Raw genomic sequence first — 72,089 nt, 5'->3', positions numbered from 1 at the left:
AACATTGTTGGTTAGTAAGGGGGGGGGGTTGCTGAATGTCTGGATTGGACAGTTGTTTCCAGTCAAGCACTCAGGATTCCAAAAAGTGGTTTATATAAAATTTTATTTTATTGCTCAAATAAATAAGGTGAGATTTTTATTTTTGACTGAAATTAACCACTTCAATACCGGGCACTTATAAACCTTCCTGCCCAGACCAATTTTCAGACCCAGACCTGGTCGGTTAATTTGGTTGGGAGATTTGACAGAGTAGAACAGGGGGGTGTGACCACCTGTATTCTATCCTGAGAGATGCCACATCTGTCCAGTGAAAATTCTGGAAGGAAGGAGGGCTGGAAACAAGGGACAGGCAGTTTGTATGCACAGCCCTGGACCAATCATTAATTTGAGTGGGCAGGGGCGGGACACATATATAAACTGGAGGTCACATGCTCCTAAGGGGTTTTCTGCCTGAGGTTCTGTCTGGGAAGTTTGGGCAGAGAGAGAGGAGAGATGTGACCATCAGGGAGCAGGCTTGAAGGCCTGGGAGTGTAATGCTCTCAGTGCTGGATAGCAAAAGAACTGGACCTGAAGGCCTGATGGTTCAGAGACCTCAGTGCTGGATGGTTCAACAACACCAAATCACCAAAAGAAACTCCGGGAGAAATGGACCAGACATTACCGGCTGGGATGGTTCTGGCCATGCGGAGCAGGAAGTAGCTGTTGACAGGATGGAGTAGACCGGGGATTTTATCCAGACTTTCCTGAACTGACGTGGTGGGACTGCAGGAGTCAAGATAGGCAGGTGAGGCCTAGGGCTACCAGCATCCAGATACCACTATGCTTTTCGGAGGAGCATCAGTCAGTTCACTAAGGGAAAGGGACTTAACTACTTTAAGGAACCAAAGACTAAGAGGTAACTCATACTTCCCGAGAAGATTATGGAACATACAGCAATTAAGAGAATAAAGTTCTTTGTTGAAAGTTATCAAACTGTCTGCTGATGTGATTCGTGCAGGGGTGGAAAAACGGAATGCAGTTAACAGAAAGGTATGATCTCACCCAGCAGCTCCCAAGGGAGTAGTGCGCTACACTAACTAATGTCTTCCAGTTCCACAAAGGCTTTCCCATGCTGAAGAATCACTCTGGAATGACTATCTATAGTGCACCTGTGCAGTCTCTGGTTCTCTGGTATGTGGCAGATGGTGCTGCCTGTCCATTACACTTGATCAGATGGCAGTGACACCCTTAGTGTATCACTTCCCAGTGCGGGTGGGGGCAACAGAACCCCTGGCTTCACCCCCCTAGATGCGTCACACGGGCGGTGTGCCCCCCCTGTCCACCCCTAGTTTCCGCCCTGTGCATAACTACATTAAGCTGGCCACACAATATACAATTTTCTTGTTCAATTTCCTTTAGATTTACGTTCAACTATGTAGTGTATTGAGATACCTGATTGCATACAAATTGAATGTCTTTAGGTATGACCTCATATCAGATGTTTTTGGTAAATCTAAAGGAAATTGTATAATGTATGGCCAGAGAAAAGTGAGGTCACCAGCATGGTTCTGCGGTCCGGTAAGAGTGCATGAATCAAAAGTCTGGCTGGACACAATTACACATCCTTTTGCAGATCAAATATTTTTTTATATGTATATCAATTGTGTATTTAGCTTTTTCACAGAGGTGAGATTTCAAAAAACCTAAAGGGCAATCTTCATAAATGCTATTGCTTTTTTCAGGAAAAAATATTTATTCAACAAGCTAAACTTGCAAGCTGTATGCTGTAAATTAATATAATGGTGTGATCAGGCATACATTTATCCATAACATTATTCTGTAGGTTACTGACCTCCTGCAGGCTAAGCTTGGATGTTGGGGTCAGGACCTGAAATTCTAATTTAGCAGGAAATTGCTTCCTTCAGTAAACATTAAACATTTAGCAGAACAAGCAGGAAATGACTTCCTTCAGTATAAATTAAAGTGGTTGTAAAGCCTCAAGGTTTTTCACCTTAATGCGTTCTATGCATTAAGGTAAAACACCTTCTGTGCTGCATTTCCCCCCAGACCTCCCCTTTTTCTTACCAGAGCCCGATCCAATCCAGCGATGTGCACAAGCGCAGTGGCTCCAGTGTCTCTCTCCTCAATGGACAGATTAATAGCAGCGGGAGCCACTGGCTCCCCCTGCTGTCAATCAAATCCAGTGACAGAGGAGCGTCAATGGAGGGGCCTGGAGCTCTAGCGGAGCACCCCGGAAGAGGGGGATCAAGGCTGCTCTGTGCAAAACGATTGCACAGAGCAGGTAGATATATTTTAGATATATATAGATGTTTGTTATTTTTATTGAAAAAAAATAGTAATCATTGGTTGTGTTAATCTGAATATGTGAAGTACATCAGTGGTTCTCAACCTCAGTCTTCAAGTACTGCCAACAGGCCATGTTTTGGGAATTTCTCTCACATAAATAGCTGTCCAAAATACCAAGCCATTAACTCTGATTTAAAGCACCTGGGCAATATTAAGGAAAACCTGCAAACATGGCCTGCTGGGGGTACTTGAGGACTGAGATTGAGAACCACTAAAGTACATCACTGTTAAATAATACATGATGCTAATCAGAGCCTGCCACACTTGACCCCTGGGTCTTAATAAAGTCAGTCTTCACTGAACAAACATTCATTGTTATTACCAACAAAGCTTAACTCCATGCAAGAGTAAAATAATAGACTTCTATTGCTACCCAGGGAACACAGGAATTCAAAAAGAGACTGATAATACTGTATATGGGGGAGGAAGGGAATGGAGAAAGTATTTATTTTCACAAATGAGGGTTAGCACAATACGTGGGAGAGCTGCCTTCAATGCTATATATCATTAGTCATTTCAACAGTCAGTAGTGGACACAGTTCTGTGCAAGAACAATTTTTGGGCTCCCTATTCAACTACTGCTAAAGTACAAACTGTTATTCACTGCATATACAGTGGATGAAACTAAAGTTGAATGATTTGGCCTCAACACCAAACGATATGTCTGGTGGAAATCCATCCAAATAACACCATTCCTACAGTAAAGCATGGAGGCAGTAATATCCTGTTATGGGGGTATTTCTCTGCAGCAGGGACTGGAGATCTTTGTCAGGATAGAAGAAAAATGAATGGGGCAAAATACCATCAAATTCTTGAGGAAAATCTGCTCCCCTCTGCCAGAAAGTTGTCAATGGGAAGAAGGTTTACCTTTCAACATGACACTGACCCAAAGCACACAACAAACATAACCACACAGTGGTTGAAGGAGAAAAAGGTGAATGTCCTTGCATGGGCTTAGTCAGAGCCCAAACTTTAAACCCCATTAAAAATCTGTGGAATTACTTGAAGACTGCAGTCCACAAATGGTCACCATCAAATATACAGTAACTGAACTTGAGCAGTTCTGCAAAGAAGAATGGGCAAATATTGCAAAGTGTAGATGTGCAAAGTTAGTAGAGACAAATACCAACAAACGAAAGGCTGCAATTAAAGAAAAATGTGATCCAATAAAATACTGACATTAGGGGGTTGATCCTTTTTCCAACTTTGCGTTTCTGTTTTTGAATTTTTCTTTTTTGACATGTTTGTGTTATATCTTTCACGTGGATGTTATACGTTGCACTAGTAAACGCAGTTGGATAAAACAAAAAATGTGTCTGTCTTAATTTCAGGCTGCAAAGCAGCAAAATGTGATAATTTTAAAGGGGGTGATTATTTTCTATACCCAGTACCACGACAGTCCCTGGCTTGGTGGATACATGTCTCTCCCAGAGCACCATGCCACCCGCACATCCGGAAATTATCCTGGCGCACGTCCAGTGTGTCCCTATCCCCTCTGGGAGAGACATGTATCCACCAAGCCAGGGACTGTCGTGGTACTGGGTATAGAAAATAATCACCCCCTTTAACCGCTAAGCCACCGCCCACCGTCATATGACGGCTGGACGAGGCTTCTATTGTTCTGGGAGGACGTCATATGACGTCCTCGCCTTCCGAGCCACTAGGGGGCGCGCGCGCGTGCCCGCTGCGTCGCTCGGGACCCGGTGCGCGTGCCCGGCGGCCGCGATGTCCGCCGGGCACCCGCGATTGCCGGGTAACAGAGCAGGAGCGTGGATCTGTGCATGTAAACACAGATCCACGTCCTGTCAGAGAGGAGAGGAGACCGATGGCGTGTCCCTTGTACATAGGGACAGCGATCGGTCACCTCCCCCAGTCAGTCCCCTCCCCCCACAGTTAGAATCACCTCCTTAGGTAATACATTAACCCCTCGAGCGCCCCCTAGTGTTAACCCCTTCCCTGCCAGTCACATTTACACAGTAATCAATGCAATTTTATAGCATTGATCGCTGTATAAATGTGAATGGTCCCAAAAATGTGTCAAAAGTGTCCAAAATGTCCGCCGCAATATCGCAGTCACAATAAAAATCGCAGATCGCCGCCATTACTAGTAAAAAATAAATAAATAATAAAAATGCTATAAATCTATCCCCTATTTTGTAGACGCTATAACTTTTGAGCAAACCAATCAATATACGCTTAGCGCAATTTTTTTTTACCAAAAATATGTAGAAGAATACGTATCGGCCTAAACTGAGGAAAAAATTTGTTAAAAAAAAAAAAAAAAAATGGATATTTATTATAGCAAAAAGTAAAAAATATTGTGTTTTTTCAAAATTGTCCCTCTTCTTTTGTTTATAGCGCAATAAATAAAAACCGCAGAGGTGATCAAATACCACCAAAAGAAAGCTCTATTTGTGGGGAAAAAAATGACAAAATTTCATTAGGGTACAGTGTAACATGACCGCGCAATTGTCATTCAAAGTGCGACAGCGCTGAAAACTGAAAAATGGCTTGGGCAGGAAGGGGGCGAAAGTGCCCTGTATTGAGGTGGTTAAAATTATCACATTTTGTATAATTTTAAGTAAAAGGCATTGGCTCTCCCTGTCCCCCAGCTTGCTACTCTCTCCTAAGTCCGGACACGTGTGGTAGTCCTCTGCTCACACGTAGCAATTTTGAATGTTCCAGACAAGACTTGTCTCCCCACCACCTCCTCCGCTCTCCTCATTGTCCCTCCATCTCCGCTACCATCACAGGCTCCCCTCACCCTCCTGCCAGGCCCAATTCAGAGCCACAGTCTAGTCTGAATAATGTGTCTGGGTGTCAGGCGGACTGAAGCCTGGACACATGATTCAAAACCCAGACTGGACAGGTGGCAGCCCTAGGTTTGGTGCCCCCACCATGCTGGCATCAGTGGTGCAGTACCCCTGGCATGCTGGTATCAGTGGTGTGGCATCCATGGCTTTAGTGGAATACTGGTCCTGCCATGCTGAAGTCAGTGGTATAGTGCCCCTGCCATTCTGGAGTCAGTGGTGTAGCATTCCTAGCATCAGTGAAATAATGCTATCCCCATGCTGGCATCAGTGGTGCAGTACCCCAGCCAGTACCCCTGCCACACTGGTATCAGTAAAATATTGTCCCAGCCATGCTTCCATCAGTGTTTTATTTGCTCTGCCACACTGGCATGGGTAGTGTAGTGTCTCCCCTCCACACCTGGAAACTTGGCTGAGGGCTGAGTCTTGTGATCTGCTGCTAGGGGGAGGTCCCGGGGAAAGTCCCCTCTTAGCTCCTACACGATACAGCCCCTACGACCTTCAGAGAATCACTAGGACTAGCTGATCGTCCATCTCCCCCTGCACATGTGCACTGCGTCGATACCTGCAAACTTTAGAACTTGGAAACTCTGTGGCTCCAGTCAGAATGATGTGTACAGATGTCGGGCAGACTGATAACCGGTCACATGGTTCAAAACCCGGACTGTCTGGGTGAAATCCGAACAGGTGGCAACCCTAGTACATCATCCAGCCTATTCCAGGTTAGGGGCACATGCTAACCCATACTGTCATTTGCTACAGCAGGATTTTGTCAGCAGGTCCCGACCAATGATTTATGCCTGAGATCTGCTGATTTGCCGTAATCAATCACAGCACAGAGTCCTGTGTTTACATACACACAGGGCTCGCAACACAGATTAGCGATCTGGCTGTTTCAACAAAGCAGCACATATTACACACATTACACTTGTTAGGCACACAGTTAACCCCTTGATTGCCCCTAGATGTTAACCCCTTCCCAGCCAGTGTCATTAGTACAGCGTCAGTGTACAGCAGTGGCGGACCGTCCATAGGGGGCGCATGGGCGTGGCCCCCCTCCAGGCAGCAACAAAAAAAAAATGTCAAAAAAACACAAAACTTTTTTTTTAATACTGGCCCTTTAAAAAAAAAAGAAAAAAGAGGTTCTTAAGGGCACTGTGTTTGGATGCCGGACACAGTGCGATGCCGGACACAGTGCACTTATGGGAAGCGCCACGTCTATGCAATCGCGAGATTGCAGACAAGGCACTGCATTTGCGGGCATTTAGCCTGCCTTGCGGCGTTTTTCTGAAGTGCCGAGTAGCTTCCGCCCGGTCATAGTAATATATACTACAGGTGCCGGAAGCTACTCGGCGCTTCAGATTTGATTGACATCTGACCTGAGTTAGATGTCACTTCCTGTTTCTTGCTCCCATTGGGCCCGAGAGAGGAAACAGGAAGTATGCCGCTGCCGGTGGAAGGAGACACCGCAGGAGAGGACAACAGCAAGATAAGTACCGCTGTGCAGAGAACAGGACGGGGGGGTTTGAAGTGACAGAGGCTGCATTTGGGGGGACAGAGGCTGCATTTGGGGGAACAGAGGCTGCATTTTGGGGGGCAGAGGCTGCATCTGGGGGGGACAGACGCTGCATTTGGGGGGACAGAGGCTGCATTTGGGGGGACAGAGGCCGCATTTGGGGGACACAGGCTGCATTTGGGGGGACAAAGGCTGCATTTGGGGGGGGACAGAGGCTGAATTTGGGGGGGACAAAGGCTGCATTTGGGGAGACAGAGGCTGCATTTGGGGGGACAGAGGCTGCATTTGGGGGGACAGAGGCTGCATTTGGGTGGGGCAGAGGCTGCATTTGGTAGTACAGAGGCTGCATTTGGTGGGACACCTGATTTAAGGACGGACTCTGCTGGGGACGCCTGATGGCATCTGGTTGTAGGCGACGTGGCTAGTGACACACTTGGGGCTCCCACTGATTCTGCATTATGGTGAGTTGAATGATTTAATTTTATATTACAATGTAATAATAGAAATAATGCGCTTCAATCATCCTGACACCATAACAACCATGGTGCCAGGATGATTGAAGTGCTAACACCAGGTGTTTGGAGTATCTTTATCAGCTGATTGCTAAACTTTCTAGAATACACATTTCTATTGTTGTGTAGGATCTGGGCCTGCTGTCCCTCCATCCCTCTCTCCCGCTCCCTCCATCCCTCGTTCATCTCAGACGCTAACCACACCACCTTAGAGCCACGCCCACTATTTTGCTGAAACCATGCCCATTTTCACCAAGTGGGAGGGGTCAAAAAGGAAGGGCGGGGTCTGGCGCCCCCCATCCTAAAACTTACAGTATTAACGTACAGTATTATATCTGATTACTGTATTAGTGTCACTAGCGATGTCAGTGTCAGTCAGCTAATGTACCTTTTAGCGAGGATCTGTTAGCACCAGATTGGCTCATTGGCACACTATCACAATTCCACTATAAGTCGATGATCATCACTATTACAATATAGTGTCTATAGCTGCATAAATTCCAGTATATTATATACCATAGTTTTTAGATGCTATAACTTTTTCATTGGATATGTTTTAAAACAGAAAGTAGAAAATATTGGGCGTTTTTTTCAAAATCTTCTATCTTTTTCTGTTTATATAATAAAAGAAAAAAAAACAGTACTAATTAAATACCACCAAGAGAAAGCTCTATTTGTGTGAAAGAAATTATATAAATTTAATTTATAAACCAAGCAATTACCAGATAAAGTAGCGCAGTGCTGAATAGCAAAAAATGCCGTGGTCATGAAGGGGGTAAATCCTTTTGGAAGTCAAGTGGTTAATAAAAGGAGTTATAATGCTTGACAATGGTTTGTTTGCTACCTGTGCTGTCCTACGTCAGTGACCACAGCACCCAGTGGCGCTGCATGGATGGAGCCACAGGAACGCTGCTCTGAGTGTAAACTTCTTAGGGGCAAAACATTTCTAAAGGAAAACAAAAAAACAAAAAGTTGTAATAATACGTGAAAAAAAAACAGCTCACATATGGAGGCTTCCATCAGGGCGCTTATGTCAAATGCCATTGGTGTGTTCCAATTATTGGAGCCCTGTACACAGTGAGTGGTGGCCAATGGAGTGCCATGTCTGGGAGTGTCTAAGGTAAAGCCATCCAGGAGCACAGCCGTGAAGTAGCATGGCAACCAGCCACCACTATGTACATAAATTACCTCTCAATTAAGGATGTTGGCACATACCCTGGTTATATGTAAGGTCAGTACCCTGACTATGGGGGAAACCAGAAACTGGGCTTAGAGTTTGCAGCACCTTCTTCTGGATCACACCCTGTGGGCCTCCCAGGGACGACTATTGTCTGCCTACTCATCAGGACATGCTCTCATCAACTTTTCTCTAGGGGCAGCCTGAGCTACAGCCTTGTACCTAACTACCCAACTAGATAGGGCCAGGGGCCACCCTGTATTGGGGCGCTGTGAGTGGGACATCAGCCTCCAGTCTATTTAGGGGTGGCAGAGGGTTACAGGTGGCACCACTATGAACGGATGAAAAAGCTTATGTAAGGCACGGATTTTCTTACTATGTAATATATACAGTATATATATATATACAGTATCTCACAAAAGTGAGTACTTCCCTCACATTTTTGTAAATATTTTATTATATCTTTTCATGTGAAAACACTGAAGAAATGACACTTTGCTACAATGTAAAGTAGTGAGCGTACAGCTTGTATAACAGTGTAAATTTGCTGTCCCCTCAAAATAACTCAACACACAGCTATTAACTCAACACACAGCCAAAATAACTCAACACACAGCCAACACACACCCTTAAGTGAAAATGTCCAAATTTGGCCCAATTAGCCATCTCCCCTCCCCGGTGTCATGGGACTTGCTAGTGTTACAAGGTCTCAGATGTGAATGGGGAGCAGGTGTGTTACATTTGCTGTTATCACTCTCACTCTCTCATACTGGTCACTGGAAGTTCAACATGGCACCTCATGGCAAAGAAGTCTCTGAGGATCTGAAAAAAAGGATTGTTGCTGTAGATAAATATGGCCTAGGCTATAAGAAGATTGCCAAGACCCTGAAACTGAGCTGCAGCATGGCGGCCAAGACCATACAGCGGTTTAACAGGGCAGGTTCCACTCAGAACAGGCCTCGCCATGGTTGACCAAAGAAGATAGAGTGCACGTGCTCAGCGTCATATCCAGAGGTTGTCTTTGGGAAATAGACGTATGAGTGCTGCCAGTATTGCTGCAGAGGCTGAAGGGGTGGGGGGTCAGCCTGTCAGTGCTCAGACCACACGCCGCACACTGCATCAAATTGGTCTGCATGGCTGTTGTCCCAGAAGGAAGCCTCTTCTAAAGATGATGCTCAAGAAAGCCTGCAAACAGTTTGCAGAAGACAAGCAGATTAAGGACATGGATTATACAAGCTGTACACTCACTAATTTAAATTGTAGCAAAGTGTAATTTCTTCAGTGTTGTCACATGAAAAGATATAATAAAATATTTACAAAAATGTGAGGGGAGTACTCACTTTTGTGAGATACTGTGTATATATACAGTCAGGTCCATAAATATTGGGACATCGACACAATTCTAATCTTTTTGGCTCTACACACCACCACAATGGATTTAAAATGAAACAAACAAGATGTGCTTTAACTGCAGACTTTCAGCTTTAATTTGAGGGTATTTACATCCAAATCAGGTGAACGGTTTAGGAATTACAACAGTTTGTATATGTGCCTCACACTTTTTAAGGGACCAAACGTAATGGGACAAGTGGCTGCTCAGCTGTTCCATGGCCAGGTGTGTGTTATTCCCTCATCATCCCATTTACAAGGAGCAGATAAAAGGTGCAGAGTTCATTTCAAGTGTGCTACTTGCATTTGGAATCTGTTGCTGTCAACTATCAATATGAGATCCAAAGAGCTGTCACTATCAGTGAAGCAAGCCATCATTAGGCTGAAAAAACAAAACAAACCCATCAGAGAGACAGAAAAAACATTAGGTGTGGCCAAATCAACTGTTTGGAACATCCTTAAAAAGAAAGAATGCACCGGTGAGCTCAGCAACACCAAAAGACCTGGAAGACCAACTGTGGTGGATGACCGAAGAATTATTTCCTTGGTGAAGAAAACACCCTTCACAGTTGGCCAGTTCAAGAACACTCTCCAGGAGGTAGGTGTATGTGTGTCAAAGTCAACAATCAAGAGAAGACTTCAAGAGAGTGAATACAGAGGGTTCACCACAAGATGTAAATCATTGGTGAGCCTCAAAAACAGGAAGGACAGAACAGAGTTTGCCAAACAACATCTAAAAAAGCTTTCACAGTTCTGGAACAACATGCTATGGACAGATGAGACCAAGATCAACTTGTACCAGAGTGATGGGAAGAGGAGTGTATGGAGAAGGAAAGAAACTGCTCATGATCCAAAGCATACCACCTCATCAGTGAAGCATGGTGGTGGTAGTGTCATGGCGTAGGCATGTATGGCTGCCGATGGAACTGGTTCTCTTTGTATTTATTGATGATGTGACTGCTGATAAAAGCAGCAGGATGAATTCTGAAGTGTTTCGGGCAATATTATCTGCTCATATTCAGCAAAATGCTTCAGAACTCATTGGACGGCACTTCACAATGCAGATGGACAATGACCCGAAGCATACTGCAAAAGCAACCAAAGAGTTTTTTAAGGGAAAGAAGTGGAATGTTATGCAATGGCCAAGTCAATCACCTGACCTGAATACGATTGAGCATGCATTTCACTTGCTGAAGACAAAACTGAAGGGAAAATGCCCCAAGAACAAACAGGAACTGAAGACAGTTGCAGTAGAGGCCTGGCAGAGCCTCACCAGGAATGAAACCCAGCGTCTGGTGATGTCTATGTGTTCCAGACTTCAGGCTGTAATTGACTGCAAAGGATTTGCAACCAAGTATTAAAAAGTGAAAGTTTGATGGATGATTGTTAATCTGTCCCATTACTTTTGGTCCCTTTAAAAAGTGGGAGGCACATATACAAACAGTTGTAATTCCTACACCGTTCACCTGATCTGGATGTAAATACCCTCAAATTAAAACTGAAAGTCTCAGTTAAAGCACATCGTGTTCGTTTCATTTCAAATCCATTGCGGTGGTGTAGAGCCAAAAAGATTACAATTGTGTCATTGTCCCAATATTTATGGACCTGACTGTATATATATATATATATATATATATATATATATCTATACTGTATATATTCTACTGGACTTGGGGAATGCTAATGGTCCACAAGTTAGGGGGCACAATACTTTCCTTGCTCCGGGCACTGGCAACCAATGCTACACCACTGACCGCACCCATCATTTCTTGATCCAGCAGGACATACAGTGGGGCAAAAAAGTATTTAGTCAGCCACTAATTGTGCAAATTCTCCCACTTAAAAAGATAAGAGAGGCCTGTAATTGTCATCCTAGGTATACCTCAACTATGAGAGACAAAATGTGGACACAAATCCAGACAATCATATTGTCTGATTTTGAAAGAATTTATTTGAAAATTATGGTGGAAAATAAGTATTTGGTCACCTACAAACAAGCAAGATTTCTGGCTCTCACAGACCTGTATCTTCTTCTTTAAGAGGCTCCTCTGTCCTCTACTCATTACCTGTATTAATGGCAGCTGTTTGAACTTGTTATCAGTATAAAAGATACCTGTCCACAACCTCAAACAGTCACACTCCAAACTCCACTATGGTGAAGACCAAAGAGCTGTCGAAGGACACCAGAAACAAAATTGTAGACCTGCTCCAGGCTGGGAAGACTGAATCTGCAATAAGCAAGCAGCTTGGTGTGAAGAAATCAACTGTGGGAGCAATGATTAGAAAATGTAAGACATACAAGACCACTGATAATCTCCCTCGATCTGGGGCTTCACGCAAGATGTCGCTCCATGGGGTCAAAATGATCACAAGAACAGTGAGCAAAAATCCCAGAACCACACGGGGGGACCTAGTGAATGACCTGCAGAGAGTTGGGACCAACGTAACAAAGGCTACCATCAGTAACACACTACGCCGCCAGGGACTCAGATCCTACAGTGCCAGACATGTCCCCCTGCTTAAGCCAGTACATGTCCAGGCCCATCTGAGGTTTGCTAAAGAGCATTTGGATGATCCAGAAGAGGATTGGGAGAATGTCATATGGTCAGATGAAACCAAAGTAGAACTGTTTGGTAGAAACACAACTCGCCGAGTTTGGAGGAGAGAGAATGCTGAGTTGCAACCAAAGAACACCATACCTACTGTGAAGCATGGAGGTGGCAACATCATGCTTTGGGGCTGTTTCTCTGCAAAGGGAACAGGACAACTGATCCGTGTACATGAAAGAATGAATGGGTCAATGTATCGTGAGATTTTGAGTGCAAACCTCCTCCCATCAGCAAGGGCATTGAAGATGAAACGTGGCTGGGTCTTTCAGCATGACAATGATCCCAAACACACCACCCGGGCAACGAAGGAGTGGCTTCGTAAGAAGCCTTTCAAGGTTCTGGAGTGGCCTAACCAGTCTCCAGATCTCCACCCCATAGAAAACCATTGGTGGGAGTTGAAAGTCCGTGTTGCCCAACGACAGCCCCAAAACATCACTGCTCTAGAGGAGATCTGCATGGAGGAATGGGCCAACATATGAGCAACAGTGAAGACTTACAGAAAACGTTTGACCTCTGTCATTGCCAACAAAGGATATATAACAAAGTATTGAGATGAACTTTTTATATTGACCAAATACTTATTTTCCACCATAATTTTCAAATAAATTTTTTCAAAAATCAGACAATGTGATTGTCTGGATTTGTTTCCACATTTTGTCTCTCATAGTCGAGGTATACCTATGATGACAATTACAGGCCTCTCTCATCTTTTTAGGTGGGAGAACTTGCACAATTGGTGGCTGACTAAATACTTTTTTGCCCCACTGTAAAAGGAGATAAATGGCCCATAGACAGAAAAAAACTGACAGAAATTGTAAGTCTTCCCTACTCATACAAAAGTTAAAATATAATTTTTGTCTGGAGCTTAGCTTTAAGCTCATCCTTGCCATATGACAGTAAGATGTTTTGAAAGTGCGTGACATTTCTTTTTTTTTTTTTATAAAAAAAATAAACAAAAATCAAATGATAACTTGCAGGAAACCTGTGAAGTTAAAAAACAAAAGAAAACTTGTCCCTTGATAAACTGACAGTGCACTAACTGAACACTAATTCAATGTGGTGGCTGCATTAGTTTTATTTGTTTCCCTTTATTTTCACCTGGTGACCATGGCAGTAACACACTTCCTGTCCTAGAGTGACAACACTCATTCACCATTCTATGGGAAAGCAGCATTGTACCCCTAGGACAGGAAGTGTGTTAGAACTACACAACACCTCCACCTCTCCCTTTCTCCATAACACAGAATGGTGATGTTCTGTAGTCTACATATGGAGCTGGAAACAATGATTACTGATAACAGTCAGCACATGCAGAGAACACAGGAAGTTATAAGCTCAGGTCCGGCATATCAACAGGTACTCTTTTGCACTAATTAAACAGATGTAACAAAACTATTCCAATTGTATACTTAACGGACCAAAAGAGGGTAAATAACTGAAGTTTATTGTTTAAGTTTTCTTACACTGTAACCTTGAAAGGGACCAGTCAAAAAAAACTTAAAAAATGTCAAGGATTGCTAAAATAGTTTGACACTCATTTAGAGATAAAGCCTTCAACCTTGCTGGTTATTACTTTGGAAAAAAAATGTTTGTACTTATAATACATCCAGCGTGCTGGCAATTTAACCACGGCTCAATTTACCAATTGTTATTATTCTAAAGCTCACACTTCCATTGTTTTTCAGATGCTACCCAAGGACTGCATGTGATGTTTCACTTTACTTACAGAATACTGCCAAAAAAATGTATGTTTGTCCAGAGTCAGTAATGAATAAATGATCAAAAAGGAAAACATGTTTTAGCAAGCTGCTTTTTTTAAAAATAGCAAAACTAGCTATAGAGGAAATTATAAAACAGCAGATCAGTTTTCTTTCTTTTATGTCTGTTTTTGCTACTAGTGCGGGAGGGAGATTCTTTAATAAATGTTCTGTCTCTGCGGGGTGGTCTAGGTCATCCTTTGTGTTTACATTCATATATCCTTGTTATAATTAGGGTTTTTCTTATCTTTTGCATATCCATTCTCTGTATCCATCAATGTTGCAGCAGCAAATGCCATCTTTCTCAGTAGTCTTTCCAGACTTTTTTTTATTATCACTGGCTTTAGCTGAGTGCATGATTATATCACATTCCTTCATCTTCTTAACAGTCTCCACATTTTCTCCTGGGGAATTTGTCTACATATGGAGCATTATCTGATTATTACTAAACTCCCACTCTTCTTATCACTATCACTACTTCACTGCTTAGATGGATTCTGTATCAGGACCCTGAGAATTTTTGTTATTGTTGGGGGGAATGAAGGCTTAACTGTTACATGACACATGATCAAGATATTAAGTGTTTTACAGCTGATTGAGGTTCTAGCTGGAGAATAAGAGGTTAAACAGAGCATTGTCCATTGACGACTTGTAGTTCCTTCCTCATCCCTCTTCCTGTAGGAGGATGGCTGGTTTCCCTGGGAAAACAAGCAACTCATAACTTTTTTGTCGCTCCTCCCCAACTTATTCTGCTTCTCTATTCTTTTCCAGCTTCCTACATAACCTTTTGTCTGGTCACGCCGTCGTGTGCAAATGTCAGCAGCCCTGACAGTGCTTACAGAACTAGTCTGTGCCATAGACTTCATGCCTTGGAGAACAAGATTACTTCAACAGGAGCTCCAATGTGAAAAGATAAAGAAGATTTTGAAGGCTTTCCACTAATCTCTTCTTCATATCTTCAATAAGGATACTTGCTGCAGGTTGGAAAACTTGTGAAATATGGCTCTGACATTAAGGGTCATTGAGCACCTCTTTAGTTTTCTACTACTTTGCTGCTTGCACAGAAGTTGTCAAAATTCAGTTTCTTTAATGGTGAGATTTCGCATCCAGGAGGAAGTACCCCTTGGCACAGTCATCGGACACATATCTGATGCATCAGGCTGGATAGAGGATATGAATGAAGAATACCAACTTATACAGGAGACCAACACTTTTCCAGTACAAGTGGGTTTGAAGAATGGATCTATAACCACCACAGATCGTTTAGATAGAGAGGAGCTTTGTAAGGTTCATGGGCGCTGCATCCTGTCTTTTAATGTTCTAGCAACCAAGGCCTTAGCTCTGGTCCATGTGGAAATTGAAGTCCTGGACATCAATGACAATGAGCCAATGTTTCCAAAAGCTGAACTAGATGTAGAGATCTCTGAAAGTGCTTCCCTACGTACTAGGATTCCACTTGACAGAGCTTGGGACCCTGATTTTGGCAGCAATGCTGTAAAGCTATATACTCTCTCTCCAAACGAACATTTCACCCTGGATATTATCTCCGGTTCTGATGGCGTAAAGCATCCCGAATTGGTGGTGGTGAAAGAACTGGACAGGGAGCTGCAGTCTTCTTTTGAGCTTGTTTTAACAGCATTAGATGGAGGATACCCACCAAAAAGTGGGACAAGACAGGTTAGGATTAATGTCTTGGACTCTAACGATAACAGCCCCATGTTTGAGGAAAGCTCTGTAATTTTAGAAATCTCAGAAGACACATCACCTGGTACACTTCTTATAAATCTCACAGCTACTGATCCAGATCAAGGTCCAAATGGGGAAATTGAGTTTTCATTTGGCAAACACACACCTCACCATGTTCTTAATATGTTTAGCATTGATCCCAAGTTAGGGGAAATATTTCTGAAACAGCCACTTGACTATGAAAGCAGACATTCCTATGAATTAGATGTGCAAGCAAAGGACTTAGGCCCTAATCCCATTCCTACTCATTGCAAGGTAGTCATTAAAGTTCTGGATATTAATGATAACACCCCTGATATTAAAGTCACATGGGCTTCTCCAGATTCTCCTGAGATCATTGTGTCTGAAGCTGTTCCCCTGGGCAGTTTTGTTGCTTTGGTTATGGCGAATGATCCAGATTCAGGCGCAAATGGGGATGTGCATTGTCACTTAGTTCAAGACCATGAACATTTTAGGCTTCAAAAAGCTAAAGGAAACAGCTATATACTAACAACCAATGTGATTCTGGACAGAGAAAAATGGGATGTGTATGACATAACAATCCAAGCCCAAGATCAAGGTGAACCATCTTTTACATCTAACAAATCCTTAAAAATTTTTGTTCGTGATGCCAATGACAATGCTCCAGTTTTTCAGAGGCCTAGATATGATGTTTCACTACATGAAAACAATAGTCCTTTCACTCATCTTCTCACTGTAAATGCTCAGGATGCTGACTTAGGTAAAAATGCAGAGGTTACCTACAAGATTATTGACTCTATTATTTCAGGGATACCACTATCAACTTTTGTCTCTGTCCATTCCAAAACAGGTGAAATTGTTGTGCTTAAGTCCATTGATTATGAAGAAATTAGGGAAATGCAATTCTTGGTGCAAGCAGAAGACAATGGTGACCCTCAACTCAGCAGTAATGCTTCTGTCAAGGTATTGGTAAGAGACCAAAATGATAATAGCCCATTAATTGTGCAACCTCAACTTAAGAAAGGCGGTGCCACCATCACCATCCTTGTGAATGCTGAAAGTGGATACTTTCTTTCTGCCTTAGAAGTTACCAGCTCAGAGGCCTTGGGATACACATCAGATGAGATTCTATCAGAAACAGCCAAACTTAACAAACACCCAATATTTCAAGTTATTGCCACCGATGCAGACTCAGATGAGAATGCTAGACTTGTCTACCATTTGTTGGATGACTACCTAGGCTTGTTTGCTATGGATGAACATCTTGGCTATATATATATAAACTCCAGCAATGCCAGCAATCTAATAGGTAGTGTCATAGACTTACAGGTCAATGTCAGAGACTGTGGAATTCCTTATCGGGAATCCAAAGCTCAACTATCAATTATGTTTAATAGCCACTTGGACCACTTGAAAAATTCAGCTAGCGAAACCAATGGCAACCAACTGAGCCTGTCTGTGGTAATTGTTATTTGCCTGGCTGTTCTTCTAGTTGTATGTCTCCTTATATTGGCTCTCATCATGTCCTTTTGTCGAGTAGACAGAAAGGACAATAGAGCATACAACTGCAGAGAGGAAGAATCTGCCTATAGGAAGCAGCCTAGAAGGCCTCAAAAGCAGATACAAAAGGCAGATATTCATGTAGTCCCTGTACTTAGAGGTCGGCAACAACCACAACCAGTGACACCAGTGGAAGAGGCCAAGTTGTTTCCTTTGCCAGATGAAGGAAAAGAAGTTCCAGGGGATCAAACTCTCCATACTCCTTTTCATCTCACACCTACACTATATCGCACACTAAGGCACCAACATAACCAGGAAATATTAAGTGAAGATACTACAGATTTAGAGCAGTCTTTCTCATTACCTCCCTCTGTGTGCCGAACATTACAATATCAGAGACAGAGAAGCTACTCTAGAGAGAACTTTGAAGACCCCAGTGGAACCCTTCCAGTCAGTAATAAAACCTTAAAGAACCCAGGTAGCCCTCAAATAAGAGTCCATGATAATTTCAGCCCTTCTGAACCCATAGTATACAATGGAGGCAACTTTTCTCCAGCTACTTCTCCTACGCTAAGAAGACAAAAGAATGTAGAACAGTCATCTAAAGAGCAGATCTTGAGAAGCCTGGTAAGACTATCGATGGTGGCATTAGCAGAGAAAGAAGGTGTGGATGTTACCATGCAGTCACCACATGTGCAGGTAAGCCTTTTTAATTAATTATTAATTGAACTTTATCTGTCTAGTTTTTCTTTAGTGTCCACATTTCTGCTGCTTACGTTTTCAATGACTATTACTACTTTTTTCAATGCACCTTGAATTCACCTGCTCCACTAGTATGTAGTACTATGTATAAATAATGCTTATAATCTATAGATGTATAGTGCATAAGAGAAATCATGATAAGGCTTTAAAGCTTTAAGCCACCACATTTAAATATGGCATGATTAAGGTGCATTTAAAGCCAAAGCTTAGTTGTTTTAGTCGGAGTAGGGTTTTTTCCTGTCAGTGTCCCCTTGAGAAGATTTCCCTTTACTTCCTGGCCCAGAGACACACCAAAAAGTGACACAAAATCTATCCAAAGTGAGGGTAAGTCCCCTCCTAGACAAATGTCAATGGGATAGTTATCCCTAGATTTCCCTAGCCTCATGTTCCTCTGAAATAATTTAGATTTTCAATCACTTTCTGTACACAAGACAATGGTCCACAGGACAAATAGAGAGGTTGAATCTCTGCCATAGAGATACATACAGAAAACAATATGACAAGGGATTTAACCTTTCCACACTCTGTCCACAACTGGCTTTGCATACACTTTAAGAAAAAAAAAAACCTTTGGTAAAAAAAATGATTGATTTCATGGGACACATACAATATATATTACATTACACTAGCTTGTTGATAAAGTCCTTCTCTCCCAATAGAGCTGCAGCTGGTGCAGTTACCTGTATGCAAAGTTATATTCCTCTGTATCACCCAGTATGTTTAGTCATTGCTGTTATCTTTTAATGTAACAAAAGATTCCTAGTACGTGAAGCTTAGCAGCACTGTGAATGGTGGTACATCCCAGCATACAAAGTTTAAGACCTACCTTGTGATTTGGGATCATTTCTCCCAAATTATAATACAGGCACATGCATTGCTATCTACATACTGTACTATAGTTTAACAAAGCCAGTGCATTTATTATAAGAGACAATGGTTGGTGAGCTTGCCTTTATGTATGCCATCTCTCCAATACAGCCTGAGTTATGTTTTACCAGTCTGGCTAAACTACTGCTTAAAAATGGATTTCCAAATAACATATTCATCAACTATACTATATTGTGTGCAGTTAATGGTTTCTGTGAGAAAACATTGTTTCTGTTCTTGATTAATGTTACATAATGATTATTTCTGTTAAAAAGTAACAAGTACTGAACAGATTTTCCATTCACTGCATCACACAATAAAGACTATATTTATTATATTATTCATCATAGATACCCTGGAGTTCTCTATGTCTTGAAATAATACATGAGACCAATACACAGTTTTCTTGCTAAAATTAGTTGTTAATATGAAGGTGTGCACTGGGCATGCTAGAGCCCATATGAAATAAATCTTTCGTGTTAGAAATATGGGGATTGCCAATGCTAACCTCCATTTAAAAATGCAACTTATCTAGCTAGATGGTCTGGCTTTACATACTGTATCTGTGACCATATGGTATACATTCATACATGCCACCTGTTTTTGTGGTCAAATCTGATAAAGATCAAAATATGTAATGGCAAAGGCTAATCCTTTAAAATAAAACACTTTCAAGTTTAGATAATGCTGCTCTTCTCACTACAGTGTTAAACACTACCCAGTGCTAAGCTAATCATTGACTTACAATGGCAAATTAGATGTGCATGTACAAACATACCACCATACCAGCTGTCTCATAAACATGGATGCTCTCTGCTTGCCCAAGCACACATGTTTATGTCAAAGAAATGAGGGAAGATGGATTGCAGGTAAACATCTCCAGGCACTGATATACAGTATCTCTGGGTAAAGAAAAGCGAACAGACCAGGTTTTAGCTGAGGGTGTCTGCTGTGATATTCTTGCATGAAACAGCTGAATAGGGTGATCATCATCTCATCCTTGCTGGTGTAGACACAGTGTACAGTATATAGCAGCAGATGACAGCAAGTAAGAACCTGGCCTTTTAGAACTAGAGGGCATCTCTAGAGACAAAACTCTCTTCTTGCCTTTTTGGCAGACAAAGCCTTTGCCCCCAACAATGATGTGCCGCATCGCACCAGTGACTAAAAGTGTGTCATTTATGGCAATAAAGATTACAGCTAGTATCTGCAGAAATTTGTCATATCTCAATATGCTATACCTAGCTGAGCTGAACATCTGGTGGAAGGACCTGTGTTTCTTGGAGCCCATTTATATCCTGTCCCTGCACTCCAGAGTATGCATCCAGGTGCTGCAGATGCTTCTGAATGATACCCAAAAAAAACATTTTCCATGGCAGATCAGTGTATCACATATGATATAGCTAGTTTGCTGCCAAATTAACACATACATTATTTAAGGAGGAAATAGGAAACTCTTCTGCATATTCTTTTAAAAAAAAAAGTTACTAATTAGAGCCAATGGTAAGTTGGCCGTTTTGTTTTTACAGAGAACAAGCTTAAATAATTTTTATCAGTACTAGATGATAGCAGGATCAAACTGGACCAGACTTTTATACTTCCTTTTCCTCCTAGGCCAACTTTCTTATGTCTTTATCTCCTAATTCAGTGACTGGCTAGAACTAGTACCACACATTTAATCACATACATAGGTTGGACTTGACGGACTTGTGTCTTTTTTCAACCTCACCTACTATGTAATTATGTAACATTGAGGATAATATATCACAGTTATACAAAGTGCACCCAGGCTGGGGACAAAGAGGCTGATGCAGACAATTTATCCTTAGAACGAAAAAAGAAGGGAAAACTCTTTTCCCTTTTTTACTAGCAGTTTGGTGTTAAGTGTCTGGACTCAGTTAGCAACCAGTTGAGTGTGTGGTTGGGTGTGCTACCCCAGGCAATTGTCTGTTCTGGCTATTCTGAAGTCTGCCCTTGGCTGAAGTCACTATAACTAACATCCCTGACCTTACCATTATCATTTCTGTCTGCATTTGTGGCAAACTATCCACTGTCATCTTAGTCAATCTGGCCATCCTAAGATCTAGGTTATATAGTCTGCCTACAAATAAAGGCCGGATTGCAAAAGGTAGCTAGAGTACGCCTACCATGTGAGAATCACGAAGGTTGTTACAGTTGACCATTCCTTTTTAAAATGCTAGTTTCCTGGTTGTTATGCTGTTGCCTTAATTACTTTCTTACTCTTTTCTGAATTCTGACTTCTCTAGCTGCATGCTTGTACTGGTTCAGTGACCCAAAAGCCTCACACAACCAGGCAACTATCATTGTCAGAAGCATTTCAGCAATGGCAGCCCACATATTTTTCTTGTGACAGTATACTTTAAATAAAGTTTTTATCTTTGTAATTCCTGTATTCATGTCTCACACATTTGAATGAAAAAAAGCAGAATATTGTGTATAAAACAAAATGCTGTATGACTAGAGGGCATATAATCAAATAAAATAAAACAGAATTACAGCCAATTATTTTTTGGATAGCAAGGTGCAAGATTAGAACCCCTAAAAAGGATTGGTTGCCTTTCCACTTCAATGGATCAAAGAAAAGTGATAACGCTGCGATATTTAATCAGATCTGTTCTTATGCAAACAGTAAGATCTGATCTTATGCAAACAGTAAGATCTGATCTTAGGCAAACAGTAAGGCTAATTACAGCTAATATAAAAACTGAGACAAGTCCTTATGGCATCATTAGACTGAAAGAGATGCCTTTTTCACAGAATATTTGAAAGCACTCTAGGTCTGCTCAGTCTTAAATTAGAATTAAATGGTCAAATTATTTCATACCTCTCATATTCCATTGCAAAATGAGAGGTAAAGATGACAGATTTTGAACGTTAAAATATAATATATACCACTAACATTACTCACTAGACAGTGATCTGCTTGTTCTCTCAGAACTAAGGACTTTTTATTTTGTTTCATCATTGCAGCAAATTTCTGAGCTTTTATCTCTGCTCCACCAAGGACAAGTTCACCCCAAGACACTTCACAGAGGAAACAAGTACTCGTCTAAGGCTGGCAGGTAACAATAAGTAATGGTAGTTAACTTGCTTCCAATTAGTAGATAGTGTCATATTCTGTCACTCTTTTCTGTAGAGGAAATCTCTGCTACACTAGATAATAGGTAACTTTCTGCCAAAAATAAACATTCCTTTCTAAGCCATCACCAATAAAACCTGTAAGTATCTATTCTAGATAATGTTTCAGAGAGTTTGACACTTTTCCACAGTTGCAAAGAAGAACCCAACAATTTTAAGTTCCTACTTTTATATAGAACTGGTACCTAGCAGGAGTGGAACTGTGGACAGCACACACAGGCCTGCCAGGGATTAAACTGCTCATAGTGCTGTCATTCTAGCTGCTTCACAAGATCATGGGTTTGGTGTAAGCATTGACCAAACCCTCTTCCTATTTCTTGATTGAGATATAGAACAGCTCAACAGTTGACATTTTTAATATATACATGTTCTTAACTCTAGAGACCACCAAGGTTTCTTGCCTTGAATGCTAGAGCATCCTCCTTTCTGGCTTTCACTAAGAGTTTTTCCCTCTCTATAACTGATCACAAATGGTGCTGCATGACCTAGGTCTTCTACCACTCATCAGGTGCTTTACCACACTGGTTTCCATTCTGAATGCGGCATAATGCTTTGCATTCACATTATTTCTCAACTCACGTCCAACCTATACACATCCAGATCTATTCCCTTGATGTGCACCTAAGAAAAAATTTTCCTAAAGACAGCAAAACCCAGTAATAAAAACAAATAACATTTTAAAAATATGTAAACAAACTAACAAACATTGATTTCACTTTGTTGCCCATTTTAAGGTTCAACTATGCCAGTGAATCCAGGATAGATAAAAGGTGATTCCCTAACTCTCAGGAGTCAGGAATTCTAACTCCATCTGTAAAAATCACCAAAAACACCATATTTTCACCTTTCTCCAACACATTATGCCAAAATGGCAAATTTTGATAACATTTTCCAATTTTTTGTTGAAGTTGCAGCATAGTAAAAATCTAAGTTTCATTCAACTCAACTTCTTATCCATGTTGCTTTCTATCCTAGAGTTTTAGTTCCCTGTAATCCACACCCATTACTTCCAGTGGGAACTGGGTTTGTTTGACATTTATAACCCATATTCTTTAATATTTATAGTTAATAATAACGATGATAACAATATTAGTCAAATAAATGTCCATTATTATTGATGGAGGTGGGCAGTAATAATTAAGCCTGACATCTGTTCATAGGCCCATTCTTTCACTACAGCTAAATATAAAAGTTATTAAATTGATCAATTTTGTAATCAGTTTAAAGACAAAAGAAAGCAAACCCCTATTTAACCATTACTTTCTGTTGATATTTAGAACTGCTGGGCAGGAGACTGATTGGCAAAGCACAAAGGACAGCGGCCATGGTGAGAGTGAAGCTGGAGATCTGGACTCTGAGCCAGGGGGTGACTTCTCTTCTAGCCCTAACTTCCTGGAAGACAATTTTGAGGCTCTTCTGGGCCCTAATGCAAGTAAGTGAAAATTATTGTGCAAAGTGATGGGATGTGTTTTCAGCTTTGGTGGTTGTTAAAAAACCTGTAAATAAACATAAAATTATTTGCATATGCCTTTCTAATTAACTGTAACTGCAGAAAATGGCTGATAAAATTGATTAGGGTTGCACTGATACCGTTTTTTATCGGCGAGTATGAGTACCGATACTTTCGGTCAAGTACTCGCCGATACTGAGTACCAATACTTTGCAGTGCAATTTGCATCAATAATTTAAAAAATTTGTGAAAAATCGCACTGCAAAAAATCGCATGCGACTTGAGCAGGAATTCGGTGTGATTCCTGTCCAAATTACATGTGTGTGTGTGTATAGAAAGGGAAAAGCAGCATCTAGTGGGCAGTTTATTAAAAATGTTAGCACTCATAGAACATATCTGGCAAATGCAAAATCTGCATATGTGTCCCGGTCCAGCCAACGATCATAAATCACAGCTGCTGGAGGTGCTCACAGGGCTGGAGAAGTTCTGGGACCCCTGGGGTATAGGGCAGATGTGATGTCAGCTTGGGGGCAGACCGCCTCTACTACTCCTCCAGTCCTGTGAGCACCTCCAGCGGCGGGGATTTACTATCATCGGCGGGACTGGGACACCTACAGTCAGGTCCATAAATGTTGGGACATCGACACAATTCTAATCTTTTTGGCTCTATACACCACCACAATGGATTTGAAATGAAACGAACAAGAGGTGCTTTAACTGCAGACTTTCAGCTTTAATTTGAGGGTATTTACATCCAAATCAGGTGAACGATGTAGGAATTACAACAGTTTGTATATGTGCCTCCCACTTTTTAAGGGACCAAAAGTAATGGGACAGGTTAACAATCATCCATCAAACTTTCACTTTTTAATACTTGGTTGCAAATCCTTTGCAATCAATTACAGCCTGAAGTCTGGAACGCAATAGACATCACCAGATGCTGGGTTTCATCCCTGGTGATGCTCTGCCAGGCCTCTACTGCAACTGCCTTCAGTTCCTGCTTGTTCTTGGGGCATTTTCCCTTCAGTTTTGTCTTCAGCAAGTGAAATGCATGCTCAATCGGATTCAGGTCAGGTGATTGACTTGGACATTGCATAATATTCCACTTCTTTCCCTTAAAAAACTCTTTGGTTGCTTTCACAGTATGCTTCGGGTCATTGTCCATCTGTACTGTGAAGCGCAGTCCAATGAGTTCTGAAGCATTTTGCTGAATATGAGCAGATAATATTGCCCGAAACACTTCAGAATTCATCCTGCTGCTTTTGTCAGCAGTTACATCATCAATAAATACAAGAGAACCAGTTCCATTGGCAGCCATACATGCCCACACCATGACACTACCACCACCATGCTTCACTGATGATGTGGTATGCTTTGGATCATGAGCAGTTCCTTTCCTTCTCCATACTCTTCTCCTCCCATCACTCTGGTAAAAGTTGATATTGGTCTCATCTGTCCATAGGATGTTGTTCCAGAACTGTGAAAGCTTTTTTAGATATTGTTTGGCAAACTCTAATCTGGCCTTCCTGTTTTTGAGGCTCACCAATGGTTTACATCTTGTGGTGAACCCTCTGTATTCACTCTGGTAAAGTCTTCTCTTGATTATTGACTTTGACACACATACACCTACCTCCTGGAGAGTGTTCTTGATCTGGCCAACTGTTGTGAAGGGTGTTTTCTTCACCAGGGAAAGAATTATTCGGTCATCCACCACAGTTGTTTTCCGTGGTCTTCCGGGTCTTTTGGTGTTGCTGAGCTCACCGGTGCGTTCTTTCTTTTTAAGGATGTTCCAAACAGTTGATTTGGCCACACCTAATTTTTGCTATCTCTCTGATGGGTTTGTTTTGTTTTTTCAGCCTAATGGTGGCTTGCTTCACTGATAGTGACAGCTCTTTGGATCTCATATTGAGAGTTGACAGCAACAGATTCCAAATGCAAATAGCACACTTGAAATGAACTCTGGACCTTTTATCTGCTCCTTGTAAATGGGATAAAGAGGGAATAACACACACCTGGCCATGGAACAGCTGAGCAGCTCATTGTCCTATTACTTTTGGTCCCTTAGAAAGTGGGGGGCACATATACAAACTGTTGTAATTCCTATACTGTTCACCTGATTTGGATGTAAATACCCTCAAATTAAAGCTGAAAGTCTGCAGTTAAAGCACATCTTGTTTGTTTCATTTCAAATCCATTGTGGTGGTGTAAAGAGCCAAAAAGATTAGAATTGCGTCGATGTCCCAATATTTATGGACCTGACTGTATGCAGATTTTGCATTTGGCCAGATTGCATGCTAGTCAAAACAAAAATCCTTGGTTCCTAATTGTTATGTATCAAGCTAACAAATCTCTGTGATAATAGTAGCAAAATTCAAAGCAAGCATATGCATTATTGCTAGCCAAAATCTGTTTAAGTCAGTACAGTTATGCTCATATTGGTACTATATTCCTTCCCCAAGTTCCAGACATAACTGCACAATTTTCCTAATTTACACACTGTTGTTTCTTTGAAATTAAACTCACCCAAAACAAAGACTTGCCCTAAAGCAAGCTTTTGATTTTCCCACGAATGGCGAAACAAGTTTTCTTGAAAAATCCCCCCATCCCCAGGAGTATATACCTAATTTTTCTTCACTACCACTTCACTACCACTTTGTTAAGTACTCAGAGCTGAAGGAAATATCTGACACTTCCAGGTATGGATAAACATGCCATTCACAGCATTTGACAGAACTGAACCAGAGCTGTCCAACATGGAGGCCATAGTCCTTTGCAAGCTAAGTCTCCAGTGACTGGTAGCTTACACAAGTCTTTTTTTCTCGGGGGCTGAATAGTGCAGTGGGGGAGTGAAAGAAAGGTAAGTATGTGCTGTTGGGGAGGTTGGCGTTTAAGTGAATTTGTGCATTATTCATTCACAGTAAAGCAGTAGGTTCACATTAAGTTACCTATGACAGTAAGATTGATAGTTCGTTGAATGATTTTTCTATGGTACACTATGGCAGTTGAAGCATAATTAATTAAGCTGTGAATGAATTCAAAGTTAATATAGCACTTATTAAGGCAGTAAAGAAATATGAAGTAAGGTTCTTTTAAATTAAGGAGCAAGAAATACACAATATATAAAGAGGTATGAATTAATGTTTTTTTCTTTAATGACAGGTTCAGAAGGCAACCGCTTGAGTGATCTTGACCCCGAATGGATTGCTCGGCTCTCTTTACCTTTGGCCAACAGCTACAAGGAGAATCTATTCACTCCCAATAATCAAATAGCTCTGGAGCCTCCAATATCAGCAACAGAGAAAGAAGATCTAAGAACCTTCCTAACATTTGGCAAGCTTACTGACGGTTCACAAGACAACAGATTGGCCAGCACCTTTCTCTCCGAAATGAGCACCCTCTTTGAAATGTTGTTGACACAGAAAGCCGAGTCACATGGGGATACAGATTCAGAGGTGCTAATGAGACTTTCTGGTAGCAGCAAGAGTTTGGGAATAGATAGTAGAAGGGATGGCACTAGGAACTTAATGGCAGATTATGAAAACCATCATTGACAACTGAGTTTCTAAAGTCATTCAATCATTCAGGCAGAAAGTTGACATGTTGCAGTGTTTTAGATGCATTTGATTGGTGGACTGGTTATGCTGCAGTCAGCGAGAACATGAAGCAACATTCCAGCACCGTTCACTAGTAACTTTGGAGTATTTTCATTGAGTTTTCTAAATAGGTAGAAGATGGCTGATCATAACAGAAGTTTATAATGTCTTTTATTTTCTGATGGTGCTAAATGTCCTCCACTTGACCACTAAAGCAAGAATATAAATATACAGCGCACGTTGATACATCAAATACTACTTTGAAAACCGTGTTTTTTTCTACAAAGGATCTTTATAACAATATTTTTATTCTAAGTATTTTTCAACAGAAGTATGACCAAACAGCCATTTGAACTGTCAATGAGGATGGCTGCAACCATATAATGCTATGTATAACCATTCACATAATCCTGCTATATAAGTAACTCATTTAATGCTGTAAAAATGGATGAACACTACACAAATAGGATGGAAATCATTACTGTAGATATATATGGAAAAACTCAAAATTCAAGGTCAAGTCTATTATTTTTTTAAATCTTTAAATTGATGTTTTATATCTGTTTTAATATGATTTGTTTAACAAATACATTTAAAACAGGGTGAACTTGTGACAAGGAAATCCCAGAGCATTCCAAGTCGAGAGTGGAACAGCATCTATTCGCTTTCAGATACCCTGTCGAATTGAAACTATCAGCTGTTAAGGAACTCCTCTGATTCATGTTATTGTGAGGTTGATGTACTAAAACTGGAGAGTGCAAAATCTGGTGCAGCTGTGAGTGGTAGGTAGCCAATCAGCTTCTAACTTCAGCTTGTTCAATTAAGCTATGAAGCTTAACCTGGAAGCTAATTGGTTTCTGTGAGCAAATGAAAGCTGATTATATGCTGCTGCAGAGGGGGGATTCGAATGAATCTATAGCTTTGCTATGCATGGGCAAAGCACAAGTTCACTTTAAAGAAAGCCTTTTGCCAATCTTAAAAAAACATAGCTGCCTCTAAAGACAAATAAAAAAGACATACCTGTCCTTCTGGCTGCCCATCAAATGCCATTCCATTGAACAGGAATTGCTGCAAGAAGTTTGTGCTAAAACCAATGCTTCAAGGAGTGTCCATCTCCAGTGTTCCTTAAAGTTTTTAGTGTCAATACAGGACACAGAGTACTGTGGGGACAATCCTAGAAGTTTTGGTTTCAGAAGAAACTTCACTCAGCAGTTTTTCTTCAATGGAGTAGTATTTGGCAGCGTAAGCAGCAGGACAGGTATTTACATTCTTCGTGTTTTATCTGAAGTTTGAGATTGGCAACTCCAAACTTTGTTCCTAATCTGCCAGAATCCACCCATATCACATCATCCATCTATTATATTTCAAATCAGCAAAAAACAGTACAATAATCCTTACCAAGAGTAGGTGGATTTATGCCAATGCCTGGAGCCCCATTTTTTTTCTTCTTCGCAAAATAGACCAATGGAAGGATCCAAAAGAGGAAAGGATTAACCACAAATAGCAGACTCGTGCCGTGTACACACGAGCGGAATGTCCGACAGAAAAAGTCCGACGGGAGCTTTTCATTGTATATGCCGATCGTGTGTATGCCCCATCGGACTTTTTACGTTGAAAATTCTGATGGACCTAGAAAGAGAACATGTTCTAAATTTTTCCGACGGAACCAATTCCTATCGGAAAACCACTCGTCTGTATGCTGTTCCAACATTCCAAAAACAACGCGTGCTCTGAAGCAAGTACGAGATGAAAGCTATTGGCTACTGGCTATTGAACTTCAGTTTTCTAGTCCCGTCGTACGTCACCGCGTTCTGAACGGTCAGAATTTGGTGTGACCGTGTGTATGCAAGACAGCTTGAGCAGAATTCCGTCGGAACTCCGTCGGAAAAACCTTCAGAGTTTATTCCGACGGGAAAACCGGTCGTGTGTACAGGGCATTAGTCTATCAGGATTGCTGCTTGAGCAATCTTGCAGTATATTTTGAAAAGTCATTAAATTTAGCTTATGGATCATATACAGAAATGTCCAATTACTGGATTCATATTTTTCCATATCTACATTTATTTGCGATTTTCACAGTATACAGTATATCACTTCATAATATCTTTTCAACTATGTGTATATTTTGGACTTCATGTGCTTTGTTTTTTTAAAGCATCTTTTGGTTGAAACTAGGATATAATGGTTTGCTTTGCTTCAAATTTCTTCACTCATAGCACTTAGTTTATCTATGACAAAAAAACAAAACAAATAAAAGCCAATTATAAAGCAAAAACAGTATGTTTAGTGAGGCAGGCCATAGACAGTGGCAATTTCTTTCCTGTAACCACGTGTTGCAAATAGAAATTTGCACGATTCCCTCATCAACACAGACAGTGTTGACAGGGGAATCGCTCCTGCCGAGCAATTGTCTTCTCTCGGCAGGAGTGGGTGGGTGAAGCCATCCCTGCTGGATGAAGATAGTGATTATCGCTATCGGCTATAGCATCCGAGAATGCGACAGGGTGGTTGTACCCAAGTTGATAGATCGATCAACTTGGTACACTCAGCCAGCTCAATAATGGCTCAAATCTCAGCCAGTTCCTGCTGAACCAGCTGAGATTCGAACCATGTATTCCCAGCATAAGGCTAGATTTAACATTTGGCCCTTTTTCCCAATCATCAGTAGACATACAGCCATTTCACAAAAATTATGTACAGATTGTGTCAGGTAACTTAGAAAGTTAAGATCTAGCTTGAAAGATGTATTTTCCCTTAAAGAAGAACTCAAAGCAAAATGTTTAATTATCCCATGCAGTGGGGCTGTGCCTTCACTGCATGGGTTAATTGCTTGTGTTGTCCAGGGGCGCAAGGAAAAGCTATACTCAGTACCAGGACAAGGCCATCCAGTGCCCAGGGCAAATATGCCAAACTGCACCCCCCCATTCCGTTAGGGTCAGGGCGCCCACATCCCTTCAATGAACCATTGCGCCCAGGGCAGCCACCCCTCCTGCCCACCCCTTGTCGAGGCCCTGGCTATACTTACTTGATCCTCCAGGAAAACAGCGCTCCCCCACATCCAGTGGTGCACTGTTCCTGCTGCCCCCATGTTCAAAGCCAGCCTATGGGTGTGATGATGTCAGGAACAGTCCACTGCATAAGACCGCTAGCGTGCGGGGGGGCAGGAGCGGTGGGAACCAGTCTTGCCACAGAGGATCAGCAGATTAGGTAAGTATATCTCCGCTCTCCTCACCCCTAGACAAAGATGAGCAGTTAACTCAAGCCCCACTGCATGGGAGAATAAACATTTTGCCCAAAGTTCTTCTTTAAAGGTTTGGCTATTTTGCATTGTTACAACTTGGACCAAAGTAACTATGTATGTGCCATACCTGAAAGATCCCCCTGGATGCTGGAAACCACTGTATAAGCACTGCTACTCCATTGATTGCCACTGGCTTCTGAGTCCAGCCACTCAGCTTTAAACAGATGCATCAGGTTTCATAGAAAAACTTGCCAAGATTATTGCCAGATTTAAATATAGGTAGCATTATCAGTTTTTTTTTTCCAGGAAAACAAATTGAAGTAATCTAGAGCAGCCACCAGCAATCAACTTTCACTGATTTGACAGTAAAAAAAAAAATCAGTTTGGTTTCTGCACATTTGATACTTCCAAATCTCCTACAGTTGTATTGAATAAGCGCCTCTAAATGTTTCAGCATTTTTTTACATATTGCAGGGAAGGGCAATGCCTGATACCTACAGTATTTATGAATAAAACCGACCATTCTATGCTGTAAGATCTGTGACGTGCTGGCAACCTTTGGCTCTAACAAGGCCCAGATTGAATATGGGTGAGTGACTGGCACAGTACATAGTCACTGTTTGTGGCTGGAAGGATGGATTGCCTACTCTGTTAGGCTCGGTTCACATTGCTGCTACTTGGGATCCGACTTGTGAGACCCCAAGTCGTGTGACATGTTAAGTCTCATGTTAAGCAATAAGAGCTGTCCTAATCAGCATCACTAAAGTCGCTTCAACTTTAGAAAAGGTTCCTGTACAACTTCTAGGCGACTTCTATCCAACTTCTATTCTATACTTCTATCAAAGTAGTACTCAATTCGCCAGGATCTCGCCTGACAAAGTTGCACCTCAGGTCATGGCAGTGTGAACCGAGCCTAAAATAACACTGCTATATAGTGTTTTCTGTTGAAAAGTATTCTTCATAGCCTGCAGCATCCTGAGGAAAAAGCTGAATTGTAATATAGTTTTTATTTATGTTATTTATCATTTGTGATGTTTTGTTTGAACTCTTTATTGTGTTTTTGAGAATGTTAAATTAGTTTAAAAAATTAAAGACGTCCTCTTTTCTGGTGTTTTTATTATGGAATCCTGTTCTTGGGTAATCTCAGAATTTGTCTCAGAGCACAGCAAACCAATTCATTTTCATAGATTACTCTAACATGCACCCCAAACTGGTTAAAACCTTCCTTTTTTTAATTTATTGTAACCATAATAATAATACTTTATACATATAAACTCATTATTTTGATGGACCACATTTTGCTTTAACCACTTGTCGACCAGCCGCCGTCTCTATACTGCGGCAGGTTGGCTCTATTACGCGAATCGTCGTAGCTGTATGTCGGCGCAATCACTCCACAGAGAGCCAAAACGGGGATCTATCAATGTAAACAAACAGATCCCCGTTCTGTCAGGGAAGTAGGGAGAGATTGTTCCTAGTGATCAGGAACAGTGATCTCTCTCCTCCACCAGTCAGTCCACTCTCCCCACAGTTAGAAACACCTTCCAGGGAACACATTTAACCCCTTGATCACTAGTGTTAACCCCTTCTTTGCCTGTGTCATTTATACAGTAATCAGTGCTTTTTTTAGCACTGATTGCTGTATAAATGTCACTGGTCCCAAAAAAGTGTCCGATCTGTCCGCTGCAATGTCGCAGTCCCGCTAAAAATTGCTGATCCCCGCCATTACTAGTAAAAAAAAAAAAAAATGTCATAAATCTATCTCTATTTTGTAGATGCTATAACTTTTGTGCAAACCAATCAATATATTCTGATTGCGATTTTTTTTTACTAAAAATATGTAGAAGAATACATATTGGCCTAAACTGAGGAAGAAATTCGTTTTTTTATATACTTTTTGGGGACAATTATTATAGCAAAAAGTAAAAAATATTGTTTTTTTTTTCAAAATTGTCACTCTTTTATTGTTTATACAGCAAAAAATAAAGTGAAACAATAAAAAGAACTCCTGCGCTGCCAGCGGACTCCTATACTAACAAGGGGACACTGCTGCACCACCTAAAAGACTGCTCCAAACAGACAAAACAATGGTAAATAAAAAGGGGGGTGGTGGTTGCGCTGTGATAGGAAGGGGATGAAGGGAAAAAGGGGAGACTTAACTAGAGTGCATGTGACCAACATGCCAGGTAACCAAAAAAACAATAAGAATCAATAAACCGAGAATAAGGGAGAAAATACTGACATGTGCATATAATAAACACCGTGAGAATACTACTAAATGGTGTATAAAAAAATGCTGACATGAAGCAACAAGGAAGATGAATTACATAGCATAACAATGAACAGTGCACATGAAATGAGGAAGGCGACCAGGCCAATATAAAACACAGGTGATAATTACATTGTTGTAAAATGTGTGAGTGAAATATGACAACACATTGAGTGCATGAATAAACAAATACAAAAAATGAAGACAGAAAAATATATATATAATAGTCCCAATGATAAGTGTTGTAAAAAACCAAAACACTTGGCAACTAGCTCAAAAAAAATGTGAGAAGGAACTCGGCATATAAAAAACAGAAAATATGTATATAACACAAAAAATATATATAATGGCGAAAAAAATGTAAAAGGCAGTCCCGCCACCAAATGTGACATTTCTGAGTGACAATCCAAAAACACAATGGTATAAGTGAAAGGAGGGGAGTGATCTTCAGTGGGAACACCTCAGTGTCCACAGGCCCCTTACCTTACAGCTGTAAGGTATACAGCATATATATTTGAAGCCGAGTAGATAATGGAATCCAAAAATGCAGCAGATGGCGTAGCTCACAGATGCGGTATGTGATATGCAGAGAAAAAACAAGATAAAACAGCATATGGTGTGATACCGTAGATGTTTAAGAACACAGGAGGAAAGCCAGGATGAGGGGGAGAGAGGGGGTTGCACTCACTTGTGACCAATGAGCGCAAGCCTCAACCCACGAGCGCCGAGCTCGTATATTCCCAGCTGCTGGCCAAGGACCCTCCAACGTCTCTCGCCTCCTGTTGCTCACCACCCATCATAAAGCGTATAAACAGTGCAGTATCGAAACAAAAAAGCCGCACATAGCGTGATCCCGTATGATATAAACTTTAATACACAAACTAAAACGTCATACACTTACAAAAGATGACAGCTGGGGGGTAAAAACTCCGCGAGCGCCGTGCTCGTCACATCAGCTGTTGTGTGGCAGCGTCCCGTGCTCCTAAGGGTTGAGGCTTGCGCTCATTGGTCACAAGTGAGTGCAACCCCCTCTCTCCCCCTCATCCTGCCTTTCCTCCTGTGTTCTTAAACATCTACGGTATGGGGCCTGTGGACACTGAGGTGTTCCCACTGAAGATCACTCCCCTCCTTTCACTTATACCATTGTGTTTTTGGATTGTCACTCAGAAGTGTCACATTTGGTGGCGGGACTGCCTTTTACATTTTTTTCGCCATTATATATATTTTTTGTGTTATATACATATTTTCTGTTTTTTATATGCCGAGTTCCTTCTCACATTTTTTTTGAGCTAGTTGCCAAGTGTTTTGGTTTTTTACAACACTTATCATTGGGACTATTATATATATATTTTTCTGTCTTCATTTTTTGTATTTGTTTATTCATGCACTCAGTGTGTTGTCATATTTCACTCACACATTTTACATCAATGTAATTATCACCTGTGTTTTATATTGGCCTGGTCGCCTTCCTCATTTCATGTGCACTGTTCATTGTTATGCTATGTAATTCATCTTCCTTGTTGCTTCATGTCAGCATTTTTTTATACACCATTTAGTAGTATTCTCACGGTGTTTATTATATGCACATGTCAGTATTTTCTCCCTTATTCTCGGTTTATTGATTCTTATTGTTTTTTTGGTCACCTGGCATGTTGGTCACATGCACTCTAGTTTAGTCTCCCCTTTTTCCCTTCATCCCCTTCCTATCACAGCGCAACGACCACCCCCCTTTTTATTTAGCAAAAAATAAAAACCACAGGGGTGTGATCAAATACCACCAAAAGAAAGCTTTATTTATGGGAAAAAAAGGACATACATTTTGTTTGGGTACAGCGTCGCGCGACCGCGCAATTGTCAGTTAAAGCGACGCAGTGCCGTATCACAAAAAATGGCCTGGTCATTAAGGGAGTAAATCTTAACGGTCCTTAAGTGGTTAATTACAGCTAGACTTGCAATATTTGCCCACTCTTTTTTGCAGAACTGCTTAAGTTAGGGTTGCCACCTTTTCTTCAAGCTAAACCTGAAAACTTTAGCGGCGCACAGCATTTTTTTGGCGTATATGCTATAAGATTGTAAAAGATAAATCCTGGCACACTTTTGGTTGCCTTAAGGAGAACAGTAATTTAGCGCGGCATGGGGAACAGTGGGTGTGGCTGAATTGTGAGTGTTGTGCACGGAATACAGGGGTAAGGAACAGGGGCGGACTGACCATTCGGGCACTCGGGCACTGCCCGAGGGCCCCATGCCACTAAGGGGCCCCATCAGGGTTGCCAGCCTCAATAAAACCAGGGACAGTATATAAAAATCTGTGTTGTTTTAAAAATCCCAAGATTATAGCTGCCCCGCCTCTCCAGTATCTTTTCAGTGTGTGTATTCTTTGTGTGTATACTGTGTGTGTATATTGTGTGTCTGTGTATACTATGTGGCCCCATAATCTATTGCCTGGGGGCCCCATAATCTCCTATTGCCTGGGGGGCCCACAATCTCCTTTTGCCCGGAGGCCCCATGAGTTGTCAGTCCACCCCTGGTCAGGAATATTTACTGTGCAAAATGCAAGGGACGTGAGTGTGTTATGAATAGTAGGAATCAAGAGTACAAAACAAAAAGTAGAGCAGTCAGGGGTGTGCAACACACAGTGCAGGGGTAAGAAGAGTGCTAAATCCCCCCCCAAGCCATACTCTACCCCACTTTACCCTTTCAACAAAAATTTCAACTCCCTCTCCTGCAAAAAAAAAAAAAATCTAGCACTAATCTTTATGCTCACCCTCCACCCCACCAGCAAATATAATTTCTCCCCCTCCCAGAACAACCCCCCCAAAAACAAATCCTCTACCACCTTCTTCAGCACAAGTCCTCCTCCACCATCCCCAAAATCCCCAGTTCTAGCACCCCTTCTTCCCCATCCCACCACTTATCCCTGCCCCCCCTCAATTACCCCTCCTAATACAAATCCTATTCCCCAACCAGTAAAAACCCACCTTCCTCCAATACCCCTCTTGGAATAAATCCTCTTCCACCACCAAATTCTCCCTCTCAGCCCAGCTTCCCATTCCAGTTGAACAACCCCCCCCCCCCCCCCAAAAAAAAAAAAAAAATTCTTATATATAAATCTTTCTCCTCCTCCCACAACAACCCCCCCCCCCCCAAAAAAAAAAAAAAGAAATCCCACTTCTAGCACAAAGCTCTCCCTAAAATTTTCCCCCTTCCCAGCACAAATCTTCTTCCACCCCACAAATCCCCCTCCCAGCACAGCTCCTCATCCCAGCACAAATACCCCACCCCAAACACCCCCTCCAAGCATAAATCTCCCTTCCAGTACAGATTCTTTCCCCCAAATCCCTCCTTCCAGCACAACATGCTCCTCAGTACAAACTTTTCCCCCGAACACAAATCCTCTCCCCTTTTCTAATACAAATTCATACCTTCCAACTGTCCCAGTTTTAATGGGCCTTTACTGAGATTTGAACAAAATCCCAGCGTCCTATAAATCCGGGCTGAGCCCTGGAGCTCAGTGCAGGAACAAGTTCTGGCACTTGGCTCCACTAACTTGCCGAACAGGAGGGAGCTATTGTGGGCATCCAGGACAAATGCAGTTCATCTCTTGGGGTTTCGGGGTCCCAGATGCCATGATCATTCCCTCTGTGGCAGCTGTCATCTCTTTGTTTTGGGGGAGGGGGGTAAGAAGTTATGTGTTAGGGTGTGCTTTGGAAGAGCAGAGTAATTGTGCTAGCAGGGGGGTGAGTGATTGAATATGTGCTGGGGGGCGCTTTGGGAGGGGAGAGGGCTAGTGCTGGGGGGGGTCAGATATGTGCTGTGCGATGCTTTGGGAGGGGAGAGAGCTAGTGCTGGGGAGGGGGGGTCAGATATGCGCTATATGTGCTGGAAGGTGCTTTGGGAGGGGAGAGGGCTAGTGCCGGGGAGGGGGGGCAGATATGTGCTGGGAGGTGCCTTGGGAGGGGAGAGGGTTAGTGCTTGCAGGGGGGGTCGGATATGTGCTGGAGGGACTCTATGACAGGGGACAGAGCTAAAGCTAGCAAGGTGGGGTCAGATATGTGCTGGGAGGCGCCTTGGGAGGGGAGAGGGCTAGTGCTAGCAGGGGTGGGAGTCGGATATGTGCTGGGGGGGAACTTTGGGAGGGGAGGGGGCTAGTGCTAGAAGGGGGGGTCAGATATGTGCTGGGGCACTTTGGGAGGGGAGGGGGCTAGTGCTAGAAGGGGGGTTGCATATGTGCTGGGGGCACTTTGGGAGGGAGAGGGCTAGTACTAGAAGGGGGGGTCGGAAATATGCTGGGGGGCACTTTGGGAGGGGAGGGGGCTAATGCTAGAAGGGGGGGTTGCATATGTGCTGGGAGGTACTTTGGGAGGGAGAGGGCTAGTGCTAGAAGGGGTTATCAGATTTCAAAATTCATACCACTCTTCTGGCATATGTCCTCTCTCATACCAAAGCCCCTCCCAGCACATATCCTCTTAGCCCCCCAATCACTTCACATCTTTTTTAAAAGTTTCCTCCTTCCCAGCCACTCTCTCCCCCTTCCCTGTCCATCAACAGTGCATAAAAATCTTTGTACAGACCTGAGATCAGTGCGTGTCCCTGCTCCCCCTCCTCCTCCTGTGTGAGTATATACAGAGCGGAGAAGGAGGAGGAGGGGGGAGGAGGCAGCTTCGTTCTGCTGTGTGAATGAGACAGGCTCAAGGGACAGCAGGGAGGGGAGACAAACATCTGATGGCCGGGTAGTCATGTCATTCCTGGTGCAGTCCGATCTGAATAACGTGTTAGAGTCTGAGGCCAATAGAAACCCAAACACATCATTCAAAAAACCGGACTGTCCGGGAGAAACCCGTACAGGTGGCAACCCTAGCTCAAGTACAGTTACATTTACTATCATCGCGGCTCCGGCCAATCACAGCGCCATAGTCCGCAAAATAACTCCGGGAGACATGTCGCCGGTTACAGCAGTGTGCGGGGCCACTGCAACAGCTTTGATCTAAGGTAAGTATTTCATAATGAGCTAGTATGCATACTAGCTCATTATGCCTTTGTCTTACAGGGTTTGTTTTTTTTTGCATTTTTTTTTCGGGTTTACAACCACTTTAATGCATTCATTGCATTGAGGTAAAAAAATGTTCATGTGTCAGCATTGTTAAAAAGGCAAGAGGGTTCCCCTAAGTGGACTTTTGAGGCACTCCAGGTAGTGAAGCAATGTACGAGATTGTCTAAAAAAAGGTTTTTTACATAAATTTTATTGAGAAAAAAACTCTAAAAACAAGTATAGTATATAACAGGCATTAATTATTCATACATCACATGTATAATGTTATAGGAGAGTAGATAATGAATTTTCTTTACACCCAACGCTTTTCGATATACATGTCAATTTCTTCTTCAAGGGTGTAGAAGTTTAAGTGAAGCTAAAAATGAAGTTAAATGTACAGAAAATCGGTTTAAGGAAAGAAATCAAGGTACAAGGTTCAGCAGCGAATATTAAATTTAGGCTTTATATTTATTTTTAAACACTTACATATAGTTGATTTGTAGAAATGTTTGAACATGGGTTGGTTAGATACCATAGGAACTTGCAATTGGAGTGGCATTAAGTTTTAGGGCTGGTACTCAATAGGTCTTATGTTTGAAAATTGTATATACAAATGACGTATATAGAAAAAGGATCTGGTGGAGAGTGGGGGAGGGGGGATCCCTCATGCACCTCACCAGAGACGGCCCGGCCGAGGAAATATACTGAGGCAAAGGAGGAATCCCCGGGAATAAAGAAAAGATATGGAAGTACAATAGTAAATGATATAAGTAGAAATAGAAAGGTTATTTTACATAATTTGTCTATTTTGCATATTCATTTATGTCTAAATAATATATTGAGTATAATAAACAGAGAGAATGTGTAAGGATAGCAGTATCAACTGCATAGCGAGTAATGAAATTATTTTTAGGAGTAGTATATGATGTCTAGCTTATATTAGTATTAGTTCAGTAAGAGAACCAGATAATTTAATCTATATCTCTATATAAATTAGAGTAGGGGGGTAGATAATATAATGATTCATTTCATACTCCCTATAAAAAATAGAGCCTTACCATTAAAGGTTCACATGATAGTAATATGATTCATATAGAGAAATAATAATGTAGAATCATAGTAATAGTATTAAAGAGTAAGTGTAAGTGTAAATAGCTGTAAATAAAGAATTCAAAGTCTATCATTGGAATGAGCATGAGTAGCAGTTTAGATTGAAACTATTGTTATTATTAAAAATAAAAATAAACATAAAATTAAAAATGTATGTTAAACTGGGAGATTTGTAAACTAGAAAATGTAATAAATATAGATACTAGGAAAATATCCCTAGTATAAGTGTGAGCATATATTGAAAGTTGTAAATTATATATATAACAGACAAATACCTGTATCAGTGGGGAGCTTCAAAAGAAATGACCGCCCAGTCTAGATCCAGTAGAATAATGCCTGGTCTAAGGGCAGTATAGGTGGGGTTTATAAAGCGTGTTGGATCCCGATCAGCTGGAGTAATAATAGCTCACAGCTGATGTGTGGGACGGTTACCAGGGAAACCTATGTAGCTGCCTCCTGGACTATGTGTCAGCATTGCCCCCTCAGCCCCCCTCATAGGTGTGCGCAGCCTATTGCATTAGGGTGTGCACCACAAAGTTCAAACACACATGAACGCCACCTGCTGTCACAGAAAGGGGGCTCTGATGGTGGGAGACAGTTGATTGAGAGCATATTACGGTACACCCTAAATACAGGTGTAACGTGTTCCTAAAGTTGAACCTAGACTTTAATATAATGGGGCATTTACACTGGTCACTGGCACCCCCAACCACCCACCTGGTGCTGCTCCTGGCTAATACTAATGCACATGGGGTGATTAGGGTGTGCCCAGGCACACCCGGCACACCCTGTGCGCACACCTATGGCCCCCCTTTACTTACTTGAGATCTCATTCGATCCAGCGCCGTACATGTTTGCAGATCTTTTCTCCCCTCACTTCCGGGTCTTGCTGGCTTTGATGGGGCCCTGGGAGCCATTGGCTCCCAATGCTGTCAATCAAAGCCAGTGACGAGGAATCGGGGGGGGGGGCGGTGTCTGTGTCAATGGACGCAGCAGAGGGACTCGGGTGTGAGCAGGCACGCTTGCCATGGGGGCACTGGCCAGAGAGGAGGGTCCAGGAGCACCGGCAGTGGACCCGAAAAGAGGAGGTTCCCGTCCGGTCTGTGCGATTCCATTGCACATAGTAGGTAAGTATAGACATGTTTTTTTCATTTACCTTTACAACCCCTTTAAGTCTGGGCTCTGACTAGGCCATGCAAGGACACTCACCTTTTTCTCCTTCAACCACTGTGTGGTCATTTTAGCTGTGTGCTTTGGGTCATTGTCATGTTGGAAGGTAAACCTTCTTCCCACTTTCTAGCAGAAGGCAGCAGATTTTCCTCAAGAATTTGATGGTATTTTATCCCATCCATTTTTTATCTATCCTGACAAGTAGAGATGGGCGAACTGTCCTGGCCGAGCATCAGTTCGCCCCTGAACAGCCCTCATTCAGGAACATAGAACACCCAAATTTGCAGGGCACTCGGCAGTGCACAGTGCATTGTAACAGCCCTGAAGCTATGCACCTGACCACTGGTCAAGTGCAAGGCTTTGCCCAATAGGGCCACAGACCACTGTGAGAGCCCTAATTTGATAAAGTCATGATGACTTTACCCAATCATGGCTCAGTGCTCATAATCCCACCCCACACTAGTGTTATGCCGCGTACACATGGCCGGACTTGCCAACGGGCTAAACTTTGTCGGCATTTCCGACGGAAAGATTTAGAACATGTTCTATATCTGAGTCCGTCGGAAATGCCGACAAAAAAAGTCCGATGGAGCATACACATGGTCGGAATGTTCGACCGAAAGCTCCCATCAGACTATTTCTGTCGGGAAGTCCGGCCGTGTGTACGCAGAATTAGTGTTATGCCCTGTACACACGGTGGGACATTGATCGGACATTCCGACAACAAAATCCATGGATTTTTTCCGACGGATGTTGGCTCAAACTTGTCTTGCATACACACAGTCACACAAAGTTGCCGGAAAATCCGATCGTTCTGAACGCGGTGACGTAAAACACCTACATCGGGATGATAAATGGGGCAGTAGCCAATAGCTTTCGTCTCTTAATTTATTCAGAGCGTGCGTGGCACTTTGTGTGTCGGATTTGTGTACACACGATCGGAATTTCTGACAACGGATTTTGTTGTCGGAAAATTTTATAGCAAGCTCTCAAACTTTGTGTGTCGGAAATTCCGATGGAAAATGTGTAATGAAGCCTACACACAGTCGGAATTTCTGACAACAAGGTCCTATCATACATTTTCCGTTGGAAAATCCGACCGTGTGTACAGGGCATTAGTGTGAGTGTAGTGTGTCAGTGTAGTGTTAATGTAGTGTCAGTGTAGGGCAGTGTTTAACAGCAATGCATATGGTTTTTTTCCCCCGTCCCCTATTTTAAAATTGTCAGCCGCAGTTTGTCTTACTGCTACACTGGTGTTCCCCCCCGATATACCTATTTTAGTTTTTTAATTTTATTATTATTGTTGTTCCCCTGCCTTTTTTTAAATTGTCAGCTGCAGTTTGTCTTACTGCGAGGCTGGCGTTCTCCTTTTTTATTAATTTTTTTTTTTTAGTTTTTTAAATTTGTGTCAGCAGCAGTTCCCAATTGTACACTATTTATTGTGCACCAAGCACCACATTTAATTATTTAATTTTTTTGGACACTTCGTCTTTTTTTATTATTGTTGTTTCCCTGCCTCCCTTTTTTAAATTGTTAGCTGCAGTTTGTCCTCCTGTGACGCTGGTGTTATTATTATTATTCAGGATTCACCAACAGTTTATGCAGCGCTTTACAATATGAAAGGGAGACAATACAATTATACAGTTATCTGCAGCGAACCGAACCGGGGGGGGTGTTCTGCTCATCCCTAATCCTAGGACTGAGTGACAAAAAATAAATAAAAATCCAGGTAAAACTGGTCTTATATGTGTATCTAGTTGGTCACCTAGAGTTATTCTTTAACCACTTGCCAACCGCCGCACGACAATATACATCGGCAGAATGGCACAGGCAGGCATATGGGTGTACCTGTACGACCCTGTCTCCCAGCGGGGGGGAGGGCAGTCAGACCCCCCCCCAGTACCTGCGGCAGTCGGCTTGGTTCCAGGAGCCATCCGTGCTGAGGGGGAGGCCACCGATTCATGGCCACCCCCTCGCGATCGCTCCTGACGAATGGGAAGCTTCCTTTGCCTGTGAACTGTAAACACAGGTCAGAGGAAGTGATGTCATTTCTCCTCGCGCTTCCTTTTTCATTCGGGAGCTGTGGAGAGAGGACGTGAAAAGTGAGTTGCACCAACAGCACACTAACACCAGTACACATAGGCACACAAATCACCCGCCAATCACCCCCCCAGTCACAGTGTCACCGATTGCAGTGTTTATTTTTTTACTGATCACTGCATTTGATGTCATTTGTGACTGTAAAAAGTGTTAGGGCAGTTAGTGGTAGGCCATTTTAGGTCTAGGGTACCCCCCCAACCCCCCCTAATAAAGGTTGAACCCCTTGATCGCCCCCCAGTTAACCCTTTCAAACCCTGTCACCAGTGTCACTAAGCAATCTTTTTTCTGATCGCCGTTTTAGTGTCACGGGTGACGCTAGGTAGCCAGTTAGTTATTTAGGTTCATTGTCAGCTTTTTATAGCATCAGGTACCCCCATATACTACCTAATAAAGATTTTAACCCCCTGATTGCCTCCTAGTTAACCCTTTTACCCCCTGTCACCAGTGATCACCATATAAGTGTCACGGGTGACGCTAGGTAGCCAGTTAGTTATTTAGGTTCACCGTCAGCTTTGTATAGCGTCAGGTACCCCCATATACTACCTAATAAAGGTTTTAACCCCCTGATTGCCCCCTAGTTAACCCTTTCATCGCCTGTCACCAGTGATCACCGTATAAGTGTTACGGGTGATGCTGGTTAGTTTGTTTTTTATAGCGTCAGGGCACCCGCCTTTTATTACCCAATAAAGGTTTAACCCCTTGATCGCCCGGCGGGTGATATCAGTTAGGTTTTAGGGTCAGTCAGTGTCTGCCTTGCCCCAGGCAGCGTCAGATTAGTGCCAGTAGCGCTAACATCCACGCACGCAGCATACATCTCCCTTAGTGGTATAGTATCTGAATGGATCAATATCTGATCTGATCAGATCTATACTAGCACCCCCAGTAGTTTAGGGTTCCCAAAAACACAGTGTTAGCAGGATCAGCCCAGATACCTGCTAGCATCTGCATTTTGCCCCTCCGCTAAGCCCAGCCCACCTAAGTGCAGTATCGATCGATCACTGTCACTTACAAAACACTAGGCCTGATCCCTACATGTTTTTTCATGACAGATAGTGAAGAGGAAGTCACTCATCCATCAGATTCAGGCTCAGAATACGATCCTGTAGACGGCAGGGGCTCCATGACAGATAGCTCTGACGACGGAGTTGTGGTCCCTGCCAAGGTCAGGCGTACCAGACCCCAATCTTCTTCTGTTGTTGTTGAGGTGCAAGAATCGCAGGGCTCTCATATGGAGCAGAGAAATACTAGTGCCGCTCAACCTTTTGTTGAACTGGCAAGCACCAGCGGCCTAGTACACCCTGGTCATACATCAGGCACTGCAGTATTACGTGGTGACGTGGTGAGTCCCACAAGTGCAGTTCAAGCTGGCAAGGTCGCAAGCACAAGTAGTGTCCCGCTGCCACCAAGAAGACAAAGAAAGGCCCGTCGTGCCCATAGTGTCCTTCCTACAGAATTTGCCAATCCTACTGTAATTGGGACGAACCCACCACTTCTGCAGCACCCGTTCTTCCCCTGTTCACTGGCCAACCCGGGAATTCAGGTGGAAACAGTTGATTTTATGTCACTTGATTTTTATTCGCTGTTTTTCATGGAAGATCTCTATAGATCTATTGTGGACCAAAGTAATTTGTATGCTGGTCAATTCATCGCCACTAATCCCTAGTTGTCCCTTGCCAGAGATTGGAAACCAATTACGGGTTCCGAATTGAAGACCTTTCTGGGCCTATCCCTCGACATGGGCATAGTTAAAATGAGCACGTTGCGGTCATATTGGTCCACTGACCCAATTTACCATATGCCCCTGTTCTCTGCCTCCATGGCCAGGGCACGATACGAGCAGATCTTGCGGTTCATGCACTTCAATGACAATAAACTCTGTCGTCTTCGTGGAGACCCTGGATATGATCGGCTCTACAAAATTCGGCCCCTCGTAAACCACTTCAACAAACGTTTTGCAGCCTTGTTTACTTCCGATCAAGTTGTCTGCGTTGATGAGTGCCTGATTACATTTTCTGGCTGCTTGCCTTTCAAACAGTATCTTTCCAGCAAGCGTGCCAGATACGGGGTCAAGATGTATAAGCTCTGTGACAGGGCCACGGGCTATACATGTAGTTTTAAGGCTTACGAGGGAAGAGATAGTCACGTAGAGCCGGAGAACTGCCCAGATTACACATGGAGTGCTGCCAAGATTGTGTGGGACTTGGTGTCACCCTTATTCAGAAAGGGGTACCATTTGTATGTGGACAATTATTACACGAGCATGCCACTTTTTAGTCACTTGTTTGATCATCAGATTGGCGCATGTGCCACCGTGCGACCTAATCACCGGGGCTTACCCCAGCGGCTTGTAGATTCCCGTCTTAGGCTGGGGGAGAGAGCCTGCTTCAAGTGTAAAAATTTGCTCACTGTGAAGTGGAGGGATAATAAGAATTTTTCGTTCTGTCCTCCCTTCACGCAGATACGACGGTCCAAATTCCTACCGCGACTGGTGCTGTAGATAAACCCCTCTGTGTCCACGAATATAACCAAAATATGGGAGGGTGGACCTCAACGACTAGCTGTTGGAGCCGTACCTAATTGCCAGACGCTGGTACAAAAAAGTGTCTGTGTACTTATTTCAATTGGCTTTGCTGAACGCTCATGTGCTATACAGAGCTACAGGACGAACTGGATCCTTCCTTAAATTCCAGGAAGAGATTATCAGAGCCCTTCTGTTTCCAGACGGTGCTTCACCTCACCTTCCCAATCCAAATGCAGTAAATCGGCTGCATGAGAGGCATTTTCTGAACGCTACCATACACTAGTGGAGTTTTAGTGTAGGGTATTGCACTGCACAGACTAGGACACACTTTCACAGGGTCTCCCAAGATGCCATCGCATTTTAAAAGACCCGAACCTGGAACCGAACTGTTACAGTTACAAAAGTGTAAAAAAAAAAGTAAAAAATAAAAAAAACAAAAATAGTTGTCGTTTTATTGTTCTCTCTCTCTCTATTCTCTCTCTATTGTTCTGCTCTTTTTTACTGTATTCTATTCTGCAATGTTTTATTGTTAACCTTTTTTTGTTTTCAGGTACACCATTCAGCTGCAGCGTGGATTTATTTATCTTGACAGCAACAGCAATTGCTCCCATGATACATAAAGCCATGACTCCAGCGCTGTAGGAGGTGATTTCACCACCACAGTTAAAAAAAAGAGAATATATGCCGAAGCATGGGGGCAGCAGGGGTGGAGGAGCGATTTGCTCCTAACTTTTGGGGCGCAGGTTGTGTTAAAAAATGCCCCGTACACACGGTCGGATTTTCCCGCGGAAAATGTGTGATAGGACCTTGTTGTCGGAAATTCCGACCGTGTGTAGGCTCCATCACACATTTTCCATCGGATTTTCCGACACGCAAAGTTTGAGAGCAGGATATAAAATTTTCCGACAACAAAACCCGTTGTCGGAAATTCCGATCGTGTGTACACAAATCTGACAGACAAAGTGCCACGCATGCTCAGAATAAATAAAGAGATGAAAGCTATTGGCCACTGCCCCGTTTATAGTCCCGACGTACGCGTTTTACGTCACCGCGTTTAGAATGATCGGATTTTCCTACAACTTTGATTGACCGTGTGTATGCAAGACAAGTTTGAGCCAACATCCGTCGGAAAAAATCCTAGGATTTTGTTGTCGGAATGTCCGAACAAAGTCGACCGTGTGTACAGGGCATTACTGTTATACTGTAATGTTACTTTGTTTTATTGTTAACCATCATTTGCTTAGCAGGTACGCCATTCAGTTGCAGCGCGGATTTATTTATCTTGACAGCAACAGTGCTTGCTCCCACGATACATAAAGCAGTGACTCCAGCGCTGTAGGAGGTGATTTCACCACCACAGTTAAAAACAAAATGGTGCATGTATGCCCATCATTAGAAGTGGGTGGATGAAGGGAGGTATTCTAATGGTGGGCATACTCATCGATCAATCTCTTTTTTTCGTGCAGCCCACAGGCTGCACGAAAAAAAGATTACAATATATGCCCAACAAGGACCAACAAAGTACTGGTATGTTCCTGGACTTTGAGTGGTTATACCAGAATGATGCCTGCAGGTTTAGGTATCATCTTGGTATCATTCTTTTCAGCCAGCAGTCGGCTTTCATGTAAAAGCAATCCAAGTGGCTAATTAGCCTCTAGACTGCTTTTACAAGCAGTGGGAGGGAATGCCCCCCCCACCGCCTTCCATGGTTTTCTCTGGCTCTCCTGTCCCAACAGGGAACCCGAGAATGCAGCCGGTGGTTCTGCCAGCTGACCATAGAGCTGATCAGAGACCAGGATGGCTCCAATCATGTCTATGGCCTAAGAAACCGGAAGCCAAGTACATTTCATGACTTAGATTTCACCGAATATAAACAACGCCATTGGGAAATTGGGAAAGAATTTTATCACACCGATCTTGGTGTGGTCAGATGCTTTGAGGGCAGAGGAGAGATCTAGGGTCTAATAGACCCCAATTTTTTCCAAAAAGAGTACCTGTCACTACCTATTACTATCATAGGAGATATTTACATTCCCTGAGATAACAATAAAAATGATTAAAAAAAATAAATAAAAGGAACAGTTTAAAAATAAAATAAAAAAGCAAAATAAATAATAAAAAAAAAAAAAAGCACCCCTGTCCCCCCCTGCTCTCGCGCAAGCGTTGGTCTGGCGTCATATGTAAACAGCAATTGCACCATGCATGTGAGGTATCTCCGCGAAGGTCAGATCGAGGGCAGTAATTTTAGCAGTAGACCTCCTCTGTAAATCTAAAGTGGTAACCTGTAAGGGCTTTTAAAGGCTTTTAAAATGTATGCAGTTTGTGGCCACTGCACGTTTGTGCGCAATTTTAAAGCATGTCGTGTTTGGTATCCATGTACTCGGCCTAAGATCATCCTTTTTTTTTCATCAAACATTTGGGCAATATAGTGTGTTTTAGTGCATTGAAATTTTTAAAAATGTGTGTTTTTTCCAAAAAAAAATGCGTTTGAAAAATTGCTGCGCAAATACTGTGTGAAAAAAAAATGAAACACCCACCATTTAATCTGTAGGGCCTTTGCTTTAAAAAAATATATAATGTTTGGGGGTTCAAAGTAATTTTCTTACAAAAAAAAATATTTTTTCATGTAAACAAAAAGTGTCTTCAAGTGGTTATAAGAGTGGGTGATGTGTGACATAAGCTTCTAAATGTTGTGCATAAAATACCAGGACAGTTCAAACCCCCCCCAAATGACCCCATTTTGGAAAGTAGACACCTCAAGCTATTTGCTGAGAGGCATGTCGAGTCCATGGAATATTTTATATTTTGACACAAGTTGCGGGAAAAAGACCATTTTTTTTTCTGCACAAAGTTGTCACTAAATGATATATTGCTCAAACATGCCATGGGCATATGTAAAATTACACCCCAAAATACATTCTGTTGCTTCTCCTGAGTACGGGGATACCACATGTGTGAGACTTTTTGGGAGCCTAGCCGCGTACGGGACCCCGAAAACCAAGCACCGCCTTCAGGCTTTCTAAGGGTGTTAATTTTTTATTTCACTCCTCACTGCCTATCACAGCTTTGGAGGCCATGGAATGCCCAGATGGCTCAAACCCCCCCTAAATGACCCCATTTTGGAAAGTAGACATCCCGAGTTATTTGCTGAGAGGTATGGTGAGTATTTTACAGATCTCGCTTTTTGTCACAAAGTTTTGAAAATTGAAAAAAGTAAAAAAAATACATTTTTCTTTTCTTTCTTCATTTTCTTCAAAAAAGTTTGTCATTTTCCCACAACTTGTGGCAAAATATAAAATATTCCATGGACTCAACATGCCTCTCAGCAAATAGCTTGGGGTGTCTACTTTCCAAAATGGGGTCATTTGGGGGATTTTGTGCAGGGCCGGACTGGGCATAAAAACCAGCCCTGGAAATAATTTCATAGCAGCCCCAGTGGCGTAGCGTTGGTTGTCCGCACCCAAGGCAAGTAATTTGCGCCACTAACCCGCGGACATTTAGCACTCCGAGTCCCTTCCACTCGTACAGTATATTTAGCATAAGGTACCCTTATGGTACCTCTTAGGATGTACCACTCTTTCTATTTGTTCTCCTTTTCTTCCCTATATATCGCTCTCTATCCATCTGTCATGTTCTTTCTCACCCGCTTTCTTTGTTCCTCCCCCTCTTTTTATTCCTTCTCCTCCTCTTTGTTTTTTTTTCCCTCTCTCACCTCCATATCTATACACACACATACACTGTACGTATTTACACCTATATGTATATTGCACCGAATAAATAATTGTCTTTTGGGGGAGGGTGGATTCCAATGTGAAATGTGCCTTGGCCATAGCGCCCACCATAAAGCATTCTCCCTCTGTACTGGTCCAGGACTGGGGGCTGTAATATAATTCTGCTGTGGCAGGTGGGGAAGTGTATACAGTGTGTGTGTGTATCATGTGTGTGTCCTCTCCTGCAGGGATTGCAGACACATTACAGGAGATGATCAGAGACTGCAGACATAGTACAGGAGATGGTCAGAGACTGCAGATATTGTACAGGAGATGGTCAGAGACTGCAGATATTGTACAGGAGATGGTCAGAGACTGCAGATATTGTACAGGAGATGGTCAGAGACTGCAGATATTGTACAGGAGATGGTCAGAGAATGCAGATATTGTACAGAAGATGGTCAGAGACTGCAGACATAGTACAGGAGATGGTCAGAGACTGCAGATATTGTACAGGAGATGATCAGAGACTGCAGACATTGTACAGGAGATGGTCAGAGACTGCAAATATAGTACAGGAGATGGTCAGAGACTGCAGACATACTACAGGAGATGGTCAGAGACTGCAGATATTGTACAGGAGATGGTCAGAGACTGCAGACATGGTACAGGAGATGGTCAGAGACTGCAGACATAGTACAGGAGATGGTCAGAGACTGCAGATATTGTAATGGAGATGGTCAGAGACTGCAGATATTGTAAAGGAGATGGTCAGAGACTGCAGATATTGTACAGGAGATGGTCAGAGACTGCAGATATAGTACAGGAGATGGTCAGAGACTGCAAATATAGTACATAAGATGGTCAGAGACTGCAGACATATTGCAGGAGATGGTCACAGACTACAGATATAGTACAGAAGATGGTTGGAGACTGCAGACATATTACAGGAGATGGTCAGAGACTGCAGACATATTACAGGAGATGGTCAGAGACTGCAGACATACAACAGGAGATGGTCAGAGACTGCAGACATATTACAGGAGATGGTCAGAGACTGCAGATATAGTACAGGAGATGGTCAGAGACTGCAGACATATTACAGGAGATGGTCAGAGACTATAGATATAGCACAGATGGTCAGAAACTGCAGTCATACAACGGGATATGGTCAGAGACTGCAGACATATTACAGGAGATGGTCAGAGACTATAAACATATTACAGGAGATGGTCAGAGACTGCAGACATAGTACAGGAGATGGTCAGAGACTGCAGACATAGTATAGGAGATGGTCAGAGACTGCAGACATAGTACAGGAGATGATCAGAGACTGCAGACATAGTACAGGAGATGGTCAGAGACTGCAGACATATTACAGGAGATGGCCAGAGACTATAAACATATTACAGGAGATGGTCAGAGACTGCAGTCATACAACAGGAGATGGTCAGAGACTGCAGACATATTACAGGAGATGGTCAGAGACTGCAGTCATACAACAGGAGATGGTCAGAGACTGCAGACATATTACAGGAGATGTTCAGAGACTGCAGACATATTACAGGAGATGGTCAGAGACTGCAGACATAGTACAGGTGATGGTCAGAGACTGCAGACATAGTACAGGAGATGGTAAGAGACTGCAGACATAGTACAGGAGATGATCAGAGACTGCGGACATAGTACAGGAGATGGTCAGAGACTGCAGACATAGTACAGGAGATGATCAGAGACTGCAGACATAGTACAGGAGATGATCAGAGACTGCAGACATAGTACAGGAGATGGTCAGAGACTGCAGACATGGTACAGGAGATGATCAGAGACTGCAGACATAGTGCAGGAGATGATCATTGACTGCAGACATAGTACAGGAGATGATCATTGACTGCAGACATAGTGCAGGAGATGATCATTGACTGCAGACATAGTACAGGAGGTGGTCAGAGACTGCAGACATAGTACAAGAGATGGTCAGAGACTGCAGACATGGTACGGGAGATGATCAGAGACTGCAGACATAGTACAGGAGGTGGTCAGAGACTGCAGACATAGTACAGGAGGTGGTCAGAGACTGCAGACATAGTACAAGAGATGGTCAGAGACTGCAGACATGGTACAGGAGGTGGTCAGAGACTGCAGACATAGTACAGGAGGTGGTCAGAGACTGCAGACGTAGTACAGGAGGTGGTCAGAGACTGCAGACATAGTACAGGAGACGGTTAGGGATTGCAGACAGGATTGATTCAGGAGATGGTCAGAGGCTGCATTTAAAGCTGAATTCAGTGTACAGGTATATAGTATTGCAGGGTTGCTCCACTCTATTTAAACCATCTCTGCAAGATCAAGTCAGTCATTTTCCTTTGAAAGCACAAGCAAGTGACAGAAGAAAACATCACATCCAGTTTCCAAAATACAAATTTTCTTGCAAACACTGAACTGCTCAAGATTAGATGAGGACAGTAACCATTTAATAGGTCTGTGAAGCTTTTAGCCTGATCCAGCAGTAAATCCTCAAAAAAAAATAAATAAAAAAACCCCATCAAACAATCTGAATCTGTGCAGCACTTACAGAGCTCTGGCTAAATAGCTGATTATAAGCTGAAATGGTTAACAGCCATGTGTCCCTGGTCTCATAGAATGCTGCTGCAGGGTCTTCCAGAGATCTTATCAGTGTGATCAGACAATGTGCAGATCAGGTTAGGCAGATAAAAAAAAGTAACCAGGGAGACATGAATGAAGGGAGACACTGCAGCTGGTGTTACTGTGCTCCAGACGATCCTGTTTTTTCCTTTTAGCCAGAGTTATGTGTCCTGGAGAACTTGCATTATTGTAGTCATACCTCCTTGTATCCCCCTCCTGGCATCCCCATTCAGTCTCACTCCAGCACTTACAGTCAGTGTGAGCGGGGGAGGGCTACACTGCCTGCTGATTGGCTGTGGATGGACGGGAGGAGAAGCAAGTCCTCCCTTGTACTCCCCTAAGCAGCGCTATTGGCTGTGGGTTCCCTACTACGAGAAATGATCAGTCCACTGCCCAGAGAACACACAGTGTCTATGCTCCCTCCCACCTGAATTATCCTCCTGCACACCACAGACCTGCCTGCCGCACGATAGCCACGTGCTCCTCTGTCCCTCCGCTGCTAGAATTCATTTCCTCAGCCAGCCCCGCCTCCTCTTCACAGCTCCTAGCTGACAGCGGCCACAAGGCAACCAGCCTACCGGGAGATCTCCCGGTAGGCTAGTCCGGCCCTGGTTTTGTGCCATCTTGGAATTTTATGGCCTTCAAAACTGTGATAGATAATGAGGAGTGAAATCAAAAATTTACGACCTTAGAATTCCTGAAGGCGGTGCTTGGTTTTCGGGGCCCCGTACGCGGCTAGGCTCCCAAAAAGTCCCACACATGTGGTATCTCCGTACTCAGGAGAAGCAGCAGAATGTATTTTGGGGTGCAATTCCACACATAACCATGGCATGTGTGAGCAATATATCATTTAGTGACAACTTTGTGCAAAAAAAAAAAAAGTTTGTCATTTTCCCGCAACTTCTGGCAAAATATAAAATATTCCATGGACTCAACATGCCTCTCAGCAAATAGCTTGGGGTGTGTACTTTCCAAAATGGGGTCATGGGGGGGGGGGGGTTGAGCCATCTGGGCATTTTATGGCCTTCAAAACTGTGATAAGTAGTGAGGAGTGAATTTAAAAATTTACGCCCTTAGAAATCCTGAAGGCGGTGTTTGATTTTCAGGGCCCCGTACGCGGCTAGGCTAACAAAAAGTCCCACACATGTGGTATCCCCGTACTCAGGAGAAGCAGCAAAATGTATTTTGGGGTGCAATTCCACATATAACCATGGCATGTGTGAGCAATATATCATTTAGTGACAACTTTTTGTAAAAAAATTTTTTTTTGTTATTATTCAAACACTTGGGACAAAAAAAAGTAATATTCAATGGGCTCAACATGCCTCTCAGCAATTTCCTTGGGGTGTCTACTTTCCAAAATGGGGTCATTTGGGGGGGGTTGTACTGTCCTATCATTTTAGCACCTCAAGAAATGAGATAGGCAGTCATAAACTAAAAGCTGTGTAAATTTCAGAAAATGTACCCTAGTTTGTAGACGCTATAACTTTTGCGCAAACCAATAAATATACGCTTATTGACATTTTTTTTACCAAAGACATGTGGCTGAATACATTTTGGCCTAAATGTATGACTAAAATTGAGTTTATTGGATTTTTCTTATAACAAAAAGTAGAAAATATAATTTTTTTCAACATTTTTGGTCTTTTTCCGTTTATATCGCAAACAATTAAAATAGCAGAGGCAATCAAATGCCAGCAAAAGAAATCTCTATTTGTGGGGAAAAAAAGACGCAAATTTTGTTTGGGTACAACATTGCATGACCGGGCAATTAACAGTTAAAGCAGTGCAATGCCAAACTGTAAAAAGTTCTCTGGTCTTTAGGCAGCCAAATGGTCCGGGGCTTAAGTGGTTAAAGAGACAGCATCATTAAAAAAAATGCTGGAGGCACCTAGACAGTGGATAAAATAAGACATGTGTTGTCCCCAATAATATATGAGGTAGGGATCATCAATATCTAATTCAGTCACTTAAAACTTTACTGGGCTTCCCCATTAGACCCCCTTCTGCTCTCATCTAAGAAAGAGACATTGCACATTCTTACTGAAGCTTGAAGCCTTTTGTATTAAAATGGAGTTCTGTTTTTTCACCATCCCGAACTGATTTACTAACTGGTATTTATTACGTCTGTAGAATGGAGACCCTTTGCAGAAACGCAACAAGGTTCACACTTATTGTCATATGCACAAAGGTATATAGCGCACCCTCTAAGGAGCTGCAAGTAGAATGGGATCACCCACCCTGCACAGCCAGGCACACCGAATTTCCACAGGCACTCCAGAGTCAGAGAACAGTCTGTGACTTTGTTTTTTGTTTTTTATTGAGAAATAATAACTTAGGAAGGGATGGGAGATTAAGGGATGTCCACTTGACTTCAGAACAACTTCAGGGACAACTCTTCCTATAGACAGTATCTATATACAGTGTCTATGTACAGCTCCTCTTCTTCCTTCAGCACACACTTGCTTACAGAACCCACCTGGACCACTGTGAATTATCCAACAGTCACTCAGTCAGATGAAGCAATAGCCCATTACAGGCATGAACCCAAGGCCCCTCGGTTGTGTAGCAAAGATTCAGTGTCCTGCCTACATTCCTCCTGTGGCTATTAATCCCAGCACCACCTCTTCAGGCACTGAGAATCCACCTGGCTGCAGCTGGCCCTTTCACTAGCCCTCCAGGCTAACTTCTCCCCACAGTTCTCCAGACTGACACTCACCAGCCTACCCGGCTGACTCTCAGGAGATCTCCCAGATGTGCTGACCTGCTCCTGCTGTCACCTTTACTTGCTCCCGTGCCTCCAGGAAAGGTTTCCTCTGTGTGTTTTAGGGGAAATCTTCCAGCACCCGAGCCCCAGGCCCGAGGTTAACCCCCCTCCCCAGACTAGGGGGCACCCTCAAGGGCCACTGACAGCCTTCTCAGGACTCTATCTCCATTTTCCAAATGACTCCCCTTGCTCTATTTATGAGGTAAGCTCTACCGCCTGCCGGCCCAAAACCAGTGATTGGCTGAGGCCACATAAATATGCATGGCAGCCCCTCCTTACTCCCACCCTCCAGCGGTGGTAGTTTTCTACAAACTTCCAGACCAGGGGGAAGGGTCAAAGAGAGCTGCCAGATGAGTCATCCACCCCTGAGTCACTGAACCCTGGCCCAGATACACAGCCCAAGCGTGGCCCTCAGCCAAGCTAAAATGTTCCTAGACTAACAACTACGCTAACATTACTTCTAGCACACACTAGAGGGTGCTACAGATAGACAACACACAAATAGACAATACAGATGGCAAAATACAAAATACAATCAGTGCCTATTCAAAAATCTTGTAGCTGTAAGATACAAACCTGGATGTGCGCATGCTGATAAGACCTCATCTACTTACCAGAAGGTAGAATAGTGGCTCTGCAGGACGAGAAAAGTCCATTAAATAATGACTGATTTTCTAAAATAATGTGGGAAAGGTTACAAGTATTGGACAACTGGTGAGATAGTGAACAATATCATTCCATACATTTCAGTTCAACCCCAATTCCTGCACCTTCAGACCTCCGATCAGCCCTATTTCCTGCACCTTCAGAAATACAGGGGTTTTATACTCATACATGCTGCCGCTGATGGTTCCACTAGGAGGAGGATGAGGGTAGGCAGCTGGCCTGATTTCTGTACCTACATTGGTACTATGAGGAGGGCTGGTACATGAATGTCAGCAGTGTTAGGGGGGCCTTTCTGAAATTAAATGGAGGTGGGTAAGCTGAAATTTAACAATAAAGAGAGAAAAAAACAAAAGATTGTGACTTTATGTGAGGACATTGAGTTGAGGACATTGAGATGTACCTCCATCATGTTACCATCATATATTAGCTAGTATATGGTCTTTTGGATTCTACAAATTTGAATACATTATACACCTTACTGTGGAGACACGTATCAATGAGTCTGGCAAATTTATGATGTTACTATTGTGATACCATTATGCTGCTATGTTAACATGCTATCATTATGTTATGGAATTTACGTTTCCTTATTTTTATCTTATTATATTGTATGTATTATGTCATTATGCATTATAAATGGTCACATTCACGGTATATTCACCAGACATCATTGTGCCGTGCTCCCTCGCTGGCTGTATGATTCATATAAAGTCCCAAACCTGGCTCTTAATGATCTAAGCTGAAATTTAGGTGGGCAGGCCAGGCTTTGTAATATAGAGCTTAATGAGCTGTCAATTACAGCCTATAGCAGCGGTGCTGTATTTGTAGGGAACATGGGCTCAATGGGGGATCCTACAGTGGGCCAGTCATAGCATGCATGCATGCCATGTGGTGATCTTTTGGGTGCCACTGAAAATTGCATTACAGCAGAGATTTAAAACCTAAGAGCGGACAAACAAGCAATGCCAATTTCCTGGACTGCTAAAAAGACTGAATGCTGGTGTAACTTGGACTGTAGCTGGTAACTTCTTCCTTTGTTGCTGCTGTATTATCATTCTGCAATACGTACAGGGATTTACTGAATATTCATTAATGCAGAAGCGCAGAAGCCAACTGACACCACTTTGCAATGCTTGTCTATATAGGTTCGCCAGTGCAGGCAGCAGCCATCTTGGCTGGGTCTGGATCAAGCTTGGAAGATGGCGATTGGCTAATGCAACAAAGAAAGGAGTAGTGTGTCTTCAGCCTGCTGAGAGGAAAGGAAAGAACAGTCTTAAAGGTAGCACAGGGTCAAAAAAAGACTGGGCTGCTGGCCAAATGGAACCCCACCATAGCTGACCGCAGTTGGCTGAGAAGCAAAAATACTGCTTATCACAAGAACTTGCCTCAGAGACCAAGAACCTTCTCCCTGGTATTGAGTGAGGTATGATTTGGATGCTTGGTGAGATCAGACTGCACTAGAGAGCATTCTTACTGCTTTTATGGAAGGAAACGAGGGACTGTCTGATCACGATTGAAAGAGAGACATCACAGGGGCAGGAGGCGGAGCCTAGCAGAGCAGACATGCATTGTTAGAGCTCCACATCGCTGAGGAGAGAAGAGAAGGACAAAGCGGAGCCTGCAGGCTCAAAAGGTATCCATTTGAACCTTTTTGCCCCAGGGAACAAACTGTGAAAGTTTGGGCAGGAAATATGGTACTGGGAGGAAACCGTGGCAGAAATAAAAATCACCTCACAAAGAGCTCACAGGCACTCACTGCAACTGAAGCAGCTCCAGTCACCTCACAAGATACAGCATCAGGGCGCTCTCACAGACAGAAAATGTCACAGCAAGACTCTCCATTTGAGTCAGATACAGAACAAATCCTCTCACAAACTTCTCCACAAGCCTCCTCAGTATCCCCAGTAATATTATTACAATTTGAAAAGATGCTTCATAAGGCTTTAAAACAAACCTCAGACCAAATAACAAAAAGCCTAACCAAAGAAATAAGAGAGCTGGGAAACCGCACCGCAGCCTTAGAAATAAAAATGGATGAAATTGAAATTACAACCCAAGAAAATATAACAGAATTGGAACAATTAAAAAAAGAGAATTTAATACTTCAAACTAAGCTCGAAGATTACGAAAATAGAGCCAGACGTTCAAACTTGCGCATAAGGGGAATACCTGAAACTGTGACAGACCTGCAATCTACTATTACTGCTCTATTACAAGAACTAAAGCCAGATATCCCTATTGAACGTTTAGAACTGGACAGAGTACACAGAGCCCTCACAGCCAAAAAGAAAGATGGACCCCCACGTGATATAATCACAAAATTTCATTATTACAGAACGAAAGAACAAATACTAATTGCTGCAAGAGAAAAAAAGGAACTTAATTTTCAAGGACACAATTATCAAATTTTTGCTGACCTATCCCAACTTACTATTACTAAAAGACGATCCATGAAACCCCAACTAATGGAACTGCAACGCCACAACATTATGTATCAATGGGGCTTCCCCTTTTCAGTCAGATTTAACTACCAAGGTACAATTTACAGAAGCAGATCAGCAGATGAACTACAACAAACCCTTTTAAAATTAAATCTGACAGAACCCACAAGCAGCAACTCTCCCACACGCAGAAGAATGGCGTCATCTTCACCTTCAGGCAGCACCCAGAAAATTTCAGAACAAAATGGGAATCATCATTCTCACAAAAGAGGCCGTTATGCCACATCATCCATGAACCAAGAAGATTCAATGGACTGACATCCTAATTCCTGATATCTCTTCATTTATTATACTAAGAGATGGTTCTCTATAAAAAACCTATATTTATAACTGAATGTAACTGCATTCTGATAGTCACACACTGTGTGGGATCATGTTACATTCCAGTTATATTTCTTATTACTTCTGATTCATATAGCCTTAGAATATATAAGTGAAATAAGGAAATTCTTGTTCAGTTATATATTATCAGGTAATAATAGATTTATTACTTTTTAGGACAAATATGTTCAATAATCCAGAAGTAATGGAAGCTTTTTCTTTCTTTTCTTAAAACAAATATATTATTATCTAACTAGTTCCTAGAATTATGTTTTTGTTTATTCTAATCTGAAGCAATACAACCTCAATTTTATGAGTTAACATATCTAAACAGTTGCATATGAATAAAATATGTAATTGTTTACTCTAAAATGGTTAAAATCCCAAAATAATTCAAACTGGTTATCTCTCGCCTTGACTACTGCAACTCACTCCTCATTGGCTTACCTTTAAATAGACTATCCCCCCTTCAGTCCATCATGAATGCTGCTGCCAGACTCATCCACCTTACAAACCGATCAGTGTCTGCTACCCCTCTCTGCCAATCCCTCCATTGGCTGCCACTCGCCCAACGAATTAAATTCAAAATACTAACAATAAGTTACAAAGCCATCCACAACTGTGCCCCCAGCTACATCACTAACCTAGTCTCAAAATACCAACCTAAACGCCATCTCCGTTCCTCCCAAGATCTCCTGCTCTCTAGCTCCCTCATCACCTCCTCCCATATCCGCCTCCAGGACTTCTCCCGAGCCTCGCCCATCCTCTGGAATTCCCTACCCCAATCTGTCAGACTGTCTCCAAAGTTATCCACTTTTAGGCGATCCCTGAAGACTTTCCTCTTCAGAGAAGCCTATCCTGCCTCCATCTAACAACTGCATTATTTTCTCCATTAGCTCATCCCCCACAGCTATTACCCTTTTGTATAACTTGACCCTCCCTCCTAGATTGTAAGCTCTAACGAGCAGGGCCCTCTGATTCCTCCTGTATTGAATTGTATTGTACTTGTACTGTCTGCCCTAATGTCGTTGTAAAGCGCTGCGTAAACTGTCGGCGCTATATAAATCCTGTATAATAATAATAATAATAAAACTATCTTCATCAATACCAAAGTTATTAACAGTACCTTTCTAACTGAATTATTTAGCCTAGGGCAAGACTAACCATATACAACCACCCTGGAATAAATAATTTCAACAAAAACTATATTCTGCACTCCAATCAATGAAACATCATTTTGATGTCTTTTGACATAGCACTTCTCTCCTGTAAGCGGAAGATCCGTGTACCCCCATTAGCCCTCCTCATTCTCCCAATCATATTATGTGGGAGTGTGACGAAGGCACTTATTCCCCTGAGAGAGATATTTACTCTCTTTCACGGGTAAATTGTGATTACTTGCAAAAAATAATTTATACAATGTATCATTTAATCTCATATGTTTTTTGTTTACTCTTTACTCCAGAATTCACTGGTTTCTTTTCTATCTATTCATCTCTTCAGTCCACACAGGTTGATCTGCGCAGTCAGCTCTGCATAACAAAAAGTAAGTCAAAACTATTTGATCTATTGCCATGGCACCACTGAATATACTTTCCCTGAATGTTCAGGGAATAAATGTCCCTCAAAAAAGGACCAAAGCCTTCCGTACTTTCCATAACAAGAAGGCTCACATAGTATGCCTCCAAGAAACACACTTCACCAAAGATTCTACTCCAAAATATATTTCTCCTTTTTATCAACAAATTTACACGGCTTCTGCCTGTACCAAGCAAAGGGGAACTCTAATTGCATTTCACCGATCCACACCATTCACCTTATCATCAGAAATTAAAGACCCAGAAGGTAGATACCTGATACTCATGGGTTATATAATGGATACAGCAATCACTGTGATTTCCTACTACGCTCCTAACAAACAACCTACACCATTCCTCTCACATATATTACAAGTGATTAATACACACAAAATAGGAACAGTGATAATGTGTGGGGATTCGAACCAGGTCCTCCTCCCATTTCTAGATAAATCACCTTTTACACCATCCAAAATAACCTCTAGATTACCTTTTTCTCAACTTCTTTCCAAATACAATCTGGTAGATTCATGGAGAGAAAGTAACCCAATGAAAAAGAAATTCACTTATTTCTCGCACCCTCATCAAACCTTCACCAGAATAGATCATATTTTTCTAACAATAGGAATGATACCAGAAATTATTGCATCAGATATAATTCCGATTCCGTGGTCTGACCATAATGCAGTATACACTACTATAGCCTCAGCCATACCAAAAGCGCATGACCCAACGTGGTACTTACCGGACATAATGCTCAAACACCCACTACATCAGATGGCCATTGAACAAGCTTTAAAGGAATACATATCAATTAATAATACAACAGACATCTCCCCAATAACACTGTGGGAAGCTCATAAGCCTGTCTTGCGTGGTACAATACAAAGACAAATGGCACTATTTAAACGGGAACGCAAAAATCTAGCAAAAAAACTAGAACTCAATTTTAATGCAGTCTACATATCATTTCAAGATAATCCATCTCAGAGTACAAAATCTCATCTGGAAAAATCTAGATTGGAATACGATCTATTTCTCACTGAGTCAGTTGATAAATCCCTAAAACGCTCCAAACACAATTTCTACATGAATACAAACAAACCTGGTACATATTTGGCTCGGGCATTAAATTCAACTAACAAATCTTTCAAACCAATACGTTTGAAATTATCAAAAAATGTTTACACTTGTAATCCAGTTAAAATAGTCCATAAATTTCACTCACATCTCGCAACTTTATACAAGACAAACAATGAATTTAATCCTACAGAAGCTGAATCCTTCTTCTCAAAAATAAACTTACCTGAGTTATCTCAGAATCAAAAAAGCAGTTTGGATGAGCCTATAACTATAGATGAAGTTGCTAACGCCATAAAAGACCTAAAACTTAACAAAAGACCAGGCCCAGACGGCTACTCGGCTTTATACTATAAAACATTCTCAGAAATACTCTCTCCCATTCTCACTGAAACTTTTAACAAACTTCTAGATGGACATTCTTTTCGGCAAGAAACACTAATGGCAATTGTTTGTATGATCCCAAAACCCCTTTCTGATGATACTTCCTGTGTGAATTATCGGCCTATCTCTCTGTTAAACCTCGATATTAAATTATTAGCAAAAATAATAGCAAAACGCCTCAATAGCATTATAGGGAAATTAATACATAGAGATCAAGTAGGCTTCATGCCAAATAGACAGGCAGGCGATAATATACGCAGGGCAGTGTTATTGGCACATATTGCTAAAAAACGGAAAATCCCTTTATGTTTTCTATCTCTCGATATTAAGAGGGCATTTGACACAGTATCCTGGCAATATATGCAATATTCATTACAAAAATGGGGTTTTGGACCCCACTTTTTAACATGGATCAAAGCATTATATAATAAACCCAAAGCCTATATAAAATATGCTGGATACAAATCTGAAGCCTTTAATATCGAAAGAGGTACCCGACAGGGTTGCCCATTATCTCCCTTATTATTTGCCCTTATACTCGAACCCATGGCCCAATACATCAGAACAAACCAAACTATAACTGGCATTGAAGTAGGAGGTATTACACACAAATTATGTATATTTGCAGACGATATATTACTTTTTCTATCATCACCACAGGTCTCTGGTCCTAACTTAATACCAGCTCTTGATGGATTTGCAGCCCTATCCGGCCTTATGATTAATCCTAAGAAATGCCTAGTGCTTAATATTTCACTCACAAACATGGAATTGATCCCGGCTAAGGCTGCACTCCCATTCACATGGGCAGAAAAATCAATCCCATATCTTGGAATTCATTTAACAGCATCTCATTCTGACTTATTCTCAACCAATTATCCTCCTGTATTAAGACAGATCACAAATCTAATAAAACAATGGTCGCAACTTCCTTTATCCTGGATAGGGAAAATTAATGCAATCAAAATGACTATTCTACCCAAATTGCTTTATCTATTCAGAGTCCTCCCTATTCCAATTCCTTCCTATTTTTTGAGAATAGTACAAAAAAGAGCAACTTCGTTTATATGGGGCTCTTCTAAACCACGTATACCTATACACACACTACATCTTCCCAAAAATAAAGGAGGCCTGGGATACCCTAATTTTACTAACTACTACAGAGCAGCACATTTGGCCAGTCTGTCCAAATACCATGCAAAACAGGAAATCCCATTATGGGTATTTATAGAGGCTTCAGAAAATGACCCTCTATTAATATCAAATTTATTATGGCTTGATCCTAAAGACCGCTTTAAAATTCATAATCCCATAACTAAACACTTCTTATCTCTCTGGGATAAACTAAAAACCAAAAATCAGTTACAATCTCTACATAATCCTCTCCTTTCTTTTATCAGAAATCCGGCCTTTTATCCGGCATGGATCTACCCAAATTCTTTTAAAGCTTGGACAACATCAGGCATTCAGACACTAAATGACTTCATAGCATCTAAATCATTCCTTTCATTCCCATCGCTTAGAGAAAAATATGATCTACCAAACTCTGAGATATTTAGATATCTCCAAATCAAAAATTTCTATACACCATTCCTAAAGGGGGATACACCATTATCCCAATTATCCATTTTTGAATCAATCTGTACAAAAGATCCACTTGCTAAAGGTACAATTTCATCACTTTATAATCAATTATATGGAGTAGCAAATCTTAATAGACCCTCTTACGTTCAGAGGTGGGAGGAGGACCTGGGACGAACTTTAGAAGACACGGACTGGTCTAACATATGGCTCACATCTAAGTCATCTTCACCCAACATCTTAGCACTGGAGACAAATTATAAAGTCCTAACTCGCTGGTACCTTGTACCCGCTAGAGTGGCAAAATATTCACCTAATACCTCAGCTCTTTGTTTTCGAGGATGCCCAGAAATAGGCACATATTTACACATATGGTGGACGTGCCCAGTAATCCAAACCTTCTGGAAGGAAGTTTTCGTGATTGCATCTAAAATATTTAAAAAGATAATACAACCAGATCCATATTTAACTTTACTTAATCTAAAACCGGAATGGTTAACACTCTCTCAATTCAAACTTATGATCCAACTAATAACGGCTGCAAAACAAACAGTGGCCAAGGCATGGAAATCTCCTACATTGGTACTAGCAGAAACAATTCACAGAATGAATAATACAATGTCCCATGCTAAGATGGTAGCCATCGATCAAAATCAAATTCCAAAATTTGAAAAACTTTGGCACCCTTGGATAAAACAACAGTTCCTGTCAAATTTCAATGACTCTGTCCTGTTGCCATGGTAACAGATTAAATGACTTACAGAGACACCCATTCTAAGGCTTCAAAGAGAACTAAAAAGAATAATAAACTGACGAGCGGGACAACCTTGTGGACCATACCTCTACCTTTCAACCCTTTTTCTTCTTTCTCTTTCCTTTTCTCCACCTTACGATTAAAGCTCATTATCAGAATTTATTTGACCTATATACACTCTACTTGTAAACAATATGTATAGTAGGTATAAATCATTTAAATACCTACAAAAGTAACTAAGGAAATGATATATATCTTTAATTTAGGTTTACGTGAACCCAATGTTTAATATTTGAAATTTCATGATATTTACCTATATAAACCCTACTGTAAAACAATGAGCTTACTTTATAGATCCTTGTAAACTTACTTTATGTATCTTTATAACATTGAATACTCAATAAACTTCTTTTGACAAGGAAAGAGAGACATCACAACAACTCCTATTCCTGTCTGAGGACTATAATTGAATCAGAGCATGTGTGTGCTGTCTTGCCATTAAAATACAACTGCCCGGGGGCGTGACCGGAAGTTGCCCTGCATGGACGCTTGAACCCTTGGCTCTCCACTAGCCCACAGCTCTAAGGCCTAAAAGGGGGATTTTTGGCCACATTTTATGAGAGGCAGCAGGAGAACCAGATCCTCTAAGCCTAGGGGATCGTCTCAGCCGCCATCTGGCTCCACCGCGACTCTCCGCGAGTACTTTAAAACGCCCTCCATGTCCGAGGACGAACAGGACAAGATGGCGCCGACGGCTCCTACTTCCTCCACGAGGCAGCCACAACAACGGAGCTCGGTATCGCCTCCATTACCCCAGCGAGCGGCGGACCTGGAGCGGGAGATGGAGGGACAGACGAGCAGGGGATTAGCAGCGGTGAGTCCACCCCCACCTCTCCCAGCACAAGGGAAGCATCTATGCACGCCCCATGACTCTATACCAGGCCTCACTGCAGCCTCTTACACGCAGTGCTCAGAGGCCTTCCCACAGCTGCTGCGCTTGGTATCCGATCCATCCCTATCCCTAGGAGGAACGGCATCCCCCACACCATCATTGCAGCCTAATGAATTCCCCCCACTGCCAGACCCAGAAGGAATATGGGACCATGGACATATGCTAGAGGCACAAAACGGAGGGTGCACCCCCCAACCAGTGTTTGGTCCCCCCTTTGACCCCCCTCAACAGCAGAGACAAGCCCGCCATAGTGCCTCCAGGCCCACAGAACAGGGGATAAACCAGACAAAATCATACGCCCAGGTGGCAAGTTCGCCGACCCTGACCCCTATGGAAGCCCGGGAAGGGGGTCCTCCTTCTTATTTACAGAGGCCTTCACGGGGGGACACGAGGGATCCCCAACCCCAGCTCTGGGACTCTTGGAAACCTGCACCCCCCCCACACTCCAAAGGGAATCCTCCCCACCGCACAGCCCACAACACCGCATGGGTTACACCCCGCGATTCCAACAACCCACCTCATGGCAAGACTGCCTTCAAGCTATCCCTACCAAGGAGGACTTTAAACTTCTCATCGAGGAGGTTAAATCCGCCTGTCGGGCGGAAATCCAAGTGATACATGCCAACCTTAAACATCTATCTGAGAGGGTGGAGATGGCGGAGGAGGAAATTCAAGAGACCAAACTGGCGGTACATCGCACTCAAGTGCAGGGGGCCGATCATCACATAATGCTTCGGAACATGCAACGCCATATCGAAGATTTGGACAATCGGGGGCACAGAAATAACATTCGAGTCAGGGGTCTACCTGAGTTAGAAGGTCCTGAAGACCTCCACGAAACCCTGCAACTTTTATTTAACGACCTCCTAGGGGACCCCCCAAACAAGCCCATTGAAATAGACCGTGCTCACCGCGCCCTGCGTCCCAAAGGGCCCGCCTCCAGACCCCGAGATGTTATATGCAGGGTCCACTCCTTCCCCCTGAAGGAGGACATTATGCGTAAAGCCCGCACCACAAAGAAAGTGCTCTTTGAAAACACGCAAGTCCAGCTATTTCCAGACCTTTCCTGGATCACTTTGCAGAAACGCAGACTGCTCCAACCTCTGCTCATTTTGCTTCAAGAAAACGACATAACATACCGATGGGGATTCCCCTTCAGCCTCACTGCTCGTCGGCAAGGAAAATCAGCAGTACTGCGCTTTCCCGAAGACCTGGATAACTTTTGTGACACTTTGGAGATCCCCATCCCTCGTCTGCCTGAATGGGACTTAGTGGACTCACCAACACCACCCCCTGTGGTTTGGCAGAAGATCCCACCAACTAAACGTCCTAGGGACCAGGACTCTCCCAGAGGCTCTACCAAACCTAAACCTAAAAAAGGATGACGGCCTTGCTCCCAACTCCTGCCCCTCTCATCACAGTTACATGTATTCCCCCCCAGGCCCCCCCGCCTATTACTTAGTTTTCATTATTGGGCACCTTCTTTTGGAGACTTGTCAGTGGTGGTTCTTCGGATCACTAGTCCCCCTAGAGGTTCACCTCACTAGAGTTGCCCATTGTTACCTTGGTTTAAGAACTTAAACACAGTTGATTTTGTCTTGAGTGGTTCACTATGCCCCCCCAGGACTGGGCCCTTGTTGGGGGCTCTGGCCGGGGGGACTTATTGGAACTTACTGGAGTCTGGGTGGTACTTACTGCCCGGGACAGCAACGAAATGTTTATTTCTAATTGAAATGTTAATAACCAATTCTCTCCTTTTTCTTTTTCTGTTTTTCCTCTCCTCACTCTTCTTTCTCTCTCTCATCCCCACCCCTCCCTCCTTCCTGGCTCGCCGCTGGTCTGGGACGGTCACCTGGTCGCACCTCATGCCCGGATATCCTCGCTTCCTGGATGTCGTAGAAAACCCACGGCTGGATAAGCATATAATCGTGTGCACACAAACACTAATGACCATGGCTAAGCTCATGTCGTTTAATGTCCACGGTTTGAATTCAAACAAAAAAAGACATCTTGCGTTGGGGGAGCTCAGGCGATCTGGGGCAGATGTAGCTATGTTGCAGGAAACACATTTTAACAGGGGGGAAGCCTTCACCTTCGCATCTAAACAGTACCCCCAGGTTTACCAGGCATTTCGTTCCCGCAAACGTGCAGGTGTGGCCATCCTGTTTAAAAGAGGCTCTCCTTTCAAATGCTCAGAGTCCTTAATTGATCCGAGGGGGCACTATATTATTTTAAGGGGACAGTGGCAAATGCAGGCGGTAACTATCTGTAATATTTACGCTCCCAACACTCATCAGATACACTTTCTAACTAGGGTCTTTGCACGCCTGTTCAGGTTACCCAATGAATATCTGATCATTGGTGGAGATTTTAACTTGGTTCACTCGGTGGGTCTTGACCGCCACGTGATCAATCCCACAGCCCCTCAGACCCGAGCTCTCTGTGACTCTAAATTATTCTGCCAACTAACCAGACGTCATGCCCTATTTGATGCGTTGCGGGCTTTACACCCGGGTGATAGACAATACACTTTCTTTTCTGCCCCTCACCGTATGCATTCCTGCCTAGACTATTTTTTCGTTAACAATGCCACTCTACGCGCTACCAAAACAGCTCAGATCCTACCCATATCCTGGTCCGATCATGCCCCAGTTATTATATCAATAGAAATAGGCACCCCTACTCGCAAACCCAGTAATTGGCAGCCAAACAACTTCCTTCTCCAACATGCCCCATCTAGACTGGAACTAGAGACAACTTTACAGAATTACCTTTTAGAAAACAATACCCCCGAAGTCTCCCTCCCTACTATCTGGGAGGCCCACAAGGCAGTCCTCAGGGGATGGTGCATCGAGATCTCTTCGGCTATGAAGAAAAATGCGACGGCATCTAAAATTTAAGCCGAGAGAGATCTTAAGGCTCTAGAACTCCGACTGCAAGCCTCGCCATCCCTACCTCTCCTTAAAAAAGTGATTTGCCTCAGAAACACTCTCCGAGACTTAGCGCTGGGACGGGTGGAGAAGGCACTGCTCTGGCTAAAACAAACATATTATGATAAAGGCAACAAAGCCCATACCCTTCTGGCACGTAAATTAACCGAACACTCTCACATGTCCACCCCTCACCAAATTAAAGATAAGAAGGGGGCACTTTTATCACACCCCCAAGACATAGCTCGGGCCTTCGGGGAATTCTACACAACCCTATATAATAATCCTGAAATCCCCCAGGATCCGCTTCCTCCCGATTTGAAAGATCGCATGCGACAATATTTGGAGGACAGTGGACTTCCCAAAATCCAGGGGACGGACCTAATGTCACTTAACGCTCCAATCACAGAGGAAGAACTAATGGCCACTATTAAAATCCTGCCCTCACACAAATCCCCTGGACCAGATGGTCTCCCTTATGAGTACTACAAGGCATTTCTCCCGATTCTCCTGCCCCATATGTGCAAGATGTTTAATGCCTTCTTTCAGAAAACCACTATTCCCGTGGACATGCAGAGGTCGTTCCTCATGTTAATCCCCAAACCTGACAAAGATCCTTCAGTATGTGCCAGTTATAGGCCAATCGCACTTCTAAACTCTGATTTAAAAATCTTCACTAAACTCCTTTCAATGCGATTGAACCTGATACTTCCCTCTCTAATACACAAGGATCAGGTGGGATTTGTCCCCCTGCGTCAGGCAGGGGATAACACGAGACGAATTATTGACCTGATAGATGTGGCGAACAGGAATAAGCTAGAGGCATTAGTTCTTGGTTTGGATGCAGAAAAAGCTTTTGACCGCCTTGGCTGGTCCTTCCTGTTCGCCACGTTGAACTGCATGGGATTCCGGGGTCCATTTTTGCAACCCATTAGACATCTGTACACCAATCCCTCATCCCAGGTAAAAACTCCCTTTGCCCTCTCGCAGGCTTTTCCGATCGCGATTGGGACCCGCCAGGGGTGCCCGCTCTCACCGCTATTATTTGCGTTGTGTGTCGAGCCTCTGGCGGCGTCCATTTGAAAAAATCAGAACATACACGGGATCTCGTTGAGAAATAGGGAATTTAAGTTGGCACTGTTTGCCGACGATATCATACTCACCTTGACCCAGCCTAGGATTTCACTTCCCAACTTGCACGCTGAACTTGACCTATATAGATCTCTTTCGGGTTACAAGATAAATGCAGCCAAATCAGAAGCTCTACCCATTAATATCCCAACACAGGAGACCAAACACTTGGAACAATGTTTCCCCTATCACTGGAAAACATCATCCCTGAAATATCTGGGAGTTCAGATAACTCCTTCTTACTCCACTTTATACCGAGCTAATTACCCCCCTCTTTTCAAAACCATAAGGGACCTCCTTCAAAAATGGAAGGCTCATCATATCTCCCTATTGGGGAGGATAGCTTCTGTTAAAATGGCTATCTTACCAAAGCTGCTTTATCTTTTCCAAACACTTCCCATCCCAATACCACAGGCTGAATTGAGGAAACTCCAGGCAGATCTGATACGCTTTGTTTGGAATTACAAAAGGCATAGAATACCAAAATCGGTCATGACGGTGGTGCGATCAGACGGAGGGTTGTCCTTCCCTGACCTAACTAAATACTATCAAGTCACCCAACTGCGAGCCCTGGCCTCCTGGTTCACCCAACGTTCTTATAATAGGTGGACAGAAATTGAAAAACTATGGATGGCACCAGTCCATCCAAATAGCATGCTATGGAATGCGATGGTGAAGGTAGATTCCTCTAAGCTCTTGGGCCCCATGCTCCATCTCAGTTCACTCTGGCGTAAACTATCACGGCTTTACAAACTATGCTCAGAAAGCTCACTTCTCACGTCATTCCTCTACAACCCCAGATTGCCTGCAGGTCTTACACACCAGATGTCTTCTCCATGGGCGACAAGAGATCTGTTCCACTTTGGTCATTTGGTGCATCCATGCACGCGTAGACTGCTTTCCTTCACAGACCTCCAGAAAAAATTTGATTTACCGCGGCAAGTGTTCTATGGATACTTGCAGATTAGGCACTATGCTCAATCATCTGCCCCGAACTTACAATTTTCGGCCCCAACTCCTTTCGAGGGCCTAATATTGGAGGGTTCGGCTAGACGCGGACTAATTTCCGATATCTACCAGATACTAAATTCTTACAACATTACTGACCAGGGTAAACACGCATACATGCTCCGCTGGGAGAGGTTTTTGGGCGAGGAAATTCCAGAACCTACATGGAAGACAATTTGGTCTCAGGCAGCTAAGAGTTCACTCTGTACACTGTACAAAGAGAACGCCTATAAAATTATTTTCTTATGGTATATGACACCTGACGTTCTTCATGCCATCTACCCCTCTAGCTCGGACAGATGTTGGCGGTGCCTGAAAGACAGAGGGACCTTATATCACATCTATTGGTCATGTCCCAAAATAGTTCTTTTCTGGACGGAAACGCAATTATTGTTAAATCGCCTGTTGGGTGTGCAGGTTCCTAGAACCCCGAAACTATTTCTTCTTGGAGTGTCCGGATTACGTATATCTCGACATTCCAGGAAATTGCTTGGCCATGTTCTTACAGCAGCGAGATGTCTGGTAGCCCTCTACTGGAAAAGACAGATTCCACCTACTCAAACAGACCTCTATACCAGAATAAAAGACATAGAGCTAATGGAGAAAATGACAGCCAGACTACAAAATAGATTGGAGACACATGATAAGGTCTGGGAGGATTGGCACAGGCGGGAGGACCCACCCTAGGCCAGCGGCTAAGCCCCCTCCCCCTTCCCCCTCTCCCTTCTTATCCCTCTTTTCTTCTCTTCTTCTTTATCTTCTTTCCTTTTGTATAATGCTAGATTATATTCAGATCAACAACAATATCTGCTGGTTGACAGTTTTAGAGGATACGGAATGTGTTCTACTGCTACTGTACTTGGATGATTATATTCTGAAGTATATTGATTACCTGATAGATTATCCACCAGTTGCACTTAGTTATACGCGACACTACTGTCCTATGTATGTATATATCTTTATGTTCAATAAAAATTGTTATTTGAAAAAAAAAAAAAATACAACTGCCCAATGGAGGGTGGTTAAGCTACTCAGAACTGCCCTCTTTTGTCTATGGACATAGACAACAGCCTCATTTTTGAGTAGATTGGATAATGAAATAACATTTATTGGTCACATACAGACAATTCTGGCACTACAAATTTAGAAAAAAATCTAATTGCAATTGTTTTCCCTTGATAAGGCAGAACTGATGTTGTCTCCCCAGTTCCTCCCCCTCCCTTCTGTAAAGGCTTAACACAATGGCTGTCCAACATAACTGTTTATTTTTAGGCCCTTCAAAGTCTTAATAGTTCATATTTAAGCAGTTTAAAGTGGACAGAGCAATAAAAGATAATTGCATGCTGCCCTTTGATGTATTTACAGTTTGCATGATGCTGCGCTTTGCATTAATTATCTTAAATGTTTGTGTTACTACTGTGATCAGATAGAGTAGGCATTCTTAACCAGGGTCCTGGGGAAGGGGTTCCTTGAGGTCTGGCTAATTACCCTACCACATTGTTCGCATAGTTCCATGTCCAGCTCCACTTGGTAGAGCCAGTGGCATAACACCAATGACTTTTTTAGCTGGCATTCTAATGACCACTATAAGTGGTCATTCTTTCCCAAAATTAAGGGGCATTTACCTAACAACCCCTGATGGGCTAACCTTAGCAGGAATTCTCCTGCACCTGAAAATTACTTTAAGGGTTTGTCTGGTGTAAACATTTAGTTAAGGCGAAGACAGAGAATAACATTTGTGTGCTTTTCATAACAATTATATTTTTTATTCATCACTAAATGTTTTTACTTTTAATTCTTTTTGGCTTGACTGCCATATTCAACTTTCAGTAAAGACTGGCAGCCATTCACCACTCTATAATGTACACTTTTCTCAAGAAGTCCTACAAAGTCTTTGCCGACCAGGGGACCCATGTTATTGAGAAGTATTAGTGATCCAGGGGAAAGAAGTCCAAGTTCTGTCAAAGACTTCAGTCCTTCAAGGTAGCCATCACTTTGAAAGTCCATTAACACTAAGTCTACCTTCACCAGATCAAACTTGCTGTGTAAGGTGTGGATTGCATTGACTGGATGTTGACACAATAGTTTAAACTGAAAGACAGAAAAAATGCAGTTATGGACAAAAACCAGGAAAAACCTGTCTTGAGAGGACTAAAATGGGGGGGAACAGGAGAAATTGAAAATATTTGTAGAGGTATAGTTATAAAATATATATAAAAAAAAAACTTTACATATATTGATATCCAACAGGTAGTGTTTATGATATAAATGAAATATTAATGTAAAATCAATTTTTTAAAATTAAAATAATAAAGAGATTTACACTTACCTGCTAACTGCAATGGTATTGCAGAAGGAGGCTGCTTACCTCCTCTTCATGGGTCCACTCCTCCTCTTCTTCTGTGTGTGCCCCCATAGCAAGCCACTTGATATGGGGGCACGCATGCGGGTTCATTCCTAGGCCAGGCTGTGTGCATCCAAAGACACACACAACACGGCTTGGCCTCGCCCCCTGCTCCCTCTTCATTGGTTTTGATTGACAGCAGAAGGAGCCAATGTCTTCCACTGCTATGAGCAAAGCTTGTGAGAGCAGGAAGAGGAGAGAGAAGACTCGCAGCCCAGCACACAGCGCTGGATTGATAAAGGACTCAGGTAAGTGTTGGGGGGGGGGGGATTCCATTACCATGGAGTTCCTTTTTAAAGTCTATTTATTCTACTGGCAGGATCAACAAGTAATAAAACAATGTTACAGGAGGGGACTAATGCTATTGACAGGCAGTCTGAATCATATATGACATTTTTTTATTTTGGTTATAGCTAGCATTCTTTCAATACTGGGCCTGTTGTTTATTTCCAGCTGGGGATATGCGTGGAGTTTGTCTGCTTTCTGTTTGCATGAGTTTCCACCTAAAAATCTATAGGTAGGCTGAAATTTGATGATCTGACTCTCCTGGCTGTAGGCAGTGCTGGGACAAGGTCACCTAGCACTCAGGGTAAAAATTCCAAAGTGTTAGCATCATGTCACAGCAAAAATCCCCTCCTTTCTCTCCCTCCTCTCCCAAGCATAATTTCCCTCTGAAAGCCAATATTATTCCCATATAAAAATGCACCAATTCTCCCTCTTTGTAACTCAAATCCTCGCCTCCTCAATTTCCCACTCCTAGCACAATTCCTTCCCCCCAAAAAACACCCCTCCTAGCATAAATCCTCTCCCCTCCAATTTTTCCCTCTTAGCACAAATACCCCTAAATCCCCCCCCCCAAACATAAATTCTATCCCCTCCTCAAATCCCCTTCCAGGACACAAATCATCCCCAATGCTGGCACAAATCGCCTGTCAAATACCTCTGTCCAATCCCACTCACCCACCCTTTGTGTGCTCAGTACAATTTCCCCCTACCTCAACTAAACTTACAAACTGAAAATGCTACAGGGATGGAATCCTGCCTTGCTGTGCCCCCCTCTCTCACATGAGTTTGCTGCGC

General features: G+C 42.6%; 2 protein-coding genes across 2 annotated transcripts in view; one reads left to right on the top strand and one right to left on the bottom strand.

Moving 5' to 3' along the window:
• Positions 1 to 14,868: 14,868 nt before the first annotated feature.
• Positions 14,869 to 31,512, top strand: PCDH12 (protocadherin 12). Its single transcript, XM_073621047.1, has 4 exons — positions 14,869 to 18,022; positions 21,944 to 22,035; positions 23,389 to 23,543; positions 26,721 to 31,512. The coding sequence occupies exons 1-4, from the start codon at positions 15,116 to 15,118 to the stop codon at positions 27,110 to 27,112; spliced, it is 3,546 nt and encodes a 1,181-aa protein (XP_073477148.1). The 5' UTR covers positions 14,869 to 15,115; the 3' UTR covers positions 27,113 to 31,512.
• Positions 31,513 to 69,723: 38,211 nt separating this feature from the next.
• The window catches only part of LOC141134598 (transmembrane O-methyltransferase homolog), a 16,924-nt gene continuing 14,558 nt past the window's right edge, over positions 69,724 to 72,089 (bottom strand). The window contains exon 4 of the mRNA XM_073624069.1: positions 69,724 to 70,696. Coding sequence (XP_073480170.1) covers positions 70,397 to 70,696 — 300 coding nt within the window. The 3' untranslated portion in view covers positions 69,724 to 70,396. The remainder of the gene's footprint in view (positions 70,697 to 72,089) is intronic.

The sequence above is a fragment of the Aquarana catesbeiana genome, linkage group LG03 (genome assembly GCF_042186555.1).
Source record: "Aquarana catesbeiana isolate 2022-GZ linkage group LG03, ASM4218655v1, whole genome shotgun sequence".
Lineage (NCBI taxonomy): Eukaryota > Metazoa > Chordata > Amphibia > Anura > Ranidae > Aquarana > Aquarana catesbeiana.
The sequence above is the reverse complement of the archived record's forward strand: the minus strand, read 5'-3'. Positions and strand labels throughout refer to the sequence as shown.

What these genes read in the sequence shown, in the direction of transcription:
- PCDH12 (XM_073621047.1), top strand. Translation starts at nt 15,116, where the DNA reads ATGGCTCTGACATTAAGGGTCATTGAGCACCTCTTTAGTTTTCTACTA. An exon ending in TGCAGTCACCACATGTGCAG is followed by an intron (nt 18,023 to 21,943) that starts GTAAGCCTTTTT and finishes TCATCATTGCAG; the next exon opens with CAAATTTCTGAGCTTTTATC. An exon ending in TACTCGTCTAAGGCTGGCAG is followed by an intron (nt 22,036 to 23,388) that starts GTAACAATAAGT and finishes GTTGATATTTAG; the next exon opens with AACTGCTGGGCAGGAGACTG.